This window comes from Eumetopias jubatus, unplaced genomic scaffold (assembly GCF_037043125.1).
Source record: "Eumetopias jubatus isolate StellerSeaLion01/CBP00866 unplaced genomic scaffold, mEumJub1_p1.0 scaffold_5, whole genome shotgun sequence".
Classification (NCBI taxonomy): domain Eukaryota; kingdom Metazoa; phylum Chordata; class Mammalia; order Carnivora; family Otariidae; genus Eumetopias; species Eumetopias jubatus.
Genome location: NW_028274811.1, coordinates 106,330,797 through 106,402,885, shown reverse-complemented (window position 1 = coordinate 106,402,885; position 72,089 = coordinate 106,330,797). Strand labels below are relative to the sequence as shown.

General features: G+C 41.0%; 1 protein-coding gene and 1 pseudogene across 1 annotated transcript; one reads left to right on the top strand and one right to left on the bottom strand.

The window, feature by feature from the left end:
- Positions 1 to 19,345: 19,345 nt before the first annotated feature.
- Positions 19,346 to 52,531, bottom strand: TIMD4 (T cell immunoglobulin and mucin domain containing 4). Its single transcript, XM_028106626.2, has 8 exons — positions 52,442 to 52,531; positions 47,239 to 47,577; positions 44,826 to 45,080; positions 42,124 to 42,207; positions 24,249 to 24,295; positions 22,851 to 22,944; positions 21,300 to 21,339; positions 19,346 to 20,118 (listed from the first exon to the last, which is right to left on the bottom strand). The coding sequence occupies exons 1-8, from the start codon at positions 52,497 to 52,499 to the stop codon at positions 20,034 to 20,036; spliced, it is 1,002 nt and encodes a 333-aa protein (XP_027962427.1). The 5' UTR covers positions 52,500 to 52,531; the 3' UTR covers positions 19,346 to 20,033.
- On the top strand, positions 33,168 to 33,247 carry LOC148164394 (U4 spliceosomal RNA; annotated as a pseudogene).
- Positions 52,532 to 72,089: the final 19,558 nt, after the last annotated feature.

Sequence of the window (72,089 nt, the reverse complement as noted above, 5' to 3'; positions counted from 1 at the left end):
AATCTGAAGCCACATATTTTGACCTCCAATCCCAATAATCCTTATACTACCTTAACCCATCTCTGATAGCTGTGGGTTCCAATTCTACAGTTGATGTTATAAAACTTACAACCAACCTATTAATACTAATACCAATACCAACCATTACCTTCCAATTATGCTTTGATTGCACTTGATACATTCTTATACTGTAGTTTAGCAAGTTTTTTCATATTCATGAGGGTCTTCATTACCATATGTAGCTCATCATACTTGTATTTGTTAGTAGATAAGAAATAGCCTATCGGGATCCAAAAGCAGCCTTCTAATTCTTGCCCATTTCCCTCAAGAAGTAGAGAGAGGAACTGGTGGGCATTCACCCAGAAGGCAGTGATCAAAAGATATTCAGCAACTGAGGAAGCTACTTTGTCCATAAAATCCTAACATTCCTGGACATTTGGAGCACTGTTTGGTCAATGTTTAGGTCTGCTCATCAGTTGCTCCTAGCAAGTGATTCCACAAGTGGTCTAGGATACTTAGAGGGGGGATGGGTCTAAGTTTCTAGCAATCATCAGGGGTTAGGGGAAAATCAGCTCCTCTCCTGTCCATTACAGCCCCAAATTCCAGCCTGTCACTAAGTGCTAGAGGAGATAAACAGGAAAAGAAAGAGTTACATTATTATGGTCCCTGATATTTGCACTGCCCTGTCTTGCTACAATAGAGTCGCTGGCAACAAGGATGGAAAAGCCTGCGCACATATCCTTGGTCTCAGGTGCCTCCTCATGCTCAGGCATGCCAGATCCATCAATATTGTAGGAAGGTGAAAAAGGACAGAGCCCCGGGACTCTAGGTTTTCATGGTATTTGCAGAGCAATTCATGAGCCTCTTTTAATGCATTTGCCTCCTCCAAGATGTGCTTCAGACAAGCTCATATGATCAATGATCGAGCAACGCCTGGTCACTTTTTTGGAGTTTTGTAGACCAAGAGGTCTGGAGTCGCATTTTAATAGCACCTTTCTCTTATAATACAGTCTTTTTTTTTTTTTCTGCACAAGAAATTTGAAGACAGCAAATAGATGGACTCAAAAGTTTAACACAAGAACAAAGCGAAGGTCCCAAGTTTGTAAGCATTTAAAGCAGTAAATATAATGTCACGGGAATACCAATTTATAGCTAATAACCGTCAGGGGAAAATGAAAAATGTGTGTGTGTGTGTGTGTGTGTGTGCATGCAAGCCTCAAAAAAAATGTGGTAGTGGCAGAGAGTTTTCCTTTCCGTTTTTAACAGTGTTATTAGAAACTCATTAGGAGTCAATTACCATTTTATTTCTCTACAATATCCAATTACAGTTTTGCTGTCCAAATGTTCCTGCATATCACATAGGCCATTTAAAACTAAAATTTTGCCCTTCTCTCTCCCCCCACCACTAAAAGAGGATCAATTTTGAAATACAAGCTCCAAAAGTCCCTTTTTTTATTTTTGACAATTATCTTTCAGGGAAACCAGAGAAACTAGCTGAGTCCTATAAAAATGCTGGCAGCTAAGCACAAGGATGCCGTCTTAATCTCCCCTCCCTTTGTAAAGCTGAGTGCTATCCGGAGTGTTTATCCAAATCCATTCTTCAACAAATATTTGTTGCAAACAAGGAAAATGCATAGAGAAATACTGTTAGCAAGGGGAAAAAAAAACCTACATTTGTGACAGAGAGGGGGGAAAAAAGACCCCCAAAAATGCAATTATCTGGCATGCCTTAAAGCTAGTCATAACTATTTTAAATTACTTTGTATATAAATATCAGTTACCCCAGTGGGAAAATGTAAAACCCAAAAAGAAATGCCTGGAAACAATGGAGTAATAAATCTGGCATTATAGTTGGTAAAGTTATGCGGTACAGAAATGCCTAATTCCCCTCCCCACACCCCCAACTCACCTTCAAGTCTTTCCTGTGGGGCATATTTGCAAAGTAAAAGTTTCTGATAGTGGGGGGAATTTAACTTGGAAGCAAATCAAAATAATGGCATCAGACAAAAACCACGAAGACAGATCTTCAACTCAATTATTTGCCCTCCGGGGATGAGGAGCTCTCAGTACAAGGTATTTGTAAATATTCTACCAGCATAGATTTGGTTTGCTTAAACACAGCCCTGCACCTTGCTCCTTGCCACTTTTTCATTCTTCTCCTCCTGAGATCTCAGCTTCATCCTCAAGAGGTCCCAATCCAGAAATAATCAGGGAGAAGGTTGTTGTCTTGCATCAAACTACAGATGGTAAAGAAGCAGTAGACGGTATTTTGAAAATCTTGTCAAAATGTGGACAGCAGGGTTTTCAAAGCTGAAGTGATTAAACATTGATCATTTTGGCTCCAATATTCTTTGGTCAATAAAGTATCTCAAGCCCTCTGACCCTAAATAGTCAAAATCCTCAAGCAATAGAAAATCCTTTTTTGTATTCTCCTGGAGACCAATATTCATGAGTAAAGGTGCCCAGGGAAAGCATGCCTTGTGCCTGAGGACCAAACTTTTATTTATTTATGTACATTTTTATTTATGATTTATATTTATATTTATACACACACAAAGTGGGAGGATTGTTTAAATAAATCTCAAGGGCAGAGTAGATGTTTTGGAAGAGTGGTCATCAAAAACATTGTAGATGAAAAAGGCAAGAACCTAACAGAGATTCTCTCCTTAACCAAAGGTTAGACTTCTTGGAGCCCTTTTTGATTAGGCCTCATCCCTGGGCCTTGTTTTCAAGTGCAAGAATCCCCTACCCTCAGAAGACAGCTGATCATCTGATCAAATTCCTCATCCCTCCTGTTCCCCGTGTGATACCTGATCACTCTGGCCGGCCTTCAGCAAGCCTCCTGTGACATTGACTCAGCCTGAAATTTCCAAATAGTTAATTTCCCATCCACTGACCCCTACCCTGCTCCTTGGCTCTAAATCCCCACTGGCTCATGTTTTTGTTTTCAAGATTTTATTTATTTGAGAGAGAGAGAGAGCAGGAGAGAGAGAGAGAGCAGAGGAGAAGAGAGGAGCAGAGGGAGAGAAGCAGGCTCCCACTGAGTAGGGAGCACAATGTGGGGACTCGATCCCAGGACCCTCGATCATGACCTGAGCCGAAGGCAGATGCTTTAGTTCATGTTCTATTTGGATTTGAGCCCATTTCTGTACTGAGGTCTCTGTTCCCTGTTGCAATAGTTCCTGAGTAAACCTGGTTTTACCACTTTTACTGTTCAGCTCTGGTTTGCCTTGAAAAATCACAGAAGTGCAACAAATAGTGTCTACCACTTCTGGGGTGAACTGCATACATGTGAGCACCTCCTGTCTTTTTGTGGTTTTTTCGTTTTTGCATTAGATGGCCTCTAATGTTCAAAACAGGCACAAATGCAGGAATGCTTTTGGTTTTCAAGTATTAGCTCAAAAATCCTCTCTCTCACTTCCACAGAAGTGGGTGATGGCTACATGAATTCAGGGTTTCCTGTGGCTCCTATGCTCCAAGTCTTAGAAACAGCTCTTCTTTATTCAGAGAGGGAGCCAAACGGGGTGGGGGGGTTGGGGATGCAGGAGACCATCTTGAGTAACTGATCTAAAAAGAAACTTTCAAGGTGGCCAGGTCACTTCGAATCTAATTGCTTCAACTTTTTGTCCCCCTCAACCTAGAGTCTTCAATTAGTGAGGTTCAGAATGTTACCCTAATAAACGTTTCTGTCATCTTAGCAGCTACTAAGATTAGAAATATTTGGAAATAGTTTTAACAACAAAATCCAGGAGAGTTAGCTGTGATTTGAGGATGGGCCAAGGAAAAAAGAAACTTTTAATGTTGCAGGAAATGCAGTTCACCCAGAAAATGCCAATCCCCACACATTCTGGTTTATTAAAGATGTGGAGCTTGTTTCTGAAATTGTTTGTCTTACAGGATAAAAAGCAGTGACATCAACTAGAGAGGCAGTGATGAGGATAGGGGATTCTAGCCTCTACTCTGACCATTTTCGCAGAACAGAGGGCACTCCTAGGAAATGGTAGGAGCTACACCTGGAAAGGCGGGTGGGGCCAGGGTGGACCATCTTCTGGGCAAGGTGAGCCAAAGATTTGAAGAAAAGGAAGGCCTTGATTGGAACTGTGATTTAGAAAGCTCCCTGGAAGAGCTGGTCCTTGATGAATTGACACGGGACAAACACCATAGACAGAGGAACCAGTTAGGAAGCTACAGGACAGTGCAGACAGCAGGGAGCCTGAAGCAGACAAGGCAGCAGGCATAGGAGAGGATGGACCCCAGGAAGCTCTGGAAGCAGCACCAAGACAAGAGGCTTGCTTTGGAACATGCTGGCTTCCATGAATGGCATTTGGACCAGAACTGTTTGGAACAACAGGCCGTGATGGTGAAAATGGGGGAACAAGTTTTTGGAAATACAGAACCAGAGAATCAGAACTAGCTAAAATTCATGGAGTTCCTGCCAGGCACTGGACCCCTGTAACTGTATATGAGGTACTGACACAGCAAATCTGTCTATACAACTAAACATATGCCACCTGCTGCAAAAGCCAGAAAGCACAAAGAGATCTCGGGAGGAGCCCTGCTCCGTCTGTCAGCCAGGCCTGGAAATGGCTTCACATATGCCTCCCCCACTTGGTAAACCCTTGCCCCGTGTACTTGGGTTCCTCAGCGACAGTTCCCGGCCAGTTGCTAGGTTAATCCAATAACCTAGCGCCTCTTTCCGGGGAGGGGGGAGGTAGGATATTGTTAGCTCATAATTGCTCCAGCTGGACCAAGGGGCCAGCTCGCCCTGACCCTGAGAGAGGGTTGTAATTCAGCCGCTCCCTTTCAGCCCATCTCTGAGAACTTGAACACTAGTGTCTCATTCCTCTGTCTTGATAATAGCCCCCCTTCTCCCCCATCTTCATGAACCCCCATCAGGGAGAAAGGTCTTCCTCTCAGGAAGGATTCTTAAAAAGATTCAAGTAGACTCCAACATTCAGGCCTGTTTCACTCATTCATCTGGCTGCAGGCAACCATGAGCTTTCTTCCCTTTGTCCCACTCTACTTAGTAAAACTGCAAGTTAAAAATAATGGAAAACATTCTAAGTGCCCAGCAACTTTGGGATTGGTTAATAAATTATGGATCTCCATGCAGTCGAGTGCCATTCAACACTTAAAAATCTAGCGAAGCTTATCTACCTAACACTGATATGGAACAATCCCCACACTCAGTTAAATGAAGAAAAATGCTAATAGTGTACTTTACCACCATTGGAGCCAGGAAAGAGGCTCTGGGTACTTGTATCAAATCGCTCCGGTAGAACACTGTTTTTGAGTTACAAGCAGTCACTCTCAGAATGTAGCACCCACAGGTTTGTCCCAGTGGTGGGGGAGTCAGGGGAAAACAAAACTTACAAGGAAATGAATGATTCTAGTCATTACTTGACTTCCTCTATCCTATGGAAATTACTAAAAACAAGTTTTCTGTTAATGTCTTGTTACCAGGATACCATTCTTCCAATTACCCACAAAGAGCAGAGATTATTAACCCTGTGATTTTATTCCAGTGGGACTATTCAAAATTGTACTTCCTGCCATCCACGGAGGTTAAGTAGTGAATTACGAATGGCACAATGGTAACGAAATTCTCAGAATGAACTTCTGTAAGCTCCAAATAGGTTTTCCTGGTAGGGTGGAAGGGGGTCAAAAGAGGAAAAGCAAGTATTAATAGCGTGGAGGTCTGATGTACTCAATTTGATTTTGTAGAACAGTGAGAAAGCCCCCCAGAGCCTCTGAGAATTTACCCTAATTCCATTCAACAAACATGAAGCCACAGTGTCTGGGAGATTTTAGAATGAAATGCAGTAGGAACCAATCGCAATGGTGCCTGCTGTTGAATAACCTTCAGAAGAGCCTCTTTGCAATCTCCACCAAAATAGGATGGGTTGCCAAACTCTGACCTCAGCCGCTTTCTCTGCACAGGAAGGGAATTGGTCTGGAAACGCCTGCCCTGCCTCATTATCCTTTATATTGAGTTCACGGGAGATCTGTGAGGCCCTCAGGTGAGCCCACCATGTGCAGGTCATTGAGAGGCGGAAGGTGGTACTAGAAGGAGTCCTGGGAGGGGCTGAAGGCTGAGCCCTGGTTACTTGCTATACCAGCAAGGCAAGTACAAGCCATGGCAGCCCCTGAGAGCTTGTTAAAAAAGCAGAATCATGGGCCCTAGCCCACAACTTCAGAATCTGCCAGAATCTTTTAACAAGATCCCCAGGTTATTCATATGCACATATAATTTCAGTTGCACTAATGTTAAGGAGCAGTCCTGAGAAATACTTGCTGCATTGAATACAGAGCAGCAAAAAAAAAAAAAAAAAAGCCTTCCTTTTCAGCCTAGGCTTGCAGAATATTCAAAATTTATTATTTTCTCAAATTTTGGCATGGCACTGATGCTTTGGGAAGATACTCCTGCCGAAAAGCATGGCATCCCTAGTTCACCCCATGCCAAGGGGCAGAAGGAGTAGGAAGTCTGCAATGAAGGTTCTGTTGCAGGTGTAATTACTAATTCAGTTTGATGTCAGGCAAGTTCTCTGCCATTTCTGTGTCTCACTTTCCCTGCAAGTGACGTGAAGACTTTAGAAAGAGACCGTCTTCTATGGCCCCTCCTGGCAATTCTATCCATGACAAGAACAGTGTCTGCTATGAGGTTTTCAATTTCTCCCCTTCCTTGGCCCCTGGATTACACAAGGCCCTCTTGCTAGAGCCTATTTGGGTCTTTTAGGCTTTCCTGGTTGTGCTGAGCAGCCTGTCACTCTGCCAGAAGCACTCAGAATTATCTAGAGGCCAGCCTGGTCTGCATTTCCAAGACTCTTTGCTTCAGGGGGGTCCTGTTAGTCACTCAAGAACACAGATTGTGGAAGTCTAAGCTTCTCTCAGGACATAAGGCTTCTTCACAGAAAGAGGGATAGCACCAATACATAGAGAGAGAGTTTATGAAGATGAATAGTTTAGCCTCTTTGGTATTTGCTATGTAGTGATACCTGAGATCGATCTACCACAGCCTACATAAGCACAGCTGATTACCCTTAACACAGATCAAGTACCCCAAATTATATTTAAATATCCCCTTTACATTACAATGACAAACACATCTTTCAGTCTCTGGTTAAGTATCCTGATTTGGGGGAAAACTAATGACCTCCAAAGCAGCCCATACCATTCCACCTGCCCTCCAGAAGTTTCCCTCAGTTTATGGTCATAGATCTGACTTCTGGTCACTCTGCCTACTGGGACTGTTTTTCCTCATAAATCCCCTTAACCCCTCTTCTTCAGAGTAGCCTTCCAGCTACTGTTCTCTAATGAAGCATCACCAGTTCCTCCTAAGACATTGTTCCAAATCTCTTTAGTGGGTTCATGTAGCTTTTAAAAAGCAGCACCTGAATTTGAAATCTGTATTTTGGCCATGGACTAGAACAGGACTCATCCTGGCTGTTTTGCTGGCTCTGTTTTTCAGGAAGGAAGTAAATGGAAGGCATGATGTGGCAGGATGATGTATTGAGATACAGTTTATGTTTTGTGCTTCCTATATTTCTCACCACGCTACCAGACCAGGTAGCGGGACCTTTGTGCTCCCATACTTCTGGGGAGGTTTGCGTTGCAAAATTAAGAACAGAAGTTGCTCTCAGAACATTCTTGACTTTTGTTTTCCTGGATCTTATACTCCTTGGCAGACTTGGGGGGTGTCAGGAAGGGTAGAGAGAGGGGATGGCCCTTGAAGCAGAACGAGTGAAGCAAAAGAAAAAAAGAAGAGATGCTCCAAGAATGAAAAGGGGATGGAGGTAATCCACAAAGTAGTAGAGAGCTTTACCAGCATAGTGCTTAAGAGATGTGGCATCCCATGCAGAGGACCCTGTTACATTTTCAATAACCATTGGATATATTGCTTAGGATATGGTTTAAAACCTTGAGCTCTAGAACCAGAACATCTGGGTTTAAACCCTGGCTCTGTGTGAGTCTGTATAACTTTGGGCAAGCTTGTTACCCTGCCCACATTTCAATGTCTTTATCTATAAAATGGGGATGATAATAGTGGCTGCTTTGTAGGGTTTTGTGAAAATTAAATAATATAATCCATGTAATGCTCCTAGCAATGTGCTTGGTACATTTCTAAGTGCTAATTAACTATTATACATGGAGGAAGTTGATGTGAAAACATTTGACGAAATTAAACACATCACAAAAATGTAAGTCATCATTATTAAGTATTTGGTATTTTAGTTGACTTGAAAAGAAATTTCCCCATTTCTTAAAATAAATTAAACATCTGGATCTAAACATATAGAATTGTAACAACAAAAGGAGAGAAAACATTTACATCCACAGATGGGGAATATTACTTATTTGGGCCTAAAAATAACCCAACACTGTCATATAACTTGGATCCTGTTCCATAAATAATCATAGGAAGATTAAGCGATGGAGCGTGAAAGAACAGTATTCAAAACTTCTTTTCTGCATATACATCTGAATATGAACATCTTTAAAATTAAAGTTTTCCTTCATCTGCCAGGCAGATGATACAAAGGTCTAATCAATAATTTCATCCTGCCAAAGAAACTCATTACTCAGCCAAGGTGATGACGAAAATCCTGTCAAGAAGCCTTGTTTTGGCTAAATAAAACAACTTAATTTAGTGCAAAGTGAAAAATCTGACTCTAAACCATTCATTCTGGGATTAAACATTATGGATTTCTCTGTTATATATGCATCCCAGGCCTGGACATGTGTTAACTTCTGTCTTGCTTGGCCCTGAGGGATGACCCCGAGGGATGGCCAACCCAGTGTTCTTGCAGCCTCTTTGAAGCTACCAGGTCTGCTGGGCAGAACAAAAGCCAAGTAAAGGAGAGTTTTGGGGAAGCTAAGAATTTAGAGTTGGAAGTCCTCAAAGCCAAACTAGCATAATCTTGGTGTCCCCGCCATAACTACTCTGAAGGCTGGTCATCCATCCCCTTCTATGTGAATACTATTGTGAATGGGGAGTTCACTACCCATTTTAGTTAAAACTCGTTATATTTAAAATAGCAGAAAACCCAACTCAAACTAGTTTAAGCAAAATGGCAATTTATTTCCTCATACCGCATGGACAGTCTAAGATGATACTTTCAGTCTTGGCATGATCAAAGCTCAACCAATGTCACATTTGTTGTTGTTGTTTTTTTTTTAATTCTCCTATCTGAGCTCCACAGTGACAGTGGCAACCTCCCATTCTCTCCTTCACAGTCGGTGGGAAAAGATCAACATCCTGCATAACTGAAACAAAAGCCCTAGAATTGGGTCTTTGGGCTCTAACTGGCCTAACTTGGGTCTTGTGTCCACTCCTGACCCACCCATTAGTGTGGAGAGGAGGGTAGGGTGATGCAGTGCTCTGATTTCCCAGGCTTGGTTGGATAGGGGATAACTCAGGTGCAAGGTTGGATAGGGGATAAGTCAGGTGCAACGAAATTACAATTAATGAAAAGGCAGAAGAGAAGTATCAAAGAAATCAGTCCAAATGGAAAAGAACAGATGAATGCTAGGTAACTAAACCCCTACTCACCACAATATTCTAAGTTATTCTGGTAAAGCATTCCTTTGGTTAGATAGAAATTGATTTTTGGAATTTAAAATTCCCAGTCCTAAATTTGCCTTCTGGAATTACATAGAACAAGACTACTTCCTCTTTCCAGTGGCAGTTTTTCAACTGTTTGTAAACAGATATCAAATCTCCCTTGGTCTATTCTTCTCCAGGTTAAACGTACCAACATACCACGAAGTAGACTTTTGGGATTGGAAATAAATCAATGCATACTACTAAGTAGACACTAGGATCTTATTATGGAACTAAATATATTTTTGTTCTGTTCATCTTTGTTTCAAAGAAAATTGTTTTATTAATAAGTTTGATAATGATGAGCATTGGCAAGGCTATTGGGGAAATTGATATTTTTAAGAACAATGAGTTCTGAGAATGTTCATTAGGTAATTTGGACTAACCATTGAAGACACGGAAGCCTGAACAAAATACTTTTCAATGTTCTTTAAAATATTAAAGAGCTAACAAAATAATGAAAAATCTCTAGGCCTAAAACCAAAGAACATGCTAAATCAGAAAAGTAAGTCTAGAACTTAAAGTTGCCTTTGTTTTGGAAGTGTTTTCTAATCTGGAAGAAATATTTGCAAAATTGAATTGTGATTTTGGCTGCCTCATGAAGTTAGATAAAAAATGTCAGGGTGTAGAACTCATCAAATTTAGGGACTTTAATAAACTATACTCAGTATTATCTAGGTCAGAAAGGGCTATACCCTCAGGATAAGGGTGAACCAGTAAGAACTCTGGTCTCTCATGAGCTTATAACCTGACTTCAAGTCATCTAAGTAATCCATGGAACTTTAAGCAGTAAACGTGGAGTTATGGTGGTCGTAGATTGATGACACACAAAAGTGCCTGACAGAAGCAAAAGCAAGTTCTTTCTGGAGAAGATCACATTATGCTGGGACTCAAATTATTCCTAAAAATAATTTTCAAATGCAATAACCTTTATATAATCAAGATAACCAGGCACCCAAGAAATTAAGACACCATGAGTAAGAACATGACAAGACAAAGGACAACAGAAACAGAGCCCAAAAGACCCCAAAGAGTGGAATTATCAGGCAAGCATGCTTAGTATTTTCAAAGAAATAAAGTTAAGCTTGAGTTCCAAGTCCATTCAAGGAGAAAAGGAGTATCTCTTCAATAGATGGTGCCAGCACAACTGGATGTCCTCATTAAAAAAAAAATAAAGTTGGACTCTGTACCGCACACCATATACAAATCAAAATGAACCAATGACCTACATATAAGGCCAAATCAAAACATTCTTAGAGGAAAACAGAGGTGGGGCACCTGGATGGCTCAGTTGGTTAAGCGACTGCCTTCGCTCAGGTCATGATCCTGTTGTCCCGGGATCAAGTCTCGCATCGGGCTCCTTGCTCAGTGGGGAGTCTGCTTCTCCTTCTGACCCTCCCCTCTCTCATGTGCTCTCTCTCTCAAATAAATAAATAAAACCTTTAAAAAAAATAAAAGAAGAAAACAGAGGTATATTTTTATGACTTTGGATTTAGAAATAGATTCTTAGATACGACACCAAGGTAACAAGTAACAAAAGAAAATAATACAAAATGGACTTGATTAAAATTAAAAACCTTTGTGCAAAGGGCATTATCAAGACTACCTATAGAATGGGAGATATGTACCAACCATATGTCTGACAAGAAATCAATATCCAGACTATATAAAGAACTCCTACAACTCAACAACAAAAAGACAAACAACCCAATTTAAAAATGAGCACAGGACTTGAATAGACATCTGTCCAAAGAAGATTCACAAGTGACCAGTAAGCATATGAAAAAATGCTCAATGCTATTAGTCATTATTGAAATGTATCCAGGAGATATTGCTTCATACCTACTAGGATGACAATATTTTTTTTCAAATAGGTGAATAACAAGTGTTGGTGAGGATATAGAAAAATTGGAACCCTCATACATTGCTCGTGGGAACTTAAAAAGTTGTGGTCACTGTGGAAAACAGCAGGGTGGCTCCTCAAAAAACTAAACACACAGAATAACCATATGACCCAGCAATTCTACTCTTAGGCATATATACCAAACAAAATTCAAGGCAGGTACTTGAACAAATACTTGTATGCCAATGTTCACTGCAGCATTATTCACAACAGCTAGAACATAGAAACAAACCAAGTGTCCATCAATAGATGGATGGATAAACAAAACGTGGTATATTCATACAATGCGTTGTTATTCATCCATAAAAAGGAATGAGGTTCTGATACATGCTACAATACCGACAAACCTTGAAAACATTACACTAAGTGAAATAAGCCATACATAAAAGACAAATATTATAGAATTCCACTTATATGAAATATCTAGAATAGGCGAATTCATAGAGACAAAAAAGTAGATGGTGGTCACCAGGCACTGAGGGAAGGGAGAATGGAGAGTTATTGCTTAAGCAGTTAGAGAGATTCTGTTTAGGATGATGAAAAATTTTGGGAATAGATCATGGTGATGGTTGTACAACACTGTAAATGTAATTAATACCACTGAGTTGTAATGGTTAACCACCTTAAAATGGTTAAAATGAAAAATTTCATGAGATATATGTATGTATATATATCCACAATTTAAAAAATTATATATCTATTTATCTATCTGTATATCCACAATGTAAAAAGAAAAAAAGAATCCAGACAGAATCTAGAGCATTTTCCTTATATTCTTTACCATTTGGCAGGGATGGAAAACCCCCACAATGAACCAAGATATATGAGGTGAATTTAAAACTAAAATAAAATATAACCCAACAGGGGCGCCTGGGTGGCTCAGTCGTTAAGTGTCTGCCTTCGGCTCAGGTCATGATCCCAGGGTCCTGGGATTGAGCCCCACATGGGGCTCCTGCTCCGTGGGAAGCCTGCTTCTCCCTCTCCTGCTCCCCCTTCTTCTGTTCCCCCTCTCACTGTGTCTCTCTCTGTCAAATAAATAAATAAAATCTTAAAAAAATAATAACCCAGCATATATCTCAGGGGCAATAAAAATTCAGTGCAGGGTCCACTCTCCACATTCCTGGTGCTTTAAAATTATGATTCAAATTCAAAAGGGTGCCCTTGCCATCTTCCCTTAGGTCTTCATCCCTTTGGAAGTCCAAAGGGGTGGTGGGTCCCAAAGGCATACAAGAGAGGCAGGAGAGGATGTCAAATGACAACCATAACTGGTGCACAGAAGCTTCAGGAGTGCCAGGGTCACTTCAGAACAGTTTAACATGGAACACAAGATTAAGCCAAGCCAAACCTTAGGCAGGTAGGGGTGGCTGAGGGTACGAACCAGAGGGTAAGAATGCCCTGGGGCTGACCATGATGAACCAAGAAAGAACAAAATCAGAGCCAAACTAGAGCTGAACACAGGGTCCAAAGACAAAGAAAGGTAAAAAGCAGGGTCAGAATCCAGGGAAGGGTGGGAGGGCAGAGTGGCTAGGAATCAGGCTAGCTACTATGAGCACTGTCTAAATGTCAGCCCCTGAGCCACACTCTCAGAGGATCCACTGTCCAATGCTTCAGAACTCTATTGAGGTCATTAAAAATTCAGGTAGTAGGGCCCAATTCCAATTCACTGAATCAGCATCTTTGGGGGATGGACCCAGGTATACGCATTTTAACATGTTCTCAGATGATTCTTAGGCCATCTAAAGTATGAGAACCCCAGATCAGGGGACACACGTGCAGCTCCTGAGATAGACCGGAAGTCCACAGGCTCAACGTTCCAGTTCTGCAAGTGCACTGTATGTATCCTCAGTGGGGGACTCCGCAAGTCCTGCCAACAATTTCCAATTAACATAGACTTATAACTCTAAACTGGTTAGGGCTGCAGAGTTAGCAGAGTGAGCCTACTAGTCATAGAGCATCTACCCTGTGCCAAGCACTGTGTTAACTGCTTTACTGATATTGCTACTTTTAATGCTTACTTATGAGGGTCCCATGACTATTCCATATTTACAAATGATCAAGCTGAGACTAAGAGAAGCCAAGCAACTTGTCCTGGGCTATCCAGCTGGGCAAGAGCAGCTTTGGGTTCTAGGCCAGTCTGACTCAAAGACCTGTGTTCTTTCCAACACACCAACATGTTGCAAGATTTTCAACAACAGTTTAAAAAAAAAAAAAAGGCAGGAAAGCAGGGCGCTGGTGGTGGAGGTTATAGCATTAATTGATGGTGAGTCTTAGGTTAATTAAAAAACTTTTCTTACCACAGCATACCCAGGGCACAGTGGTGAAGCAAGACTCTGCTGTCTTTTCTAATCATCTTGATCCCAGAGCCGGAAGGTATTGTCAGGTAATGTAATCTTGTTCAGGTCTTTTCTTCATCTAAGTGAAGAAGGGGCTGAGATTAAGTTTGGGAAGAGATTGAAAAGCAAAGCTCAGAGGGACAGATTAAAATGATGCTGAGGCATCCTGAAGCAGGAGAAAAAATGATAGGACTTTGTTGATGGAGCTGCTGAAGGGAGATAAGACACATCTCAGAGAAGGGAAGGAAAAGAAGCTGAGGAGGAAACAGAGATAAACAGGGTAGAGAGAAGAGATAAGTGGCAGCATGAGGACGAGGCAGGGAAGAGGAAGACAGGACCAGGGGCCCTGCAGGAGAGTAGGACCCAGGCCCTTTGCATTCTCTTTCCTCGGGTATATTTTTAAAGGGGGAGGGAGCCACATTCATAGAATATTTTAAGTGCCGGATCCTCATTATTCAATCTCTGAGCCTGAATAGATAGTTCCATTTGAAGGTAAAGCTAAATTTGAGTCTCTTCAAGAATGTGAGACCCTCTGGCTTTGTGCCCTTCACACTCACCCATCCATTTCCAGGTTGGCCCAATCAGACAGACTTAGAGAAGGAGGACACCAAACTTAGGATCCCCAGTGCAATCCCGTCCACCTCACATGGGAGTAGAGTCAAAGAAGAGATCACTAAGGCACTTCGTACACCTGGAAGGGCCAGAGTGCTAGGGTCAAGGACATGGGCTTTGAAGCTGCTGCAGGGTTTGAATCCCAGCTCAACTGCAGGCTACCTACTTCATGAATCTGAACTTCCATTTCCTCACCTGTCAAACAGGGATAAAACTGGCAACCCTCTCATAGAGAAACTGTTACGATTATATAAAATAATGCATGTAAAGTGCTTAGGGTAGCGTCTGACATCCAGAAAGGGCTCAAGTATTATTAGTGATGACTACTAGCACTGTTACTGGGCCCAAGCACAAAGCTAGGTGCACATAGTAGGCACCCCATAAAAATATTTATCAATTGGATTGAGGGGGAATCGGGACATTTGCTTCTAGTCCTGTCTCACTCACCCTGGCGAGAACACAGTGACTTTACCTGTCTGGGCTTCTATTTTTCTCCCCTATCAAATGGGGATATGCTCTGGCTCTGACACAAAGTATTACGGGTTTGGAAACTCTTACAAAAGTAGGAAACTGCATAGAAACACAGAAGAGGTTATTTCCCTTACTCTACCATGTGCTTTTACCCCAAGCTGCCTACTCTCCGCCATACTTACGAAGTGTCACTGTGGCTAAGAATTTTTGCTACAATTTTCTTCATCTACCAGGGCTAAATATTTCTGCTTCATTCCTCGATTGACTCCTGACACTTGCATGAGAGGTTCAGTCCCCCAGCTTCAAGGTGTGTATGCAGAATTTCTAAACTTTTATCCTGTTTAAATCCCTTCATTCTTTTGCCTCTCAGGTACATTAAAAATGATCCAAACATTTGGAATCACAGAAGGCATATTACAGATGGAGGTGACTCTGTAGACTATAAGCTGTCAGGGAAGAGGGCCTCGGTCTGTCCAGTTCATTCCTACACCCCAGCACCCAACAGGGCCCTTTGGCACATAGGAGACACCCAAGATACTTTGGTTGGATGATTGAGTGTGCTGGAAATCAAGGTTGTTGACCCAACAGCCATTCTCAGTTTCTCCCATGCTGATTGATTGTAAGTTTTGGCTAAATGGCATGTGTACACCTGGGGGCTGAGTCATGACTGATGTAAATTAGTCCCAGATCTCTCATTCCCCTTGGCCAAAGGGTGGGCATGTGATTCAGTGAAGTTATGTCCACTGAAGCATATGGGAGGGTCTTCTGGTAACTTCTATGGCAGATTTCCCTTTTTGATAAAGGATAAAAGTCATATTAGGGGGAAAGTTCCATTCCCTTCCACCTCCTGCCTTCCTGTTTGGGATCCTTTTGTGTGAGGGCACGTTAGAGTTGTGACAGCCATATTGCAACCTTGGGGGACAAGCCAAAAGAAGCCACAGAGACTCTAATATCTCATTTCTGTGAAGCTGCTGAACCAACCATCAAACAGCCTAAATCCAGATTTCTAGTTATGTGAACTAATTAAAAGTCTTTAATTAAGTCACTACTTTTTAGTATTCTCTTACTTGCAGCTGAATACCATCTTTCTAAGACAATGAATAACTGTGCCCTGAGAAGGATCTCCCATTATCTTTAGGTACAAGAGGGCAGAGAGTTGCCTTTTTACCAAGTTCTTTATTCTGCAACAAAGGTTTCCACTTAAACAGTCTTCCATGTTTCTCTTATAATCCTAGCATCATCTCATTATCCCTCTGATGTCTCTGAAAGATTAATAGCATCCCTTTTACCCCCAGATATTCTTTCTCCATTTATCTTTTCTGTTTTCTCATTATCACTTTCCACAGACCAAATATTATATCTTGGCTTTTAATTACTTTAATGGGCCTCATCCATAATAATTGGGACATTTAGGTCATTATCATGTCTCCTCAGATATTCTTGAACAATTTTATTGATCATCTCTTTGAGCAAAATCATGTGGGGGTACTAGACCCACATAAACTTGTAACTTAGGCCAAAAGTTGTCCTGATGAATTAGCAACAATTCCTTCTGGTGCAAAGCTGCCCTCCCTTTAGAATTGTGGCTTACAGTCATTGCTGTGCCTTAGTGTTATCCGAGGTGGTCTAAACTCCTGAGAGCCAGGTCTCCCCCATGCCCATTAAAATCAGGATCCTAAAAAGGAGTCAAACATCAGTATTTTTTATTACTGAAATCCCCATATGATTTCCATGCGCAGCTGACTTTAAAAATCAATGTTTTAGGCCAGTATTTCTCAATTTTTAATGTTCATACGAATAACACAGAAACCTCATTAAAATGCAGATTCTGATTCTGGGCTCTACGGTGGGGACCGACATTCTGCATGGCTAACAAGCTCCCGGGTGATGACCATGGCATGGTCTGAGCCCCATGTTTTGATTAATAAGGGTCTAGCATCTAGATTTAGTAGTCTATTTTAAGACTGGATCTAAACAAATTAAATTCCACTTGGGTACTATTGCAGCAAAAAAATGATCACTGCAAGAGAGTCAAGAACTCAGAGGGTGGTTGTTTCCATCTCTGGTTTAGTTACAGACTTAAGTGGACCAATCATCCCAGTTTGCCTGGATCTGTAAACATGTTACAGTCATTAGGGGCTCCTGAAGGGGTTCCCAGCATGTGGGACTTTGAGTTTTAAAATGGGACTAGTTGGTCACCCTCATTATGGTGGTGTTCTTCAAAAAGCAACAGAACAGCCTGGCTTTGCACTTCCACATTCTCATTCCTCTTTCTGGAAATGGCAGTCCACCACAGGGTCAAGGGTGTGCTGGGAAAGATGGTTCAAGGGAAAGAAATGCTGAGTTGCATGCACCAGGAACTTAATGTGACCTCAGAAAGGTAAATAATCAGGCAGATCCAGGTGGACCTAGAAAAATCCAAGAACAGGTTTATGACATGGCCACAGAGAGAAGTTCGGGAGACATGGTTTAGGTCTGTGCTCTGGCACTGGGTCCCTGTGTAGCCTGGGGTAACTCAGTCCCCCTCAGTCTGGGCCTCAGTTTCATCAGATAAAACATGGGAGTTGAATTGCTGGATGAGTCAGGGTCTTTCCTGGACACCCCCCAACCCCCACTCCATACGCAACATGGATAAAACATACAACCGCCAAACAGCACCTTTCCAGCTCAGATGGAAAGTGAACACATCTTCTGTTCCATGAGTGGCTATCTCCAGCACGCCCCAAGACCCTCATAACAATATTAGCATTCATCTTCTTCCAGCATCCTTCTCTTCACTGTCCTTTGATGTTCAGAGAGCTGAGAACTCACAATGCCTTTTTTTTTTTAATGACTATAACATGTTTACAAATCCAAATGAAATTCTATTTTGAGACCCAGCCTTCTGGTTACAAGTGGCACCCTCCTTCTGATCTTGCCTTCACCCAGGGAGCTCACTTCTCAAATTTGTGTTTTCTTTAGAGAGACAAAGAGTCTCTCCAGCCACCCATTGCCGGATTCCTGTTAACCTTTCATGAAGCCTGCTGACAGCTGGCTCCAGCTCTTCATGAGTTAGTTCAACACAGTCCCATTTAAATGTGTCCCACCTGGCTTCATTAAGGTTCCTGCCAGGTTCTCCACTTGTGGCTTCCTCTGCGAATGCAAATAAGATTCTGAGCAAATAATATGGGGACAAGGGAAGATTGAGCTATAAAGGGGTTGGGATTGGAGAACCATCAAAACACTCAGGCCACCGGATTTTAGTTGAGCAAACTAAAATCCATTTGGACCCAACGGAGGCCAATACTGCAGTTCTGTACACGCAAAATGTTAAATTAAGGCCCTTGCTGTGAAGTACAGGGTAGTGGTTAAGAGTGTGGAGTCCTTCCAGCCTGGTTCAAGGCCCTGCTCTGTCATAGGGGGTTGGTCCATGTGACCTTGGGCAAGTTCCTTCGCCTCTCTCTGCTTCTGTTTTCTCCACTCCAAAAGCAGGAGTAATATACCTGTTTTACTGGGCTGCTATGCGGATTCCATGAGAAATTGCCTTGAAACACTTAGTAGGATACCTAGACCATAGCAAATGCTGTTTAAGGATTGGATGTTATCTCTGATTTAGTCTAGAAAGGCCAAGGTCAAGGTTGCAGAAATAGGTTGTTCTAAACCCTCAAGGTTGGACTGTGGACCCACCATGTAAAAATCAGCTGTAAGAACCACGTCTCCATCAAAGTCCTTCCTTGTGCAAATGGAAAATCAACACTGATTCCATTCTGTCGCATTTCCCATGTGTGTTCCATCTCATTTAGATTTTTAAGCTCTCCAAGCGAAGTGATCCTCTCTCCTGGGCCCTAGATACTCGGAAGTTATCGTAGGAGGTTACCAATGCATCCTTAATACACGGAGAGGGAAAGAGAGAATTAACTAGACCGACAATCTCCCCTGACCAGGGAGTCTCAGTGTAAGAATTATGTATTTATTAATTCATCAGTTGGTAAAACCCACACCCTACCTCCTGGACTTTGGAGTCTCAGACTGGTTGCCTTGTTCCAGCCCGTGGCCACGTGTTGCTTGCCCAGGACGTTATCCTAACTAAGTTGGAGTGGTAAAGCCTTCAAGTGGACACAGGCACGTTGCACTTAGAACAGCCCCAGCACTTCCCTCGCTCACTCATCTGTGGCAGCTGCCTGGGGCCTCAGGCTGAGCCCAGGTGCTTCTTCCACAGCAGAAGTCGGGAGACAGGACTCTCTGATCTGCATTTAGAAAAGGAGATCTCTGCCACAGCTCGGAGAACAAATCGGAGAGGGGAAGGACTACAGACGGGGATTTCAGGCAAATGCCAGCTTCAGTGAGGTCTCTGACACCCACCTCCACCGGGACCTTTGCCTCGTGCCGCAGGAAACTCCTGACTCTGTGCCACCACACCCGCCCCCCCCCCCCCGAGAGCCCTGGTTAAGGGAGAATTTTTTCTCAAAAAAGAAAAGGTAAGCCAAAATTATGGTGCGGTTCTACATCGCTTCCGGCATTATTGATGAGACCCAGACCCAGGGTTGCTCCTACCATCCCTGGAGGGGGGCGCTGCACTCCGAAAGTTGGGCATAAACAGTGAGATACAAATGCATAGGAGGCAAAGGCAACTAGGGTAGAGAAGGAACCAGAAATCATGTCCCTGACACAGGGCAATTTGGAGAGACGTGAGGCCCTCCTTCCAGTATCTGGAGTGCTTCCAGAGAGAAGAGACATTACACATGTTCTGTGTAAACACAATGAGTTCCTCTACGATCCATAGGCAGATGCTGTCCGGAGACAGACTTTGTTTTAAATATTTCTAAGTCTCAGACCTACCTGAGATTGAATGATCTCCTTTAGATGTGGTAGTGAGTTCACCATCACTGAAATTATTCAAGCACAGTCTGGAAGATCACTTAGCATGATGCTACCCAGGAGATTAAAGCACCTGGCAGAGAAGGTGCTAAATGTCTCTACGGTACTTTCACTTGTGACATTAAAGCAAGACTGGATCGTGACACCAATGGAATAGATGCGGCTTTAAAAACAAAACAAAACAACACATTCTAAGACTTATTTTGACAATTCCCGGATCATGGCCCCGTCCTCAATCCTGAGAAAAAGTGGCACATTAGAGCGTGAAAAGACCATCTTCGTCTTCTCTTCCATGCTGCATGTCATCAAAGTTGTTTTTACATTCTCCAGCATTGTCTAGCCTGTAAGGAGAAAAGAGAGGCTGAGAATGGGGAACACCAGGACCAGAAATAATGGGATGTTGCTAACTCACAACGCAACTAACCATGGCTGTTAGAGTGAAAATGGCTCAGACTCCATCCTGTCTAAGCCTCTCCATTCACAGATGGGAAAACTGACGCCGCGGGAAATAAAGGGCTTTTGCCAGTCTATTCCAATAAGGGAATTAAACATTTCTATATTTACATTAGCAAAATATAAAATCAAGATCGAAATGTGTGTATGACCTTGGAAAGCTGCCTTGCTGAGTCTCAGTTCCCCTACTTGTTAATATTTGTTAATAGATATTTTCGTATTGATGCAATTAAGTGAAGCCACAGTCTTCATCACAGTTTACACCAGATCTTTTCATTTCTTTCCCAAAAAGCTACAGAACAGGACCAATATCCAAAATCTCTTTCCAAAGACTCTTCAAACTATTTAAAACAAAACAAAACAAAAAACTACTCTTATGGTCTAATATTGGGCAGAGGAACCAAATCCCAGGAATGATATTCTACATGTTTTTCATTTTCCATACTGCCAACTCTCTTCTCCATAAACTCCTGTTTAACAATGTCCTTTTAAAATGAATCACCTAGGGATGCGGCAGTGGCTCAGTTAAGTGTCTGCCTTTGGCTCAGGTCATGATCCCAGAGTCCTGGGATCAAGTCTTGCATCAGGCTCCTTGCTCAGCAGGGAGCCTGCTTCTCCCTCGGCCTACCGCTCCCCCTGCTTGTACTCTCTCTCTCACAAATAAGTAAGTAAGTAAGTAAGTAAGTAAGTAAGTAAGTAAGTAAGTAAGTAAGTAAGTAAGTAAATAAATAAATAAATAAATAAATAAATAAAATGAATTGCCCAGAGTTGAACAAAGAATTCTGAGCACAGAGGACAAAGACATATCACCTTCCTTCTTTTGCATGCCATGCTTCTATTCATGCAACCTGCCTTTATATTTGTATTTCAGACAAACATAACATAGTGTTAACCAAGACAGAGGTTAAAGTGAGTTAAATCCCACATTTTTTCACCTCTAATGCCATACTTCTCCAACCCTGTATTTAATCAGAACACGAGCACAAGTCATTAAACCACTGAGTAGTATCTAATCATTTGTAACAGCTTGTACAATCATTACAACAATCAGTAATGCAAGATGAATTACCTTGTGTGTTTCGGGAACCAACTGGTTTTCATGACTTTCCCTGAAAAGACAAGGCCATAGGATAAGCAGAGTAGCTGTGCTAGAACATGTGAAATGCTGGGAAAGCCCAAAGCTACCCTACCAAGAGCGGAGTTGGACCAAAGGTGAGAATTGAGGGAATGGTTTTGGCAGGGAAAGCTGTTCCTTTAATCAGATCAAGTGATTGCTTCTTCGGGCCCCAAGGCAGTGCCCATCAATTACACATCTGTTCCCATGTTGTGGGCAATAGTGTTAAGCTGCTTCATTCTTTTTTTTTTTTTAAGATTTTATTTATTTATTTGACAGAGAGATAGACAGAGAGAACACAAGCAAGGGGAGCAGCAGAGGGAGAAGGCGAAGCGGGCTTCCCGCTGAGCAGGGAGCCTGATGCGGGGCTCAATCCCAGGACCCTGGGATCATGACCCGAGCCGAAGGCAGATGCCCAACTGACTGAGCCACCCAGGCGCCCCATGCTGCTTCATTCTTAAGTCATTTGCCCACCCAGAATTCAAGCACTCACTTGAGTTTTAAAACACCTCCTTAGGAGACATACTCAGAAATTCCAAAACTGTATGAGAACCAATGACCTCTGCCTTTATGAGGGCTTTGTAGGAAGGCTAATGGCAGGCTTCCCACTGAGTTCTGAATTGCCTTTGTCAGTGTTCACTAGGGACAGGTACTGAAATATGCAAGTTTCACTACTGTTGCTTGAACAGGCCAAGCTGGTTAGCAGTCGTATCTCCTCATTTGCCACCTCGAAACAGTTTCTCTTAATGACTACAGAACAATTTTCCCCCATTTTACAGCAGGACCAGATGTCACATGCCTCTACTTTGCATGACAACTATAAACCCTGTTCCATGACTCCTTTTTGCAGCGTGTTAAAACTATTTTTTTGACAATGAGGGGTGGGGGTGGGAGGTGTAAGGTCACAGACCAGCTGGGGAATCTAATAACAACCGTGGACCCCACCCCCTGAGAAGTGCAGATAGGAACATGCAAGTACCTTTGCACAGGATTTCAAGGGATTCACTTTCCCCTGAGGTCTATCTGTCGAGCCCAGGTAAACAAATCTTGCTTTAAGGGAAGAAGAAGCCCGAGATTATTCATGGCTTTCTTCCTGGGGCAGTCCTAGCCAGAGGAGGAGCCTGGGCCAGGGTTTCCTCTGCCCTAAGACAATGATGATAATAATAGCACTTTTCACTTAAGGCAGTCATGAGAAGGAAAGCAGTTAGACACATCAGGAGTATAACAGCAGGACTGCCAGAGATTGAATTTCCAGAAAATGAAGGTGCTCTTGTTTTTCTTTTCCAAAATATAAACTCCATCAGGAAGATGATACATGAAGGCTTTAGCATCCAAGGGAGAATGAGTTTCCCTGTTACTTCCTTGACCAGGATGGAGACAATGATGGAAAGGGGACTCTGAGGGAAGGAGACAGGGGCAGGAAGCAGAATCAGTCCACCCCCAGATCCTCCTAGAGGCTCCACAGCTCCAAAGGGCACCATCCCACCCGGGGCCTGCCCTCCTTACCTCGAAGGAAAAACGCCACAAGCAACACCAACAGCACGAATCCCAGGGAGGGAACGATGATCATTAGCAGGTCGGAGTTGATGGCCATTTTTACCTGGTGAGACACAGGGAAGGCGACTGGACCAGTGCTTTCTGAACATTACCCCCGCACGATTTTCCTGTCCCAGTCATACCTTCCACTCACCAAGTAGCTTCATTGCTTGTCCCCCCACCCCCACTTTGCCTGATAGGGCTCAAGATCAAAACGAAGCAGGCTTACAAATCAGAATTTCTTGGAAAATCTCTGAAAACCTGGAACATTTACTCAGACCGCCCAATTTTCCTGTCTTCGACCTCAGGCATATGGGCTGTGGGGTTCAGGGGTCTGAAGATAGGAAATCTACCCAGTCCCAGGCAGCTCTCTTCACAGCTGACTCAGCCCTCCGGAGGCAACAAGATTCAAGAGAAAATGGAACTCAATTTCAAATTTTCTACAGCACCGGTTCTCAAAGTGTAGCCAGGGGACCCATGAGATCAAAATGATTTTCACGAAACATTATTTGCCATTTTCACTGTCACTCTCATGAGACGGACAGTGGGGTTTTCCCCTAGGTGACTTCACAAGTAATGTGCTGAGGTCATCCTTCCGATGCTAGAATATGCAGGCAGATAAGAGAATTTCTGCCTCCCGGTCAGGCGGACACTCACGAGATTTGCAGAAATGTAAAACAATGTCACCTAACGCCATTTTTCTAATATTTTTTCATTTGGGAAAATATAGTTATTTTTCATAAAGTGTTACTTACGTCAACATGTCATGGGTTTGTTTTGTTATTCTTGCTTTTAAATGAATTAATAAACATCATTTTTAATTTCTGTTTTAATGTTTATGAGTATGAAGGGGTCCTGACACCTTTTCTTGACACAGCAGCAAGGAGGGGCAACAATCTCCCTCTCAGGAGGGAGAAGGGAATGAAGAAAGAAGGGATGGGGGGGCCTTCACTTTTCCCTTATAGGTGTCGATACTGCCTGCAGTTTTTACTTAAAGCAGCTTGAATCACTTCTGTGATAATAAAAATTAATGAAGGGTACACTCAGCAAATGAGAAGGATGCTGGTGGCAAGTGTTGATCCTGCAGGATGTCACTAATCCTGGGCCACACAGAAGGCACACATAATGATTTTTCCATGATTTTGTACTTTTTATTTCTTTTTGTTTTTCAAGGTGTCTGCACATAGAGAGGTAACGATAGGAACGTTATTTCTGCCAAAAGCACAAGGCACCAGTCTACAAATTGCTTAGCTATTTCCCCACAGTTGCTGCTCAGATATATTTGCCTCCCCAGTTATTTCTGCAAACCTCTATTGTGGATTTTAAAAATCGAAGTCATGTGCTTCAAATACTTCACAAAAATTTTACCTGTTCTGATTCTACTCCATTTGGCACAGGCATTTCTGTCTCCGTTGCTGGGAAGGAAAAAGGGGGAAAATGTTTATATTTCCTGTGGGGGAATAAAATACCACATCCTGCAATGGGCATTTCAAAGCTCATCTGGAATTTTAGTTGATGTGTTTAATCTTGTAATCCCATCTTCCCTTTTTCTATATGATTTATTTACAACACATTTCTTTTAAGATGATTTTATCTGAAGCTCGTCTACTATCCAACATTATCCCACAGGAACATCTCCATTTTATAGATGGGTAGAATGGGGCACTAGGCCAGCCGGCGACTGGATCTAAATTTTCGGCAGGTGCCAGCAATGCATCCAGGATTTTTACCCAGTAAGAAAACATGCCTATCAGTTAACAAATACTTATTAAGCATTTATCATAGGCCATGTACTCTGCTAGCTGCACCATCAGCCTCGTTGACGAAATTTACAACTTAGTGCAGGAAACCAAATTAAAGTAAATAAGGTGAATAGTTGAAAAAAATAATGTTACAATTGTGCAACATCCTGGGAATAAATAGTACAATAAGTACAATAAATAGATATGGAGAGGGACATATCACAAGGATGGCTGACCTCTTCTGGAGGATCAAGGGTAGGTATCCTTGAGAATGTAAAGTTTAAGCTGAGTCATGGGTTCATTTATTTATAACTGATAGTTGAGTTCAACAAGTGAGACATACTGTGCTAAGCACTGTCCCAGGCACTTAGAATACTAAGATGAATACAGCATGCCCCGCGCCAACCATGAAATTCACAGTACATTAGACAATGAGGACCAGAAGGTCATTTCAGCCTCATAGGCCACGGGTAACGATGGGCTGTGAGAGGTTGCTGGGGAGGGCGGGCAGAGGGAGAGGCACGTAGCCCAACATCGTAGCTCAGTGAGAGCTGCTAGGATAAAACTCCTTGAGGACAGTGTCCCTCTCTGCTTGCTCAACAGGGGAACCCTAACACAGCCTGGCACACACTTGGTGCTCAATAAGTGTTTGTTGAATGAATAACACTTGAGCTGAGTTAAAGTTGTGTAAGAATTAGCAAAGAAAGATGGTAAAGGCCTTTTAGGAAGCGCAGCCCCAGCAAGGCCATGGAAGCATGAAACAGTGTGCTTCTGGGTGGAATGGCAGGCAGCCGTGAAGGCAGAGAATGGGGGGGGTGGGGCTGCGGAGGAGTGGCAGGGGATGACCACAGAGACGGGCAGGAACCGGTCAGGGAAGGCCTTTGTTTCATGCTGGTAAGTCTCCATTTAATTCTGTAAGCAGTGGGACACCACAGAAACATTTTAAGCATGCTATGGTCAAGTTAAGAGAATAAGGAAATAACCAAGATGAGATGATCAATTACCATCTGATCCCAGGTCCGAAATTCAGAGCTAACAGAAATGAAGGGAGAGAGAGAGATTCTAGAAATGCTTAGCAAGGAGATCAAGAGCATGTGGACATTGAACGTCAGGGTGAGAAAGAAACAAGTCTTAGATAACTCGCAGATTCCTTCTTAAGACTCTGGGCCATTGCCCCACTGTCCTCCTAGACTGGGCACAGCCAAAGCAGAAAGGGCAGTCCAGGGAAGAAAGGTGCCAAGCTCAAATCCATAGGCATCGAGTAAGGCACCCGAGAGACACACGCAAACACCACTCGCCTCACACGCAGTTGATGGATTCGAATCTGAACCAAAATCAGGGAAAGGTTGGAGTTGCAGATACTGGTTCGGGAGTCGTCAGTCTCCAGGGAGCAGTTAAAATCCACTGAATGTATAAGAAATCCAAGGGTCGCATGTCAGAGAGAGAAGAGCAGGAATCCTAAGAAACCCCAGCACTTGAAAGGTGGACAGAGAAGGCAAAGGAGAAAGAAGCAGAAGAAACAAACAGCAGGGAGCAGAAAGTGAGACCAGTGTCATGGAAGCCAGGGCAGGAGAAAATGCCTGGAAAGGATATGAAATCGTAGGTGCAATAAAACCAGCTGATAGAAACAGAACATAAAGTTGCACATAGACAAGGACTGAGTATAGTAAAAATCTAGGTGAATAATTACTGAAATTGATCATTGTTTCTCCCAAGTTTCCTTGCACTCGAAGCAGAAGAAAAAATGTGATAGGTTTTCTAAGGCTCATGGTTTGGTACAAGAGAGCTTATTTGTTCGACAGGAAAGTGACTTGTTGAATGCCTACGAGCATAAAACTCGGAGGGGAAGATTCAGCATGTTTTCATATCCTACAACTCAGTTATTGTTGTTTTTCTCTCCACTATTATTCCCTAGAGCTGGGAATTGCAGGTAAGAATTCAAAACTCCTACCCCTGTTCTGTCAAAATCCTATAGTATTAAAATCATTTGTGATGCATAAGACCGAAATTGAAACCACCAAAGAGAAAAGCCAGCCTAGGTCAGTTTTGTCAGAGCTAATCCGTATTTTAAATCGGAACTGTCTAATGGCAGAGACATTTTGCAAACACAAGAGCTGCAGGGTGATACCGACCCCCACTTCCTCTCCCCCTCCCCCCTTCCTTTTCTTCCTCCTCTTCTTTCTCCGCCTCTTCCTCCCCCACTTCCTCTTTTTCCTCCTCCCCCTCTTCCTCTTCTTCTGAAAATGCCAAAAGCCCCACTGAGAAGCTCTCCAAAGCCACAGTGTTAGATGGTGTTAGACACTGAATAGCAACAAGGCACACGAGTGGATGGCGATTTTTGTTCCTTGTGAAACAGCGATGCTAACAGCTAGGGCATGGGACAGACAAGTGAAGACTACTCATTTCTGGGTCTTCCGTGCTATCTTGGCCCTTACATTCTTAAGACCCTGAACTCTTAAACAAGCACATTCGGGCAAAGACAGGAGCGCCCCCCCCCCCCGCCCCAAGACTTGCAAGAAAAGCAATTCTGTGGGAGGGGAACTGTGGTAAGTTGAATAGCGTCCTCCTCAAATGTGTGTGCCCTCAGAACCTCCAACTGTGAACTTGTAGAAATAGGGCATCTTTGCGGATGTAATTAGTTTAAGGATATTGAGATGAAACCATCCTAGATTTAGGATAGGTCCTAAATCCAATGGCAGGTGTCCTTATAAGGAGAGGAGGCACAGAGAGACACACACAAAGAAGGCCACGTAAGGACGGGCAGAGATTGAAGGGATGTGGCCTCAAGCCAGGGAATCCCAGGGGCACCAGAAGCTGGAAGAGGCAAAGGGAGGATCTTCCCTTAGAGCCTTTAGAGAGAGCATGGCCCCACTGACACCTCAATTTTAGGACTTCTGACTTCCAGAACCATAAAGATAATAAATTTGTGTCATTTCACATCACTACATTTCTGGTAAGTTTTTATTTACAGCATCCCTGGGAAAATAATACAGAGACACAGTGGTCATTACGATCTTCCCCTGGGGATGGGCACAAGGGATGCAAGGAAGAGTGACCTTTCATTTAAAAAAAAAATTTTTTTTAAGATTTTATTTATTCGTTTTGACAGAGAGAGACACAGCGAGAGAGGGAACACAAGCAGGGAGAGTGGGAGAGGGAGAAGCAGGCTTCCCACGGAGCAGGAAGCCCAATGCGGGGCTCGATCCCAGGACCCTGAGATCATGACCTGAGCGGAAGGCAGACACTTAACGACTGAGCCACCCAGGCGCCCCTCACTTAAAAATTTTTTATGCACTTTGTACCTTCACCATATATATGTTTTCTATCCAAAAGAAATTAATTAACATGTAATAACAATAAAAGAATCTTCAACTTAACTATACTTTTCCCAGCTCTATGGACTCACCAATACCTGATTAATAATTAGATTTGCCTACGGGGTGAGAACATATTTACATGAAAAAATACCAAAACATGGACCCTCTTGGCAGAGTTCTCATTGTAAATTAGTAACTTGGCTTGCTGGTTTAATTTTAGGCTCTTGACTGAGTTCTTGGTAGGCATGGGTATTCTGGCAAAATGGAATTCCTGCAAAACTTAAGCCCAGACCTTGGAGCGCTGTGAGGCTGCACCTGGGCCGCCCCCACCCTTCACTGTCACTGAGTGTCTGTGTATCCCACATTTCCTGACTGCGTGACCTTAGGCACAACATTACCTCTTTCTGAGCCACAGGTTATTCATCCGAAAATGCTGGTATTGCACAACTGATCTCCTATGTCCTTTTTATCCTTTATATTTCTGGATGCCTTTTTACAAAGAATTTGAATGACCCGAGAAAATGATCATTTCACAGTAATTTTTTAAAAAGGATGAAAAGCTATAATTAGTATAGGAATTGAGTATGTAAATACTTAAGAACATACAAACACATGCATACATCTTGTTCCACAAAGAAAATTTAAAAATCCTGAAAGACTACATGCATCTGACTTTGAATGGAAATATTATAGGCAATTAAAATTTTTTTCAGTACTTTGTATACTTTCTAAATTTTCTCAAATGAGAGAATTTTAACTGTAAAATATATACCACGTGTTAATCACTGGAAACTTTGCAAGATGCCTGGGTCAAGAGCAAATTCTTGGGGTGTGTATCATTTCTCTGAAGCAATGCCACAGGGACCTTCTAAGCGAAACTTTGAAGATCGCTGTTAGAAACCCATTAACTCACAGCTAAAGAAGAGCTGAGTGTTGCTATTAGTAAGACACATCCCTAGATATGAGTACTGACATACAAAGATGTTCAGGATATATATATGTATATAAAGTGAGCTTTTTTGTTTGCTTGCTTTTAAAGAATGATTGCATATAAAAACCAGGGAAATCCAAGTAGAGTTTGTAGACTTGTTAATCATATGATGCCAATATCAATTTCCCTCTTTGACCATGTGCTATAGTTATGTAAGATGTTTGGAGGAAGGTGGAGGAATGTATAGATTTCTCTGTACTATTTTTGCAAGTTTGTGTTGATTCTAATATTGTCTCAAAACAAAAAGCTTTTAAAAAGTGGTTTAAATATCATTTCATATGGTTCAACCTAATATATGCATGATACATAGTTGCTTTGCAATAAAGATTTGTTGAACAAAAATTGTTCAATGGATGTTAAAGCAAGCTTTAAAATTATTTTGTAAAAATTTTTAAAATTTTTGTAAAAAATAATGATAGATGTTACTACGTCATTAGAAAAAGAAAATGATCCGGAGTGCCTGGGTGGCTCAGTCGGTTAAGCATTAGGCTCTTGATTTTGGCTCAGGTCATGATCTCAGGATCCTGGGATTGAGGCCCATGTTGGGCTCCAACCTGTACATGGAGCCTGCTTGGGATTCTCTCTCTCTCCCTCTCCCTCTGCCCCTCCCTTGCTCTCTCTCTAAAAATAAAAAAATACATATTTTTAAAAAAGAAAAAGAAAATGATCTGAAAGGATATTGCCCACACTGGAGTAATTATTTCTTCTTCTTGGTCATTTAGGGTGAGGGGTTGGGAAGAATGTTTGGAATGTTCACTTTATACTGTTTTACTGTTTTCTTTTACAAGAGCATGTACTTGGGGCACCTGGGTGGCTCAGTCATTAAGCATCTGCCTTTGGCTCAGGTCATGATCCCAGGATCCTGGGATCGAGCCCCACGTGGGGCTCCCAGCTTGGCGGGGAGTCTGCTTCTCCCTCTCCCACTCCCCCTGCTTGTGTTCTCTCTCTGGCTGTCTCTCTCTCTGTCAAATAAATAAAATCTTAAAAAAAAAAAAAACCACAAGAGCATGTACTTATTTTAAACATATAAAAAATAAAGTGTAAATGTGAAGACCGTAACATAAAAACACTCCCTTTACCTTTCAAGGACTTATCTTCCAGGGTAGGGTAGGAAGCAATATTCAGTGCCTGTACTGGAAGAGCCCTGTTGAAAGAGACTCACATCTGCTCTTTCTAAAGAATGTGTCCTGTATCTGGATGGTGTAGATCAAGGGTTGGCAAACTATGACCTGAAGGTCAAATCCACTCTGCTGCCTGTTTTTGTATAGCCTGAGAGCTAAGAATTGTTTTTATATTTTTTAGTGGTTTAGAAAAAAAACAAAAAAAGAATAACTCATAACACATGTAAACTACAGGCAATTCATATTTCCATGTCAATCAATAAAGTTTTATTGGAGCACGGTGGTAACCATTTGTTCACGTTACCTCTGGCTGCTTTTGCACAAAAGGGCCAAGCTGAGTAGTTGAGACTAACAGCATGGCTTGTAAGGCCTAAAATAGGTACTATCTGGCCCTTTACAGGAAAAGTTTGCTGACTTCTTGTGTAGTTATCAGAGTATAATTTTAATCTTAAAACCTTCAGACCTTCAGACCCTAGGGTGATGAGACTTACCCTTCACGGTGGTTATGCCTAAGGTGGTAGACTTGAACCCACCCACGAAAATAAAACTATGTGCTCTTTGCAGATCTGGAATGGCATTGAATTTTTAGATAAGAAAAACTTTTAAAATCCATTTTGAATTATCACCCCTGTTCCCATCCCATTGGGCAGAGATTGTCTTCAAAATTACTAGGTACTCCCTGTCAAAATCAATTTATTGAGCACTACAGTGTGCCTGGCATAGTGATAAGCACTTCATGTAAATGATCTCATTTAATGTTTATACAATCCATTCTACAGACATATAAACTGAGGCTGAAAGAATTTAAATCACTCACCCAAGGTAATATACATAATAAAAGGAAATTTGAACCCAACTCTGAATGACTCAAAAAATCATGATTATAACCACTCTGAGAGAAAAGAAAAAGAGCATATTAAAATCCTATTTGAAAATATAAACTTTCTAGCCAGTGGGCTTCATGCTGGAAATAAAAGCACTCTATCTTCTCAGTGGGTACATTTTAAAACTGATAGTACATATTTTTACTCATCATTAAATTCATAGACACAAGGACTCATCTGTCTCTACTCTTAAATTTAGTTCTGATACAAGTCAACTCAATGATACGATCTTAACGTAATCATAGAATTTTTTAAAGTGACAATGAATCATGGAACACTACATCAAAATCTAATGATGTATTGTATGGTGACTAACATAACAAAGTAAAATAAAATTTAATTAATAAATAAACAAATAAATAAATAAATTCAAGTCCCTAGGCAAAAAAAAAAAAAGACAACTTCAACCCTTCAGTGGTTTTTTTTCACGGCAGCATCTGGCTTATGCTGCCCTCTTCTGGACCACTGGTGGTATGGTCTTAAAAAATCCAAAGGAAAGAAAAAAGATTCCCCTAATTCGTCCGAGTATTTTAGACTTGAAAAGAATTAGAAATTATCTCCTCTGAGACCCCCCTCTTTTTTCATCATCAAGAGAAAAATCAAAATCTAGAGACAGTTTCACTTACTCAAGGTTTCACAGCAATGAGTAACAAAGAAAATGACTAGAACCCATATTTTCTGAACTTGCCTGGCAGCATTCCCACAGATTTGGAATTTCAAAAAACCTTTTGAAAATAGAAACGCACATTTATTGAGTTCACAGACTTCCCTTAAATTCTGGAGACCTCTGAATGTTTTTAATATGTGCAATGATCAAGAAGAGCACTATATACTTAAATAAATCAATTAATACATACTTGAGTCAGATGTTCCTTAGCACCGAGGGCAAAATTGGGTGAGGACCATTTTTTTTTTAATTTTGAAAAGGAACAGTGGGCAAATTGTTTTGGCACCCAATGTGGTTCCTAAAGCAGAAGGAATGGTAAAATGATTTCACATTCCATGCCGATGAGGTGACAGAAGGAAACCAAGGACTGTAGAACACCATTAAGACTCACTGAGTTTCAAACTTGGCCTCAAGCTTCCACTGCCTCCAAGGATTCCCCACCAACAAAAATGTCATCATTCTGAGAGCGCAGAGTTGTCACCTCAGGCTCCTGCTCTCATGTGCCAATATCTGAGGGTCTCAGTGAGGCATAGATAAGACCCCATCCCTAATCCTTCCCCCCCAGACTCCTCTCTGAAGGGCAATGTCTGGCACAGCTCTTCCTACACCCAGCTGATCAATAAATCTTGATTGAGGGAGGTGGCAAAGTCCTCATTTTACCAAGAAACCTCAGAAGCATTAACAACAAGAACAATAATAATAAATGGACACCAGATATCAAGCACTTAACTATACTACATGCCAGGCACAATGTGAAGGACTTCCATGTTTGCTCTCAAAAAATGCTCTGCAGTAGATTCCATTATTGTTCTCATGGCACAGTGAGAATCCTGTGGCCTAGAGATGTCAGGTGACGTGCTCAAGTCATGAAGCTAGGAGAGGAGAGAGCAAATCTCAGAGCCAGGATTATCTACTTACAGAGCCCAAGCTCTTATCCTCTGAGCTTTACAGCCTTTGGAAAACATGGCAAGTGCTCATACACACTTGCTATGGAAAGATCAGTGCTGGAGAGTGAATGATCTTGCTATTTCATGGCACAATAGGAAGGATCCATTTGGAATGGAACACTAATCTTTGGCTGCTTTGGTGGATGCAGTTTCTGGAAAGGAGATTCTAACTATTATTATTGATGATGATGATGATGAGCACAATGTAAGCAGCCAAATGTGCACAAAACATTTTCACATTCATTATCACTTTTGAACTTCAAAAGGAATCTACTGATGGGATGCCTGGGTGGCTCAGTTGGTTAAGCACCTGCCTTCGGCTCAGGTCATGATCCCAGGGTCCTGGGATTGAGCCTGGCATCAGGCCCCCTGCTCAGCCAGGAGTCTGCTTCACCCTCTCTCTCCCTGCCCCTCTGCCCTGCTCATGATTTCTCTCTCTCTTTCTCTCTCTCTCTCTCAGATAAATAAAATCTTTTTAAAAAGTATTTTAAAAAAATAAATCTACTGAGGTAAGTAAACTTGGGCAGAATTATTGAAAGAGGAGGAACCTGAAACTCAGAGAGGTCCCATATCTTGCCCAAGCCTGCCTAGCTAGTAATGATTGCTAGCACACGGTAAAGCCTTGCTCAGTGACAGTATCACAGCCAGCTAGGTTTATCTGAGGCATGATTATTGTTGATTGAAAACTTTTCCCAGTGATATCTGATTCCACATCCCATGTCTGCCCGCCCTCTGCTGTGCTGCTGAGCATCCCAGGGTTCACAAGTTGCAAGTGCAGGGAGGCTCTTGCCAAAGGGTATTAGTACCTTTAAGTCGATGACTTGATCACAGTGCAAGAACAGATGCTTCACCTCCTCACAGAACTAGCTCAGGTGTGCCATTTATCCTACCTGCTGGGAGACCAGAGATCTCTCCGGTGCCTAGCTCCATGTCAGAGGCACATTTTGGTCAGAGTGGTCACCCAGCTCACTTGGATATCCAGTAACGGGGACCCATCCTAGGACTGGCTCCCTGTTCTATTTCAGTGGCTGGCATCTTACTTCTTTTCTTCTCTGCTTGCTTCACCACGGTTGTACCTCTCTTAAAGCTCGGCAACGCTCTTTGTTCTTATTTGGTTGACCTTTCTGAAGGTGAGCGGTTAGATGTTAGAATTACACAGATTCAATCCCAACTTTATTAATGAAAAGATATCATTTGTACGGTTGGTAGAATAGAAATGCTATTGTGAGAAGAATCATGAGAATCCATTCTTTGTCCTTTGCCTTAATCCCCAGACTGCCGGCCTACCAACTGATTCGAGCCTGTGGACAGCGTGGCTATGAGAGATAAAACAAATCAGCTAATGCCTCGCAAAAAATGTTGACTTTGAAATCAACTACATCCAATTTCTTTCCTCCTAAAAAAAGGCATTTGTGAGTGAAAATGAGCTCTGCTTCATTCCCCTGCCTTCCCCTGGTCCTTCTGCTGAACTTGTACTGGAAATGGTAATTCCCCCTACAACTTCCTTATGTCCTTGATCAACCGAGGACCCAGAAAAGTGTCAAGTTCTGACACGGCTCGATTTTGTCTTTAATGAAATAGCCCAGTGTAGGGGAAAGAGCTCTGCTTTGAGAGTCAGAAGGGAGTCGTACCTGGGACCTCATTCCCACTTCTCTTTGAAATTTTTATGCCTGTGCCTCAGTTTCCTTCTATGTAGAACAAGGAGTGTGCACTACACCAGCAAATCCTAAATGCCTTCTTGGGGCCAGGGATGGGCTGGCTTCAAAAGAATCTCCCGAAGAAGTTTGTAAGCATACAATTTCTTGGACCCACCCCCAGAGGTTCTAATTCTTTAAGTCTTGGGTAGACTAGAGCAATCTATATTTTTACTAAGCACCCTGGGTTCCAGGCCATGGCCAGGTCTGGTATACATGAACTAGATGACCTCGAAGTTCAAGGTCTTGGTTCTGTTCTCCTGTCCCCCTGGGAGGTCAACATGAGCTCAGATTGCTCCACACCTTCATTTATTCTAGCTTCACTCCCTTTCCTCTTACCTCCATTTCTAGACCAAACCCTCATTTTTGACTGATTCCCCTCTCCTACACCAGGACCAACCTTGCTCCATTCACTATCCCCTTCTCTAAATTATTCATCCTCAAACTTCTTGAAAGAACACCTAACATTATTCTTTAACAATTGCTCATCTTGGACTTCAGTGCCTCCACCCATAGAACTAACACTGTTCACCTAATGGTCCCCCTGTCACAGTTCACAGCCACCTAAGTGCTCATCCTACTTGACCAGCATTCTGAATTTCCTAATATTTGACTACACCCTCTATAATCTTTGTCAGGCCAACCCTCTCTGCACTCCTGGTCTCCTGGATGCCTTCCTACTTTTGTTGTCTCCCTCTCTGCCTCCTCTCCCAAAGTAGTTGTTACTTTATGGGCTTGTACCTCCTCATTTCCCTCTTCCTCTCACACAATATCTTTAGGTGATTCCACAGGAGCTTCAATTACCCCTGTGCTAATGAGACAATATAATAAGGTGCTTAAGAGTTCAGTTTCAAGAGCCAAAAGACCCAGGGTCCAAACCCTGGAAAATTTCTTTCTTTTTTTTTTAAGATTGATTTATTTATTTTGGAGGGGGGAGGCCAGAGGGGGGGGAGCAGACTCCCCACTGAGCATGGACCCTGACCCAGGGCTCAATCCCAGGACCCTGAGATCAGGACCTGAGCTGAAATCAAGAGTCAGACGCTTAACCAACTGAGCCACCAAGGCACCCCTCTGGCAAATTTTTTAACGTCTCCAAACTTCAGTTACTTTTCCTTTATAATGGACATAATAATAGAATCTTTCTCACAGATCCAGACAATGCACCCAGGCCTAGTATATAATAGGCACTCAATAAGTGTCATTTATTATCAGTGATTCTCCAAATTGTATCTACAGCCCTGAACTGTCCCTTATGAGATAATATGTATTAAAGTATTGGTTAAGTAGCAAGTCCCTGTTCAGCAATTAAAATGTGGATCACAGGAATTATTATTTGATCAGAAGTAGATGCCAATCATCAAAGACACCTATCCCCACCCAGGCATCCATAAGTCAACCCAGCTCCACATTTCCAACTGCTCATTAGGCATTCCTCAGGGGTCCTTTAAACTCCAGCTCTCCCAAACAGATTTCATCCTTCCTCCTGGGGTTCTTCACTTGTTAACCTGTCACATCGATCTAATCTCCCAAGTAAGGAGAATCTGTCATCCTTCATTCTTACTCGGGTTACCAAGTCCTCTGGATCTTAACTCTGAAGTGGCTCTGACTCTGTCTCCTCTCTGTAGTTACTGCTGCCATCATTCTAGTCTAGACACTCATCCCTGGCCTGAATTATTATGGGAGCCTCCTGGGTAGCCTCTCTGCCCCCAGGCTTGCTCTCTCTCATACATCTTCCACACTCTTACCAGAGCAATGTCTCCTAAAACAGAACTGGAAATGTCATTCCCTACCCAGAAAACATGAATTATTCCTTATGACCCTGGAATAAAATCTAAATTCTTCAGCCCATCAATCAAGTCCTTTAAGAACCTAGGCCATTCCCCACTTCCCATCTCCATTAGATGAACCTGGACTATTAGACAATCTCTGAAGACTTCATGCTCTTATCAAGTCCTCCTCTCTTTGCTCATGCCATTCTACCTGCCTGTTTACCCTTCCCTGAGCAATGAAATGTTCTCATCCAAGGAGGAAACCTTTCCATACTTCGATCTCAAAACAACTGGATGATTGTTTGCTCTGCACGGCCTGTCCTTCCCACTAAAGCATGACCCTTTGTGGAGCAGATGTCACAGCTTATTCACAGAGAGGCCACTCAATCAGCCATGTTCAATGAATGACACATTTGAAAAGCTTTTACCAAAAATCATGCTGCCTATTTCCACGTTTCCAAGCCAAATGCCAAGATAAAGACAGAAAATCCTATCTCCAACCACTTTGTCCTCTGAGACTCCTTTGACTCCATGGAAAGGCCAGCTTGCTCTGGACCATGAAGCTTGGGATGACTTTGTAAAACAGAAAGATCCAGGAATAGAACAGAGCTTCCTAAAAGCATTCCCTCCCCATTCTCTCACCATCCTACCCTGGGACCAAGAAAAAGTTACTGTAAGAATCTTAAGAAAGGGAAAATGTTATTATTATCAAAGCATGTTCATTTTTTCTTAATTTTATTGGATTGACAGCAAAGTCCTCATGCATATATGGGTGCCTTAAATTTGAAATGGTTTGGTAGCTTTGACTTCATGCTAGTGATGGGTATAATGATCAATTTGGGGGCGGAGAAAAAGTGAATCCTAATACTTTAGGAGAAAATATGAAATCCCTCCTTGGGGAAGCTCTGTTGAGAGACAGTGGCTGCCAATCCTGGAACAAAGGCCAACTACACATGGGATCGGGAGAACTGGCCTCTGGTCTCAGCTCTCTTCCCAAGTCACTGAAAGGCCTCTCAACTCACAAGGCTTTCACTGGTCTCAGTTTCCCATCTTCTCAGTTTCCTGGTTTTCCACAGACAACACCACTCCCCAGGAGTTCAGAAACACAAGTTTAAACCCCCTGAAACCTGGGTGTGAGTCTCAGCTCTCCTCCTGTCTAGCTGTGTGATCTTGGGCAAGTCACTCTACATCTCTGAGCTCCATTTCTAGGCAGCCTTGGAGTGGATGTGAGGATTTGCCAGCCTGGGTAGGGCTTCCTCAGAGGATGTCTGCAGCAAATGCCTTAAAAGTGGAGGGGGCACTGAAGCAGGAGATACATACTTGGAGTTGTCTTATAAAAGGAATAATAACACGAATCTAGAAACTGTCCCACAACACACCCAACTACAGCTCTTTTTCCAGCATAACTTGGTTTCCAAGCCTCTATTATAGAGAGGAGCCTCCCTAGACTGACCGATGTGAGAGAGACAAAACAGTTGAGAAACAGAAGACAAAAGGTGTCCAGAAGCAGGAATGAAACCAATAATTGGGAAATCCGAGGAGGATTTAAAAGGGACTCAGTGAAGAGTTTTCAGAATCTCACATTTCCTCTAATCGCGAGTAGAGAATTACTACCGTGAGATTTTAAAAACTTTTCTAACTTTCCCAAGTTTGTAATTTTGTCACTCATTGGCTGTTTCCCTGGTATGGTTAGCAGTTAAAAAAAAAATCCTTAGACCAGAAAGTGTCTGTACTTCTAAGGAAGAGCAAGGCGGCTGGAAGTTGGTGGCAGTGGCCTCTTGTCATCCTGCCGGAGTGGCCTGCAGACGAAGGTGTGTGAGTGGGAAAAGCAGCAGATGTGGAAAGAAGAGAGGAGATAGGAATCCGGCAAGATGACTATCATTTACTAGCCACTAATTGGGTCCTAGGCGTCTGTCTCATGCATTTCCTCACTGAACAGTCCTATGAACCAAGTACTCCTATTACTGTCACTGTACATTTTGAGGAAACAGAGGTTTAGAAAAGGATAAAACAAGTAACTCACCTGAGGTTCTGGAAAAAAACAAAAAACAAACAACCCCCCTCCAAAAAGCAAGCCCCGACACACACACAAAATGTCAGAGCTGGGATATAATCCTAAGACTTCAGACCCCGTGGTGAGTACTCAAAGCCCACTCAATGCTTCCTGGGAGACAGTGAGGAGAAAAGACTAGAAAGAAAGGATCGGAGATGTTACTGAGGCAGTAGAAGGACCAGAGGCATAATGAATGGAAGACTTAATCCCAGGCCTCATGGTGACAGCTTCAGGGTCCCTCCCCAGTTAGAGACTAGGTCCTAAGGGAACAATCTGGGACCATTTCACACATTCCTCCTGCCAAGCAAGAAATGAAATCAACCCTCAGGCTGGACAGAATGATTTGAGTTCCTAAGCACCTGGAGGGGTCAGAGTTTGTATTCCTTGAACAGATTCTCTTCAGTTGAGGGGAGAAAGCTATGAGAGTTTTTATTGTTGTTCGTTTGTGTTTGAATTGTGGTTCCAAACCATCTGGAGCTTTGCAGCTTTCCTGGAGAATCTCAAGAAATGTCCTAGACTATTCCCTCCAAAAAATGTGTGTGCACATATACACACAGAATTATATATGTAATTTCAGGGGGTTCATACCACACTCCACCCCATCCACAGACAATCCAGGAGCCCATGGCCACAGTTTAAAATCTTTGAGGTCTAGGTGTGTGTCCTAACTCTCCCTCTGCCCAACCGTGTAATCGTGGGCAAGTCACTCCACATCTCTGAACTCCATTCTAGGGAGCCGTGGAGCGAGGATGAAGAATTGCCACTCTGGGTAATGCTAATTTTAGGGAATAATAATTTTGACCAGATCTTCTTTGGATTTAAACCAGCCCTCATCTATGGAAGGCTTGCCTTCCAAAATTACATGAAGAAATGAAGAGGGAATCAGGGATATTTAGCCAAGAAAAAAACTCACAGAAGCATGTGGGCTCCCAAATGGATTGAAACCATTTTCACAGGAATGAAGAAGTAGGATTCATTCTGAATTATTCTGTAAGTGGCTCCCGAGGGGGGTACTGGTTGGGGTGTGGTGGGGAGGGAAGCAGCTCAGCCTAGTGTCAGAGTGGCATCACAGTTGAACAGACACAGGTTAAAACCAGGCCGTCATTTACCAGCTAAGTTAGATAACTGTCATGGACTCTGAAACGGAGGTGACAATGGTATCTATCTCCTAGGATTTTGTGAAAAGCCAAATGAAGTAATGCGCTTAACATGCACAGTGTTAAAACAAAGAGAGACTTCAGTGGATGTCCGCTTCTCTAATAAAGTCTCTGACCCTCCATTTCTTTGTCTGTAAAATGGGGACATTATCTGTACCCGATCAGAAGGTCACTGTGAGATTTAAATCAGAAAATGCACATTAAACACCCTTAATACAGTACCTGACACATAATTAACTCCTCAGCAGGTGGGAAGTGCAATTATGATTACAAAGTTTTCGTGACAAAAACCAATGGGAAGAGAGGACAGTAAAGGAAACGAACTTAACCTTTTATTTCAAAAATGGAACGCAAGGCCTTAAATGAAGGGGGGGAATTGGAGCGGGAGGTGAACCATGAGAGACTATGGACTCTGAGAAACAAACTGAGGGTTTTAGAGGGGAGGGGGGTGGGGGGATGGGTTAGCCCGGTGATGGGTGTTAAGGAGGGCACGTACAGCGTGGAGCACTGGGTGTTACACGCAAACAATGAATCATGGAACACTACATCCAAAACTAATGATGTAATGTATGGTGATTAACATAACAATAAAAAATTATTTAAAAAACTAATGATGTAATGTATGGTGATTAACAATAAAAAAATTTAAAGAAAAAAAAAAGAAATGCCTGATCCTGAGCAGGATCCTTTTGACATATAAAATATTATGGGGATACTTGAATGGGGAATGAAGACTGGTATAGTGATGGGACAATGTTAGTCTCCTGATTTTAGTAGTTGGATCGAGTTTATGTAAGTGAATGACCTTGTTTGTACGAAACATATCCCAAAGTATCCAATAATGATTGGATTAGGTTGATACCCTGTTCTATGTTTATTTAGGGAAAAATAAAGTTCTTTGTACTGTAAAAACAAAAAACAAAAAAAAACTAATGATGTAATTAATGTATGGTGGTTAACATAATAAAATAAATTTTAAAAATAAAATAAAAATTTTAAAAAAACGGAAGGCAAGACAAAAAAAAATATATATATATATATATATATATATATATATATATATATCTAAGAGCAGGGACTCAGAGCTAGACTTCCTGCATCTGGCACCTGAGAGCAGTGAGGCCTTGGGAAAGTTGCACAAAGTAGGGATATGAGCATCTGCTAAAGAAGAATTGAATGAAGTGACCCATGAGAAGAGCTTGGCTCTGCACCAGCACATAATACGCGTTCAATAAATCCTGGTTTCTTCCATAATAAGTAAAGGTAACACAGAGATAGACCTTCTTATAACAAGTTCCTCTTCAGCAGTGCAGCCTTTAGTGGCTGCGAGTATTCTCTCTCCTCCGGGATTTATCAAGGAAGAGAGAAATGAAATTACCAGGGATATTACAAGAGAGGGTAAAACATCAAGATGACCCCTTGTTCCCTTGCAATTCAATGTAAGATGGTTTGAGATTTAAATGGACTGAATGATAGATAACATTTTGAAAACTCCTTGCCCACCCTCCATCGTTTTTCTAGTTGCTACCTTCTCTTCTGCCAGAAAATAGCCCCCCACCCTCACCCCATGCCATGGACAAAGAAAGTTTAGATCTTGGGCATCTAGTTTCCCTTCAGTTCACAACAACTAGTCCAGATTTTCTGTCTTCCTGCTGGATGAGGGGGTGCACGCCAAAGCTTTTCAACATTAGATCACCCTTGCATTTCATTTTGATTTATACTCTTCCTACAAAACGTATCCCCCTCTCACTCACTCTTGTCTCTCCCCTCTGATTGTGTCTTCTGAGCTTTTGTGAGTAATGTCCCATTGCCTCCTTCACAGAGTTAAAGAACTACCATTTTCTGGCTAATAAACATATAGAAAGACACTTAAACTCTTTGTTAATCAGAACAACAAAAGCATAAGATGACTTTTTTTTTTCCTGGGGAGATCGAAAAAGATTAAACAAATGGTCATATCAAGTGTAGGGAGGATGTAGCAAAGCGGACACCCTGTGGATGGGAAAATAAATTGGCAAACCCTTTCTGGAAGACAATTTTGTGATGGCTATTAAATTTAAAAGTGCACATTTTCTTTCAGCAGAGCATTTTTCCTTCTGGGTCACCCCCCTAGTGAGAGAAACACCAGCACAGACGCTTAAGGAGACACTCACATACCAGGATGTCCCCTGCAAACTACTTATGGTAATGAGATATTAGAACAACCTCAATGTCCCTTAGTGGGTGACAGGTACTATAAGTATCCATAGTATAAAATACTATACAGCAATTTAACATAATGATGCAGATCTACATGGACTGGAAAAGAAAGTGGTCCAATATTGTAATGTTAGGTGAACACAACAAAGTGCAGAAGGCTGCGTACACTAGGAGAGAATTTTTTTAAAAAATCGACACACAAAACAAAACTGCATTTTTCTGTATCTATACACACACATAAGCAATAGAAAAAAGATCTGAAGAATGCTCATCTTCAACTAATAACAGTGATTATCTCAGAAGAAGGGCTGGGATTCAAGACAGGGAGTCAAAGAGCATGATTTTCTACTCTTTTTATGCATCCCTAACAAAAATACATTAGTGCAGTATTTGTGCAATCTACCATAAATTACTAATTTTTTTTTAATGAATGAGTGATTTTCTGGCATTTCTAACTTCAAGACAGAAGCAGCTAAGGAAGAAGGGGAATCCCAACAGAGGGGTTTCAGAAATGAGGCAGAGGAGGGAAGAAGCCAGCTTGGATGCTGTTTGCAGGTTTCACTTTCATCCTAGCTTGTGGGAAAATGGAGGATGTGACCACAATGGAACCAAAATAGCCGAATCCCAAGACAAGCAGGAACATGACAGATCAGATCATTCCCACGGTCAGACAAAACCACCCTCAGGAGCACAGCCCCTTACCTCTTGTCTGAGGAAAAGTCACTGAGTCACTCATTTCCCACGTTGACTCCTGGGATGTTGACTGGAGAAACCAACCTTTGGACTCTGGGGGAAAAAAAAAAAAAAAGGAAAAGAGAAAACAAACTTCAGTAAACACCTGTCATTTTTATTTTTGGTGCCTCACTGTCCCCCTAAACTAACTTCTGTCATAAAAAAGAAAAGAAGAGCTAATTAATGTTTACTGAGCATTTAGTACATGCTGGACAGTGTTCTAAGTGATCTACACGCATCCTTTCATTTTATCCTCAGAAAGAGACACAGGATAGGTGTTATTATTAGTCCCATTTTACCAACGTGGAAGCCAAGGCCCAGAGAGAGAAAATAACTTTCCCAGAGTCACACAACAGATAAGAAGCAGGACTTACACCCAGGCAGTGTGATGCCAGAACACACACATGACCCCCCCACCCATACTAGCTCCCTATGTTGTACTAACACAAGGATTGATTTTTTTTTTTACTCCATAGATATCCACTTTCTTCTACTTGATTATAAGCCCCATTAAGTAATATCTACCACTTGAGCACTTAGTAACATGCCAGGCACCCACCTTCAGCCATCATATGCATGAAGTTATACAACCCTCCAACTCACCTGGGAATAAACCAAGGCCAGAGACCCTTGGCAAAAAGGAGTAGAACAGGGAGACAAGGCTGGGCAGTTCTCTCTAGCACCCCCATGGATGAGAATCATGCCTTATTTTTAGGGTATTCTCTGCCCTTTGGCTCTAGTAAAGAAGGCTTGAGGGATAGATGAAAGGTCACATGAATGAAAGAATTCTCCCTCTACTACAGAAAGCTAGTGAGTCAAGTGAGAACATCCCTCAAGGGGATCTACAAAGATCATTGTGCTTGGAATTAGGCCGAGACAGCTAAGCACTAGCTCGCCTAGAATGGAAAGGCAAATATTCCAGAGATGTGCTACCATGAAGAATTGCTCAAACAAATCAAGGTCAGTCCCAATTTCTCCCTGCCTACCTCCCTTTCTCTCTCAAAGCCACAAGAATGAACGAGCCACAAATGCTGTCCAATTTGTCCTAGGTGGGGCTCATGGCACACAGAACCCAAAAGTCATCTCTAATCATCTAATTCAACAACACTTTACTGTCCTCAATGTAGGAAATGAGGAAAAGAAAAAGAAAGCAAGTGTCCACATATCTTTGGATATAAGTAAGGTAGTGTTTCCAGAAGTCACCTCAGTGCTTCTCTCAGGATCACTGGAGAGAAAGAAAGTTTCTGACTCTGGAAGAGAAAAAAATTCAATAAAAGGGAGCAAAAAATAAGTGTTTGTGCTGAGTGGTGGGATTCAGGGCTATTTTTATAGTTGTCTTTGTGCTTTTTTATATATTTCAGGTTTTCTTCAAGGATTGCAAGTAATTTTTAGGATCAAGGGGAGTAAAATACAAATGTTATATTTTAGGATGATTATTTTAAAGGCCAAAAGAATAAAAAATACATACAAAAATTGACTGGGTTATGGTTCATGGACTTTAGCTAAGTGACTACTCAGAATATAACAGAATTAGCCAATTCAATATTGTCAGGCTATTTAAACTATCGAGGCCTTACTGAGGCAGCTGAGACACCGAAGAAAGGCTTCACGCTATCTCTTAATGATTTTCCAATATTCTTACATCAGAATCAGAGGTTGAAACATGGTGGGAGCTTTGGTAAGCCCCGTTAAGTAATGGAGCTAGTAACTCAGTGAGGTTACAAGATGCAGGATCAAAAAGGATTGGGGGGAGGGGGGAGGAAAGGAACAGAATGGAAGGGAGGGAGGGAGGGAAGAAAAAAAGGAAGAAGAAATAAGGGTAGAACTAGTTCATCATCAAGGACTATTTTAAGACATCTAGAGGCCTTTCCTCAATGCCTAGGCAGAGACTTAACCCCTGGCAGACTGAAACTGGATTCTGACCCCGGGTGACATTTCCTGGTTCTTCAATAAATATCTCTAAGATTCCTGGAAGGTCAACTGGAGAACCCCCCCAAAAAAAAACAAAAAAAAACTGACTTTCAAAAAAAAATAGGGGAAAAAAGAAATGATAAAACAGAGAAAAGGAACAGGTTAGTGAAACCACATCCTCATTGACACCCCCACACACAAACACATGCACACACACAGTTATAAACTGAATTATATTCCCCAAAATTCATATGTTGAAATCCTAACCCCCAATACCTGAGAATGTGGCCATATTTGGAGAAAGAGGTAATTAAGGTAAAATGAGGTTATATGGATGGGCCCTAATTCGATATGAGTGGTGTTCTTTAAGAAGATAAGTTTAGGTCACACACGTTCACAGAGGGAAGACCATGTGAAAACACAGGGAGAAGGTGATCATCTTAAGCCAAAGAAACAGTCCCCAGAAGAAATCAACCCTACTGACACCTTTATCTCAGACTTCTAGCATCCAGAACTGTGAGAAAATAGATTTCTGTTGTTTAAGTCCCCCAGTCTGTGGCATTTGTTATGACAGTCCTAGCCAACCAGTACATACACACACACACACACACACACACACACACACACACACACACACACACACACTGAAACCGAAGAGCAAGTCTCTGGACTGCCCCATTCAGTAAAAAGAACCCTGTTTCAAGGGACCCAAGATACATCTGACTGGCAGAAGGGAAAGAATGGCCAAATGTACCACGTACCTGCAGTGAGGGTGGGCCCTTCCATGGAACGCTCAGTGGTTGGAAGCACTGTGGTGGCTTCAAAAAGAAAGGTTGATGTTGCTGGAGGGTATGTCATTGCCACTGTTGTGAGGGCAGTGGTGGTTCTTGTCTGAAGTCGTGTTCTGGTTGTGAGCTCAGGTATAGTCATAGCTGTTGTTGGAAGCACAGCTGTGGCTGTCGTCAGAGCAGTGGTGGTGGTTGGGAGACGCGTTGTTGATTGCCTGGTTGCTGGGGCTGTAACCAACGGAAGATATGTCTGGTACCAAGCAGAGACGGAGGAAAAGGGAAAGCATACAAATATATGTGGGATCTGTCCATTTCTCTCCATTTCTGCTGCCTCACCTGGTCCACTGACCTGGACCACTGTAATGCCCATGGAAGTTGGGTTTCTTACCTCTACTCTTGGCCTTTCTGATCTGTTCTTCACACATTGGTTAAAATAATCTTTTTAAATGACAAATAATTATGTCAGTCCCCTGCTTAAAACTTTTTACTGGGTCCTCCGTGCCCTTGCGATAAAGGACCCAATCCCCAACCTTGGCCCACAAAACTCTATCTGATCTGGCTCTTTCTTTACCATCTCATGTCTCCACTCTACTCTTCTTGCTTTTCCCCAGCCCTGTGACCTTTCTTCATCTCTCTGAACAGTGACCTCACACTGGAGGGACTTCATACCTGTTGCTTCCTAGCCTCTCCCTTCATTAGGCTGACTCCTACTGAGCCCTCTTGTTGCAGCTAAAAGGACACCCATGTTTGGCAATCGCAATTAGGTTTCTTGGTTTTGCACTTTACCTTGGTTTTCATACTTTACCTTCACAGCATTTATTGCATTTTGTAACTGCACATTTTATCTGATGATTATGGTTTAACACCTGTTTCTCCCACGAAACTGTAAGCTCCATGAGGGGAAATCTGGTATTTACTTTGTTCTCTGCTACAAATCTTATACCTACCCCAGTGTTGGGCACATAGTAGGTTTCCAAAAACATTGCATCAATGAGCAAATGAACAATTGCATCAAAAGTGAGCCCAAACATAAAATTTCAGTCAAGCAAGATGAAGCTCTAGAGCTCTGCTGTACAACATCATACCTGTAGTTAACAATAATATATTATACACTTGAAAATTTGCTGACTTAGAACTCATCTTAGACGTTCTTTCCACAATAAAATAAAATTAAAATCTAAAAAAAGTGCGCCTGAAGTACGCAACGTGGGGTGAGAATATAGTCTCTTTCAGATACTAAAGATAAGATTATGCCAACACCACTCACCCCTAACATTTGAATTTGGGTTCATCAGCCACTGTTATTCTATATGTGCTACCCTCTCTTAAATATGACAAATTTCAATTAACTCTAACAGATTCCAGTGAGCTTAGAAATGACCCATAGCTATTGAGTTCAACAAGTATTTTATAAAATAATAGCTGGTTATACCAGGCTTGAAAAGAGAAGGCTTGGATTGCATCATTTAACTTCAATAAAACTTCAATAAATCAGAAAAATACTTCTCTATCACAAAGGCACTTTTCGAGAAAAATACACTAATGTGTATGAAAGTTCTCTAATGAGAAGATCCATATAAATTATTCTCAAAGTTTAGAGTGCATTGGAGTCACCTGAGAATCTTGTTAAGTATGTGGCTATAAGCATATGACCTTGCCTCCCAAGATGCCTACCCAGTGAGGAACAAAGCACAAGAATCTTCCATCTTTGATGCAGGTTGAACACAGAGCTTACTCTGAGAGGCTCCATTCCAAACAAGCAGGAAAGCTGATTACTGTTAGCATAATTCAACCATAGGCTGCCTTCCATGCAGCTCAAATCTTTAAGAGTTGCACCCTATTCCAATTTCATCAAAAGCAACTAATAGTAACAGAAGGAAAGGCCACCTAAAAACTGTTATGACTGTCTCCAAATCTCACACCCTTTCCCCTCTGCTGGAAGTCACAAACTATTGGCTGATGGACTGAAGCTGACCCATGGACATATTTTATTTTGTTTACATGGTAGTTCTTTTTTTAATCTTTGCCAACATGCAAAAATCAATGTCATGCCCATAAAAATTGGGAGATCCGAAAGCACTGCACATAAATTTCTGCAAAGTGGCAATCTCCTAGATAAGAATCAGATGCCCTCTGCACATTGACCCTGCAATTCCCTGCTTGTTTTCTCCATATACCCTCCACTCATTCATTTCTCAGGTTTTCTTGGCCCCCATGGGCATTTGCTCCATCCTGTGGCTCCTCTAGCCATAGAGACACAGCTTAGATTTAATCTGCCCACTCATGCTTAAGCACCTACAGCCTCCCCAAAACCACCCACTGAATCCATTCCCCATTAACTGTTAGATCCCTCCTTCCACAGACACAAGCCCCTTCATGCACGCACCTCTCCTCAACTGCAGGCGAATGTTCTTCTTCACATCATTGAACCAGCCAGGGACCTCTATACGGCAGCAGTACATACTGCTGTCACCTTCATTGGTGTTGAAGATGGTCAACGAGACATTGCCTCTCCAGATACTGCCCTGAAGATCATATTTTGGTGACTTCCTGGACAATACCCTCATCCCATTGGTGTGGAGAAGCTCCTCGCTGCATTTGGATTTAGGACACTCACCCTTGCCCCAGCACATGCTGTTCCTGCTGTGAGACCAGGATGAGTACTTACAGGGCAAAGTCACCGTCTGACCCAAATACGCTCTCACAGTCTCTGGTGCAGGTGAAGCTGTGAGGAAAGATGAGAAAAATAGACTGTGTGGTTCTAAAATCTCTCAAGTATGCTACACAGTGTTTGTGTAGAACAATGCTTCCAGGATGATGAAAAGAGTTATAGTGTATATCTTTTTAGCCTAATTCTGATGTGCCCTTAGCTGTTGCTGAGTCCCTAACTCCACACCCTTTTGTCCCCTAACGGGAGACAGTTGACCCGCATGAGTGTCTGAGTGTCTGAACTCGTCTCCACAACAAGACGTTTTGGCTGATTTAAAAACTCTGATCTTGGGGCACCTGAGTGGCTCAGTTGGTTAAGCATCTGCCTTCGGTCAGGTCATGATCCCAGCCCGCATCAGGCTGTCTGCTCAGCTTCTCCCTCTCCCTCTGACCCTCCTCCCTGCTCGTGCTCTCTCTCTCTCTCATTCTCTATCATATAAATAAATAAAATCTTTTTAAAAAATAAAATAAATAAAAATACCATTCAATAAACAAAATATTGATCTTGAGTACCATTCAATAAACAAAAAAATTCTCCAGTGAAAAGGCCAACTCTTTAATCCAATTCCACTAACTCATATGAGCAGATCCCAAACCAGCACTCTACCCACTGTATCTCAATAAGCAGTGAGCATGTACTACAGACCCAAATGCCTCAAATGGGACTCCCTCCGCCCTCCAACCCAGAGAATGCTATGGTAGTAACATAGGCTGTTGAACTACATTCTATTTTCCTTCTCTTCTTTCAGTACTGGATACAGAAATTAATTGCTCTGGACCATTTTTTTGTTGTTAGAGAATATGAAGTTAGGTGGAGTATGAAAACATTTTTAATGTTAGAACTGGAAGGGACCACAGGAATTAGATAGAATGGCAGCTGTGACATACAGAAATGCTGGAAGCTTAGTCCTACCAAATTAGCTGTGTGAGATGGGAGGTATCACTATTTCTAAAATGAAGTAGTCATCTTTGCCAGCTTTGGCTGCTCATCAGCATGACCTGGGGAGCTTGTTAAAAATGGAAATTGTATTGTCCAACCCTGAACCAGAATCTCTGAGGCCAAGACCCATGGAAGAAATATGCAATAAGCAAATTCTCCAAGTCATTCTGATGTCGCTTGCTACTCACAGTGTTTGAGGACCACTAGACAAGCTCTTCTAAGATAACTTCCATCTCTGAGAATCTGAAACATTTTCACTGCTGCAAATATCAAGCCCACTGGTTTAACAGAGTATCAGCAATTGTTCTAATTCCCCACCCCCCAAAAAAAGCTATTGAAGACAGGCTGAAGCTCCAGATCATCAGGACTCCATCCTGCTCCCACTGGGGTACATAGATCCTGCTTATTGTTTTCTCCAATGTAACTTCCTGTGAGACTCTCCATTCACTAATTTTGTGGACCCATTTGGCTCAGTTGTATAAGACATGGCCAGCAGTACCAGGTTCCTCTCTGACTCAGGTGTCAGGAATGTCCACATATCCCTCTCTAGAAGAAGGTGAGCACAAACCCTAAGAGTCACCAAATTCAGACCAGCCTGGAGCCTTTCCTGAAATCACAGTTTCTTCATTTTGTTGTAGTAGAAATGTTTCAATGATCGTAAATGCTCTGGAAGTCTCTTTTGCCCACCATGAAACAAGGAAAAATAAATAAATAAGAAATTCATTGTCATCACATTTACCTATATTAGCAACACAGAACATATGCTCCTAAAACTAGTAACTCCTACAATATGAGCTTGTCCTATATTTGGAAGATTAATAACAAATATGTGTAGGAATTATTTCTGCTGGAAATTGGACAGTTTATTTTTCCAGTATCATTGTATAGAAGGAGGCATCCTACCACTCAGGAGGAAAAGACCAGATAGGGGCGCCTGGGTGGCTCAGTCGTTAAGCATCTGCCTTCGGCTCAGATCATAATCCCAGGGTCCTGGGATCGAGCTCCTCATCGGGCTCCCTAATGGGCAGGAAGCCTACTTCTCCCTCTCCCACTCCCCCTGCTTATGTTCCCTGTCTCACTGTGTCTCTGTCAAATAAATAAATAAAATCTTAAAAAAAAAAAGAAAGAAAGAAAAGAAAAGACCAGATAGAAAAATTGACAGCAGACAAAACAGACATAGATGAGGAAATGTGAGCAGCCGGCAAATTTCACCTGGAAAACAGGCAAAATTTTAGAATGCCGATGATATTAAGGTTGGCCAGACAGGGACTTAGGAAATGACATAGACTACTGGAGTATACTGGAATAAAGTAGGAGGTTAATTGGTAAGCCACACTGTGGGGCAATCTGGCAGTTTCCATTAATACTGAACATGCGTGTATCCAAGCTAAGTCTTAGCAATTTTGTGTTTTGTTATGCACCCTAGAAAAACACACATGCAAAGGAAACCTATTTGTAAATGTTTGCTGCAGCTTTCATGTATATGTGAATGAAATGAACAATGTGTGCATGGGGAATGGCAAAACTATGGCATACGCATTCCAAGGAATCATGAATGAATCATTCATTCCCTGTAACGATTCCAAGGTTAGTAAAAGTAGAGTGATCTATATCAGTTGACATGAAAACTCCAAGCCCTATTAATATATGAAAAGGGCAAATTCATAACAATACATAAAATATAAAAGCATCTGTTAACATAAATAAAACAGTTTGCATTTTTTTTTTTTTTTTTTTTGTGGGCACAGACGAATGAAGGTAAATACATAGAAAAGTGTCTGGTGGGATATACATCTAACTCATTGTACCAGTCACCTCCATGATCAGAGAAAAGGAACTGGGGCTGGAAGTAGTAGTCAAAGGGATTTTAGCTTTATAATGGCTATTATTTTTTCACCAAGGGTGTTTCTGTATCACTGATCTAATTAAAAATTAATATTAAAAAAAGGAAGCAGGCAATTTGGTGCAGCAGAAAAACACCCATTAGGCTTATGTTGTAAACCTCATTCTGCCAGTTACTGCTTTTGTGTTCTTGGAGGAAAGCCACAATAATCCTGACCTCATTATCATCAAAAGACAAAGGAGATATATAATACGTGCTTCAGGAATAGTTCTGAGGTTCACATGAAATCAAGTATCAAATACCACATAAAATTAATAAAGTACAGGTACAAGTAACCAAGCATTTCAGAATTTAGAAATACGATGAGAAACTGTTCCTTGCTGTTATAAAAATATCTTGGAGTACAGGAATCATTGGCATCAGGTCAATTCCCCTCTTTGGAAATTACCCAGGATGGTAGGTGCAATGAAGGTTCTGGTGCCCGCTGGTTTCCTTCTCCAGCTGGTGACCTCAAGAAAGGTCCTTTACCAACCTGGGTTTCAGTTTCACCATTTACAGAATAAAGGGTTTCATCCCACATCTTATTTTTTTTCTAAAGATTTCATTTGTTATTTATTTGAAAGAGAGAGAGAGCACGCACACAAGCAGGGGGAGGAGGGGCAGAGGGAGAGGGACAAGCAGGCTCCTCCTGACACAGGGCTAGATCCCATGACCCTGGGTCGAAGGCAGATGCTTAACTGACTGAGCCACCCAGGCGCCCCTCATTCCACATCTTTTAAGAGCGTCACCAGCCCTGATTGATCTTTGGTAATTCTGAGCAGTCACTCTCTTCTGAATTGGTCATTTTAGAAAAGGCACAAATGAACAGCACCAACAGACCATTCTCCAGGTGCAGCTTCCTTCAAGTAGGATTAGAGAAGGCCACACAATCAGTGTCCAGCCAGTGGCAGGGAATGTGGACCTAGACTCCAGCAACCTTCAGCATAATAAAACCTCCATACCTCAACATACTCAGGACAAGATAAAGACCAGTGAAGACACAGATAAAGAAAGTGACAGGGACGCCTTCATTCTGTGAACTCCTACAGAGTCTGGGGAGAGAGGCAGTTAAATGATCAGTTACTACAGGGAAATAAGTTCTCTGATGAATGACTCCATAGGAGATAGGAACTCAGAGCAGAAACACCTAAACCACTCCAGAGGTTCTGGGTGCTCAGGAAAAGCCTCACTTGGGTGGAGACCTAAGAATGCATATAGTTTCAGAGGAAAGAAAGGCAGAAAAAGGTCAGCATGACAAAGTTTTGAAGGTAAGAGAGAACACATTTGTTTTCCTTGGAATGTGGGTGTTTTCTCATGTAGCATATTGGAAAGATCATGTGCAAATAACCATAAACTTTTAAAAGTGCTAGGGACATTAGAGACTATCTAGTTCTAGAATCATGGATTGTTCAAACTGGTCTTACCAAAGTCCCTCATTTCATACATAGAAGAGCCAGAGCAATTTCAACAGGTTCCTAATGTTAATGGTTAGTGACTGAGACACAACTGCAGCTCAGTGTAGAGCATTTTGCCCTATGCTGCCAGGATGCAGAAGTCTAAGCTGGCCCAAATTGAGTGTGTACATCTGCATCATCCAAAACCTGGAAACAATGCATAGAAAAGAAACCTCACCTTGAAGCCTCATCCCCAGCAACATAAAACAAACAAAAAGCAAACTATAACTCCTGAAAATCAAGAGGAAAAAATAAGAATTATAAGAGCACTTGTAGAACAAATTCCCCAGGCTCCAACTGTGCTAATAACACCTGCAGATGAAATTCCTTTTCCGCATTTCATCTGACCCCTTATTTTGTGTTTCTTCTTAAATGGTCATTTCTGATATGAACACAAATTATCCCATCCTAAAACTCCAAAACCAGTCATAGGATAAAATCCTGTGTAACAAGGAAGGGGAGAGACCCTACAAAGAAGGAAGTCTGGAAGGAAGGAGGAATGAAGCAGGCTTCTGCTCTACCGAGGCTGAATCAGCCATGAGAATCCATCACAGGATGCCAAGCTATCCAGGGACTCCTGCATGGAAGGATTCAGAACACTTACTCAGAGAAAGCCGCCCAAGCTCAATCAGCAGCCAGAGAATAAGAGGCCCTTTGGACATTTTGATGGTTGGCAGGCCCCAGGAGTCTGTCTGTCTGTCCAAAGCCCATTTCTTATACTCCAGCGAATGCTGACAGGGCAGGACCTTTTAGTTTCATTTCTCTTTCTGCCTCATAATCTTCCCTTTCCCCCCTCCTGAATGGTCTCCCTTAATCTGGGAGTATGATAAAATGTGCTGAGCACTTTTCTCCTGGCCACCAGCATATGTACAAATGTGTACATGGATAGTGAGGTTGCACCTGTATTCCTCTGTCCATGCATATCAAGGAATTTCTACCTGTGTGTTAGTATCCATGCATGTGCTTGTGTGTATGTGCATGTGGGAGCTGTGCTTGAGCTACGGTCCTCCTGGCTACTGTGCAGCTCAGAATAAAATGCAATGAAGTCTCCTCACTGGCAGCTGTTTACACATAGAATCCTCATAGGGGCCAAAGGAAAGTTAGCCTAGAATTTGCCTCTGCTCCATTTATCTGATTCACCTGGTTCTCCATCACCCAGATCTTTGGTTCCTTTACCCCATGGAAAAAGAAAAGCAGGACTGCAATCAACCATCACATAAGCCAAAATCACCATTAGAGTTTACTAGACAAGGAAAGAAGAATTCAATAGAAGAAGCATACTGTGGCCATTACGGGATGGGCTCAGGTATTAAAGAAACCCAAGGTCAGGACCCAATTCTACCACTTTTTAAGTGAAGCCACTTGATAGAGAAGAGCATAAAAAATAATTCACGAACCAGATTACAAGGCTTGACTCTACAGATACAATGATCTATCCAAGACCACAGAACCAGTTAGAGAAGGAAACAAATCAACCGGATGTGTTTTCTAAAATAGACTTAGGGGCACCTGGGTGACTCAGTCGGTTAGGCGACCAACTCCTGCTCTCAGTTCAGGTCTTGATCTCAGGGTTGTGAGTTCAAGCCCCATGCTGGGCTCCATGATGGGCCTGGAGCCTACTTAGAAATTAATTAATTAATTAATTAGACTTAGATCATCATCATTGGTTATTGAATCCTTAGTTATATACCAGGCACTCTGCTACATGATACAGATGTATTATTTAATTCTCACAACCATAAGAAATAGATAATATTTTTTCCCATTTAACACATGAGGAAATTGAGGCTTAAGGAAGCTACATAAATGACACTGACAGCTAAGAAGGTGTGAAAACAGGACTCAAGCCCAAGTCTCCCTGATCCCAAAGTCCATGCCCCTAATCACTACACCCTCCTTTGACCTGTGATCCTTAGGGTAATACAGCCATGAGACCACCCACATAAGTGGCCGGCCAGATCCCACCCAGCCCCAGAGAAGGAATTTAAGGATTCACAAATGCTCTAGATTTAAAAAAAAAAAAAAAAATCCTCATTTGATTGTAACCCACTAAACGAGCCTCAGACATTCAACATTGCTCACAGTAAAAGTATTGGTGAAAATACAAATATCGGATAAGACTCTGGACTCAGAGAAGCCAGAAAAACAAGGGGAAGGGATGAAAATAGAGGGGCTCAGAGAAAACCATCCCATTGAATACCCATTGAATTGTGGAATCCTCTTCCTAGGGAACTGGGGGGTTTAATCTCTGGATAAACTGAATGGCCCTAATAAAACACTTACAGATATTGATGTTTAGGTATCCCCCAACAATATCAACACAATTGTCCTTCAATAAAGTTACCAGTGCATGAGCCTCAGTCCTGTATGCAGCACTCCTAATTAGTTTTTAGTGTGTCACTTTAAATACAAATAGAAAAACCAAGGATCTGAGACATGTGGGGAAAGTCTTCAGGATGAAAAAGATGACAACATCCAAGATGACTTTTTCCACTCACACGTATAGCAAATTGATAGGATGACAAGAAGGCCTAGGAGCTGGACAGGCAACCTTTCTCTCCACATGGCCTTTCCTCAAGGCATCTTGGGCTTCCTTACAGTATGGCTGTCTCAAAGTAAATGAATTTCTTACATAGTATTTGGCTTTCTCAAAAATGATTGTTCCAACAGGCTCAGGAAGAACCTGCAAAGGTTATGACCTAAACCTACATGTGATTCAGTATCATTTCTACTGCATTCTGTTGGTCAAAAAGTAAGTTATAAGGCCATCCCAGATTCAAGTAGAGGGAACAATACAAGGGTGTGAATACCAGGAAGTTCATTGGAGATGAAGGGGAAGCATCTTTGCAGACTAGTTACCACATCAAGCAAACCAGGTTGGAGCAGAAGGGCAGAGGGATAAGGTTTGGGGTGGCGGTGATAAATGTAACTGGTAGATAGTCTCATGCATTTGGGCATTTTAAAAATAGATTCAATAGGTCTTTGACAGAAAATAGTTGAGTCATTTGGGATGAATTTTGATAAACGCTTGGAAAATTAAGAAAAGGAAAACGAGACAATTACTACAATGATGAAAGATAAAGTATTATAAAAGAAAGAATATGTAATTAAAGTACATTTGCTCAATGTGAAAGATAGTTATATGGTCACGGTAATGTAAACTCTAGCTACTAGTTTAACACAAAACTGTGATATGAATACATTGGGAAGATGGGCAGAGAGGAAGCGGAGGAGGGGTGCAAGAAAACCAAACCCTACTCACCCTTAGAGGAGGTCAATAGATGGTGACGAGAGTGATCAATCACACAATAACAGTATAAGCACATTATTTGTAATATGGAAGGGAAAAAAACAGAAAAAACAACTCAGAAGAGTTTACATTTTATGGGAAAGAATACGAAAGGAATTGACTATTTTTTCAGTTATGCCTTTTAGAATAATTTTACTTTTAAAAATGTACATATTGAGCACTCCTACCACCCAGATATTAGTTTCTAAATACCACTCTCCAATAGAAGGAACCAGGGCTCTTTGGGGAAATGGCTGATTCTAGGACTAGGGCAACAAATACTTCAAATGAATCTGGAGCATCTTATACTAGAAAGTATGAAAATGCTGAATAAATAGATAGATTGATGACAATAGATAATAGATAGATAGAGAGATAGATGATAATTGTTAGATGATAAATAGATGATAGATGATAGATAGATAGATGATAGATAGATATAGTTGTTAGATGATAAATAGATGATAGATAGATAGATAGATGATAGATAGATAGATAGATAGATAGATAGATAGATAGATAGATAGAACCCACAATGGTGCAATTGTTAATGGGACACCGGAAACAACTAAAAGAGCTCTCAATGACCAAAGCTGGAACAACCTGAGCAACAAAATAAACTAGTACTGGATTATAACCCAAAGTATAAAATAGATGTCTATACTGATATAGTGATTGAATCAATAAATAAGTGAGGGAGAAGAGACTAATCTGTCCAAAAGAATTCCAAATAATTTATGTAGAGACTTACCCTTAAAGGGAAGGTGGAGCATAACTCCCACTCCTTAAATGTGGGCTGGACACAGTGACTTTCTTCCAAAACATCCAGCAAAGACAGAGAGAACAAAGACTACATTTAGAGTGGAGAGATCTGGCAAACGCTACCTCGGGCACGTGATCAAGGTCAGCATCAAGAGATAAGTCACGTCGATGGTTTGCACCCTTGATATGTGGTGTAAATGGCACTTTACCTCTGTGGTAAAGTCTTCCTCCCAAGAAATATAATCCTAGTATAATCATGAGAAAAACATCAAACACAACCAAACTGAGGCACATTCTACAAAATATTTGACAAATACTTCTCAAAAGCATCACAATCATATAAAACAAGGAAAGTCTAAAAAAATGTGAACAGCTCAGAGGAACCTAAGGAGAGGTGACAACCAAATGTAATGTGGTATCCTAGACAGGCTCCTGGAAGGGAAAAAGGCTAGTAGGTGAAAACAAAGGAAATTTTGAACTTTGTTTAATAATAATGTATTAATATTGGTTTATTAATTATTACAAATATACCTTTTCCACAGTGTAAGATGTTAACAATAGGGGAAACTGGGTGTAGGGTGTATGGGAACTCTCTATTCTAGCTTCATGATTTTTCTGTAAATCTAAAGCTATTCTAAAACAAAGATTTTCCTAGTGCACATATTCTTTTATTTTAGAAGTGCAAATGTTAATTTAGTACCTGGAAGGGGTCACACACTGGAAAGAGAGACTGAGACTAAGTTTGGTTACCTTCTCTTCCTAAGTTAAGGTCCCTGGACAGTCTTTAGGGAATTCACAAACATCCTAATATTGGATGCTCAATTTGTATTACTGTATTAAAGCATATTATTCTTTTTTTTAAAGATTTTATTTATTTATTTGAGAGAGAGAATGAGAGATAGAAAGCACGAGAGGGAAGAGGGTCAGAGGGAGAAGCAGACTCCCTGCCGAGCAGAGAGCCCGATGTGGGACTCGATCCCGGAACTCCAGGATCATGACCTGAGCCGAAGGCAGTCGCTTAACCAACTGAGCCACCCAGATGCCCCTAAAGCATATTATTCTTGAGAGAGGGCCATAGCAGTTTTTGGTAATTCATGTCTTTGCCACCTTCCTCTGCATATGGAGGTTTGTGTCTGGAGAGTCAGTCCTCCCTCATTCTCAGTAAGGGCAGTTTAGATGGCATTGATTTCATTCATGGCCTATGCTGTTTGATCAAGGATGAACAGTTGATCCAAATAAAGTCAAGGATACATAATCTTGACACATTTCCTGGACTTTTGAAAGGTAGGAACACTCCCGATTTTCCACAGATTTTTCAGCTGTGAGGATATGAGCCTGAATCCAAAGATATCCATTATGTCACCAATGGGTGAAGACTGCCTGATGAGAGAACCAATCAGGCAGAAGGTAAGTGGAGAAATAGAGAATCCTAGGTGCTTGACAAAGTTTGAACCCCTGAAACAAGACACATCAATGCGCCAATAAATTTCCTTTTGAGCTTAAACCAATTTGTGTGGGGTCTTCAGTCATTTGGAATCAAAAGACCCCATGTTCTTAAACCTAGAAAGACTTCTATATAGTGGTAATTCAGCTGAATGACTAAAGTTTTTCCAATATATAAGAGTTTACACAATTATCTGGCCCAGGTATCTGCTTCACAAAACACCTCCTTCACCCTAACTTTCAATCATTCAGCAAGTGACTTGTCAATCTATTATACTTTAGTCATGTGGGAATTCTGCTAGGCTCTGGGGATAAAGACAAATAAGGCATAGATCCTACTCATAAGGACCTGACAGTTTCAAATTTTAAGCAAAAGAGGTATTATTTAAATTACTATTTAAAGATAAGGCTGTTGGAGGCCAGAGAAGATAAAAGACTGTTAAGCAATATGAAGGAAATAGAATCCAGGTTTTCTAATAAAAAGTTCTTTATAATAAACAATATTTCCTTTCTGATAAATGAGGTTAAATGTAATCCCATTCATTCATTTTTATTCATTCATTTCTTCATCAGTTATAGCAGGGGTCAGCAAACTGTGGCCCATGGACCAGATCCAGCCCACCACCCATCTTTGTAAATAAAGTTTTATTGCAACACAGCCATACCCATATGTTTACATATGGTCTATGGCTGCTTTCACACTACAGTGGCAGAGTTGAGTAAATGCAACAGACACTGCATGGTCCACAAAGCCAAAGATACTTACTATCTGGTCCTAATAGAAAGAGTTCACCAACCTTTGAACTACATGTTGAATTCATGCTATGTGCTGTGCACTGTGCTAAACACTAAGACAGGAATATTAGACCAGTCATTCTTGTCCTCAATAAGCTCATAGGCTAGTGCCTCCTAGTGGGAGACAAGCAAGTTAACAGACAATATAGCATGTTTTGATAGGGAAAGGACCGAACAAACAGTATGGGAGTGTTGAGAGAAGATTCCTGGCCCAGTCTTGAAAGTGGAAGAAGAGAATCAAGGACACTTTTTAAATACAGACCTCAAGGACAATGGAGAGGGTTGGGATGTCATGGAAAGAATTTCAGGCAGAGTAAAGAGAGTGTAAAATCTCAGTGGTGGTAACAGTGAGGTATTTTAGACTAACCAAAGAATTTCAGCTTCACAGTCTTTATTATAGTATTTAAAAGTAAATGTGGAACTAGGGTGCCTGGAGGACTCAGTCAGTTAAGCATTCGACTCTAGATTTCTCACAACCATCTCAGGGTTGTGAGATTGAGCCCCAAAGTGGGCCCTGCACTGGGTGTGGAGCCTGCTTAAGATTCTCTCTCTCCCTACTCCCTCTGCCCCTCCCCCTCCCTCTCTCCCTCTTAAAAAAAAGTAAATGTAGTACTTAAATGTTCACACACACACACACACACACACACACACACACACAAGCAAATGAAGAAACAGAATAAAACAGTGCTATGTGGGGTGCCTGGGTGGCTCAGTTGGTTAATCGGCTGCCTTCGGCTCAGGTCATGACCCCAGGATCCTGGGATCAAGTCCCACATCGGGTTCCCAGCTTGGTGGGGAGTCTGCTTATCCCTCTGCCCCTCCCCCCAACTCATGCTCTCTCTCTCTCTCTCTCTGTCTCTCTCTCACACACAAATATAAATAAATAAAATCTTTAAAAAAGAAGAAGAAAAACAGGGCTATGTGTAGACCAACACTGAGACAATGTAGTCATCTGAGGATTATGATTAGTGTGTGTGTGTGTATGTGTGTGTGTGTAAATTTCTCTATGGCTGGACCTTAAATCAGGAGGGAAGAAATGGAAGTGCCATGTGAGAAGGCTGGAACACAGGCCAGGGGCAGATCATGAAGGGCCTGATAAGCCGCATGAAGGAGGGCACTGTCTGAGGGCAAAGAGGAATCCATCTTTTATGGATGATTACTGAGCTTGAGAGTAAATCCATAAAGAAAGAATTCCACAACTGAGAGCATTTTCATCAAAATGTGCTTAGAACTAACTAGTTGTAAGATCTCTAAATCTCCTCCAGCTTTGGCAGGTTATGACTACATAGTCTTCTAGGTCAGGAAATGACTTCAACCTGGGAGGAAGCTATTTTTTGAGTTCTTTTACTGGGGGTAGAAGGGTAGGCTCCCTTGCTTATTGTCAACCATGAGAGTCCATTTAGCAAGCTTCCTCTCACTCTATGACCCCTGCATCAGCTTCTTTATTTTTTGTGACTTCCTATGGGATGAGAAATCGCACTACCTGGGTTCCATCTTGACCACATACCAGCTGTGTGGCTATAAGCAAATTACTCAAATGTCTCTGTGCTTAATTACCCTTCTATAAAATAGAGATAGTAGTACCTACATCTTGGATTGCCGTGAGCACTAAATGTTATGGTCTATGGGAAGCATTTAGCAGAGTGCCATGCAAATAGTGAACCCCCAACAAATAGTTATTATTCAAGTAGTATTATTCAGGGAGAATTAGAAGAACACAAAAGACAGAATGACCTATTATAGTGGACATATCTTGTAGTTACCTGCTCTGCATCCCTTCCTCTGTGGAACCAACCCTTTTTCAATCTATATGGATCCAGTCTGGCATATAGTAGGGTAGCCATATGCCTTAGGTATAACCATTCATTTTAACCCATTCCCTTGTGGGGACTGATACAAAGCAAAGAAAATAGACTGGTTTACTTGGAGAAGTTGGTTCAATCAGAGACATGGAGAACTATGGAATCTTGGAATCTTAGGGGGAAAAAAGGCAAGTAAAGGATCACTAATTTACCCATCAATACAAAGCTTGATATATGTGGTCACACTTCTGCTTGCATACTTCCTTCCAAGTAGTCCATTCTACTTCTGTGTAGCCCCAGTTGTTAGGGAAAATAGAAAGGAATTAATAGTCACCAAATTGCGACTATGTGTTAAGCACTGTGCTAGGTGTGTTCACATATAATCTCAACACATCTGTAAAAAAAATTATCTTTTGTACTACATATACAAGGAAAGAGGGATTAGAAGATATTTAAAATTTAACTTATAATATAGCTGTTATTCTCTAGTATGTTAGAGCTTATTTGAGGACAAGAACAGAGGTTCACTAATATTGCCCCAAAGAAGAGCTGACTCATGACACGGGTGCACATGGCCTGGAATCAGTACCCCATCAGGAATCTCCAAGGCATCACTTGCTCTACTCCTCTCTTGGGTACCTCTGCCTCTCTCTGAACATCTCCCCATGACTAGCTTCCTCATGATTTCAACTCGCTCATGGTCTATATCATATACTCCAACCCCAAATCCTCTCTGTGACCCTCAAGTCAGCTCTCTGAGCTCACTGACTCATTCTCTCAATTCTAAATTCCAGATTTCTGAAAGAGAACTCCAGTCCCTCCAGTTCTCATTTTCCATGGTAGGCCCAAGCTATAGTTCATTGGCAGATCTGTAATTGGCTACCTAGGATCAGCCTTGTCCATGGGGAGAAAGATCCTGTGCAGAACTCAATCATCCCATTTGCAATTTGGAAAATGGGAGCTATGGATGAGGTACAGTCCCTCAGAAGTGACTGAGGTAGACAGGCAATAAATAAGAACTCTAATACAAATAAGAATAAGAATGTGCATATGATTCGGTCACCAAAATAGTCCATTGAATCACTTGGGAATCCATTCAACTGTGAGTAACAGAAAATCCAATTCACAGAAGACTTAGCATTTAAGGGTATTTTTTTTTTCCCTCTCATAACAAGAAGTTTGGATGCAGGTAACCCAGGGATTCAAAAATATCATCAAGGACTTGGGCCCAGCTTGGTTTGTCACAACATGAACACCAGAGGGCTGATATACTTCCAAACATCAAATTCATCTTTGGGAAGAGGAAAAGAGAATCATAGAGGCTTTCACATCATTATTCCTTGATTTTTATTTGGGAAGGGAAGCCCTTCTAAGCAAATTTCCCCTAATAACTTATTATCTAGAATGAGGCCACGAGTCAACTCTCAAATCCATCCTATGACATATTTATGACCAGTTTAGAACAATTAGGTCCATGTGCTGAGCTTGGGGCAGGGACCTGGGGTCTCTGAGATCAAGAGATGGAATATGCTGGTTTCCTGAAAAAATTAAAGAAGGATATTAAGAGAAGGAAAGGCTGTTGGTTGAGCAACAGACAGTATCTTCTTTAACAGAGCATTCCTCCAGGACAAGGGACCATGTATACACACACCTTGCAGCTGGACCCATGCCAGGCATCTGACATATAGCTAGTTCTTGTTGAGTGAATGAATGAATAAATTACTATTTTGACTCATTAAAGGGATAAACTAATAACAAAAAAGAAAGAAGACTAGGGTGGCTGTCCAGAAATGCAAATATTTCAGAAATCTCCATGAGAACTTTGTCTTACCTCTCTGAATCTCAATTTCTTCATCTGTAAAATAGGATTGAATAATCTCTTCACCATAAAGTTGATTTGGGGATTAAATGAGACCACCTATGGGCAAGTACTTTGGAATCATAAAGAATTAGGAAGATATTGGTTTGATTTATAAGCTATGGAAACAAAGATAGGAGGAAGCTGGCATGAGTCAACTGGCCTTTGAAGTCATCCTCACAAATAGAAAAGGAGAAATGGTGCCTGGGTGGATACATGTTCTGACTGGTTCAAGAAGTCACTGTTACATGGATTTTACCCTCTAAAGATAAAAGAGAGTTTCTATATGAATAATATGGAAAGTGCTGAAATCTTGGAAACCCAACTCTTGTTTTCCTGGTAAAACCAAAACTTGGATTAAGACATTGAAAGTGGAAGAATTAGATGTAAAAAAATGAAAAAGTATATCGTTCAATTTCCCTGGAGCTATCCTAGTTGGCTCAAATATAAAGAAATCATTATTTCCAAGTCACATTATATTGCAGAACCTCAGATAAATATAACTGGTGGCCTTGGACAGTTGAGTTCAATTTGATTTCATATAGCTTAGTGATAGTTTTTGCTACAGATATTCCAGTTATCTTACAGGCCTATGGTGGAGTAGCATGTCCACCCTCAGAATGCTAGATATGGCCACATGACTGGATTTGGCCAGTGCCTGTGGGCAGAAGTGTCATGGGTCATTTGTAGGTGGGAGTCTGTATGAATTTCCATACAATTCACTATTTTCCCTTCCCCCTGACAGAGCAACTGGCTCTAAATAGTGTAAGTTCCACAATCCTGGGCCCCTGAGTGAGAATGACATCAATCAGAACCCCTCCCCCAATGACATTCACTGAGAGCCAACAAAAAAAAAAAAAAACAAATTTTTATCGTTCTAAACCACTAAATTATTTGTCTAACTGCAGCATCATATAATATATCCTAATATCACCTGAGCTCTATGGAAACAGCAATGAAGAATGGTAAAAAACATTCAAGTGACACAGTCCACAATCAGAGGCTCTGACACTTACTAGCTGCATGGCTACCATTTAATCCTCTGTAGCCTTACTCTTGTTCCTGTATCAGTCTAGATCTGTGGTTCTCAGATTTGGCTGCACTTAAAATCACAAGAGAAACTTTTCTTAAATAAATAAATAAATAATATTTTATTTTTTTTAAACTTTTTTTTTTTTTTTAGATTTTATTTATTTATTTGGCAGGGAGAGACACAGCAAGAGAAGAAACACAAGCAGGGGGAGAGGGTGAGGGAGAAGCAGGCTTTCCACAGAGCAGGGAGCCCGATGCGGGGCTCAATCCCAGGACCCTGGGATCATGACCTGAGCCAAAGCAGATGCCCAATGACTAAGCCACCCAGGCGCCCCTATATTTTTATTTATTTATTTGAGAAAGTGAGAGCAAGAGAGCATGAGCAGGGAGGGGGGAGGGGCAGAGGGAGAGGGAGAAGCAGAGTCCCCACTGAGCAGGGAGCCCAACATGGGGCTCGATCCCAGGACCCTGGGAAAATGCCCTGAGCCATAGGCAGACACTTAACTGATTTAGCCACCCAGGTGCCCCACAGAAACTTCTGAAAAATATGCCCAAGTTCTACCCCAAACATTGCGATTTTATTGGTCTTAGGTGGAACCTAGACATTAATATTTTTTAAGCTCAAATGTGCAGCTAGGTTTGAGAACCACTTGTCTAGGCTTCCTTAATTTTACCTAACTGGTTCATCTTTCAACACTCAGACTGAATCTTCTACAAAAAGTCTTCCTCAATTCAAAGGTCTCACTTGAGCTTTGGTGGCAAGTTGGGCACACCTTATCTCTGTAATTAGAACATTGTAGTAAGGTTATCCATGTCCAGATGTACTTTCTAAATGGAGTGTTAGATCTCCTAGAACACAGGGACTGTACTAGAATCTTCTTGTGCTGGCACCTCATGTCATACTATGTATCAAAGTATGTACCCAATAAATGATTATTTATTTAAGCAGAGAAAAGACCACTTGATGAAAATTAAGAAACCATTGGTTGTCCTTGAGAAAACAGCTCTAAGAGAAGGTGGGAGAAATAAGTAATCATTCTACATTGAGAAGTGGATGTGAAGGTAAGTTTGGTTATCTATTTGAGGATGTTGTCTTGACACAAGAAATAGAAAGACAAATGATGGTGGTCGAGAGAATGGGTTATTTTTAGGATGGGCAAAAAGCAGGTTTTATAGCATTGGGAAAGATACCATTCAAAGGGGGAAATGTGTTTCCGCAGAATAGTTTAATTTTTGTTAGTCAAAGATTCAGAAATAGAAGAAGGAGTTGGGGGGAAAGCACCAGTGTACAAAATGTCAAGAGTGGTTATTTCTATATGCTGAGATCTAGGTGGGATGTTTTCTTTCATTTCCAGCAGATGCTCAATAAGTATTTGTTCAATGAATAAATTCTCTTTGTGTGAGTGAGCGTGTGCATTGCTTCACCGGTGCAGAGTGGAGTTCAACATACAGTTTAAGACAAAACATCTTCATGGTCTGTTATACCTCTTCCTATTTTCTCTGATATCTGCATAACTATGCCAGCCTTTCTTTAATATACTGAATAAATGTCACTGCATATGTAAGTATCCTTGAAAGATGCAGAGTAATGCTTTGTATGTTATTTTTTTACAAAACATTTTGCTATAGATCTCATTCTGCTTCTCTCTCTTTTTTTTTTTACTTAACCCTATGTTCTTAAGATCTGTTACTATATGTACATTAATCTTGTAGTTTCTAATTGGTGAATATACCCTTGTAGGCATATCCCCCGTTATACTCATATATTCTCTTAATGATGACTACCTAGTTTGCCTCCAACTCTTCACTAACACACACACACACACACACACACACACACACACACACACACACACACAAATATTTCAATGAACAATCTCTTACATATCCCTACATGAACCAGAGAAAGGATTTCTTAGGGGTAGATATCCAGGAAAGGGATTAAACCATAGGCTAGCCACACACTTAATTTTCATAAGTACTGCCAAATATCTCTCTAAAACACCTGACCAGTTTTACTCCTACCAGTTGTGCATGAGAGTCTTGTTTGTTTCCCCACATCCTTGCTAACAATATCCCTCCTTTTCTTTTTTTAAAGCAGGTCACAGATCCACACTAGAGAGTCGTTTATTAATGGTCTAACCAGAAGAAATAAAATGGAAATCTGGAGAAAAACAAAGGTGCCACCAACAAAGGGAGACTTTTTCTCCTCCACAACAGAAACAAATTCTGAACCTCCCATAACCTGAGCTAAAGAACCAAGATTTGCACATCCAGGTAAACATCTGGGCAGCTCTGGGCCCTGCTCAGAAGCAGCTGGCTTCAGCAAGGGGAGAATAACCATATCCCTCTTTATAATTTTTGCCAAGCTGATGAATGTAATGTGCTACTTTGTTCTCTTTAGATTTCTTTTACTACTATGAGTTTAGTCATCTCTTCACATACTGGTTAACTGTTTATATTTCTCCTTTAGTAAACGGACTTCTCTTATCTTTGCCTATTTTTCATGTGTGTGTGTGTGTGTGTGTGTGTGTGACGTCATCTCTAAACATTAAAAGCCATTTTTTCTGCTCCATCATCCCTCTACCAACTTTGTCCATTGAATACTTCACTGAACTGAAATCCTTAATAATGATTTACTAAAATATATCAAGCTTATCTCTATGACTTCTACTTAGGGGGACTCTTATTTGAGAGCTTTTTTTTTTCCACTCCAAGATTACTACAATATTTGTGTATAGCTTTACCACTAATTTTATAGTTTGGTTTTGCAATTGGTCTCTAAATGGTCTCCCTCTGGATTTCACCATTATATATGATATGAGGTAGAAATCTAACTTTATTTTTTCTAGGTAATAAGCTAGTTTTCTCATTACTTTCTCCTAAAACTCCAGCCTTTCTTCACTGGTTGGTGATGCTATCTCTATCATATGCCATGTAGAATATTAGGTAGATAAATGTATGTGTATATGTGTGTGTTCTTTGTTATTTATTCTGTTGCATTTGTGCTTTTTGATGGGGTTCTTGTTCTTGTGCCCTTATCACATTATTTGGTATGATGGCTTGGTAACAGGATTTAATATTAATAAGAGTGGTTTTGAACATATCCGTTACTTCGGTTTTATTTTTATTTATTATTATTATTTGCTATTTTTTATTTTATACTTCCATGAAAATTCTAGAATCAGTTGTTGAGTGCTTAAAAAGATCCCATTAAGAGGATGGGGAGGGTGCAGTGAAGGTAGTCAGAAGGCACAAACTTCCAGTTATAAGATAAATAAGTTCTGGGATGTAATGTACAGCATGGTCACTGAAGCTAATAATACTATATTGTATATCTGAAAATTGCTGAAAGAGTAGATCTTAAAAGTTCTCATCAAAAGAAAAAAAATGTAGCTACATGACGTGATGGATGTTGACAAAACTTATGGTCATCATTTTGCAATATATACACATACCAACTTATCGTGTTATAAACCTAAAACTAATACAATCTTATATGTCAGTTATATCTCAATAAAACTGGGAAAAAAGACCCTCTTGAATTTTTATTGGAATTGGCTTAAATGACTTTTTTAAATGATTTTTTAAAAAAGAATTGCTATCTTTACAAATGTTAAATCATTCCATTCATTAATTTAGCACATCAGGTTGTCTTGTGTTCCTTAATAGAGTTTTAATTTTTTTTATAAGGGTCTTGTGCATCTTTAATTACTACATACTATATGCTTTTTCTTGCTAATGTGATTTATACCTTATTTTTATATTTTCCAGACAATTATTGCTGAGATAGAGATTGCTGTTGACAGCTACTTTCCACTTTGTATTCAATTAACATGGATTACTTTTAAAAAAATGAAACAAAAAGAGGGAAAAAGAGTAATATGAAAAGTTTGCCTTTGTAGGAAAAATGCTATTTTTTCCTCTAAAACAGGAAAGAAGGAAACAAGAAAGGTTAAAGATAAAGAAAAATGTAATGGATTAAGTGAAGGGAGTTGAACAGATCATTTCATGAATTGAAATAGTCCTGAGAGGTTTAAACCACATCCCCTAAAGAAAGAAAATATTTTTATGTTAGAAAACCCAGTCCAGTCATGGTGATCAAGGAGTTAGTAGGGAAACAACTCTTTTCAAAAAGACTTACAGAAGCCCAAAATTGAAGAACTAGACCTTCAGAGGAAAAGAAAACAAGATCAAAATGAAATCTAAACATTATATTCTCCACCTACTTCCCCATCTATAAAACGAGGAGACTGAACTAAATGGTATCTAAACTTCCTTCTACCTCAAGTCTCTGAAAATATTCCTTTTAGAAAATGAAGCAGTGGGAGCGGAAAAATAATTTTAAGTGTGAATTAATCTCCTCTACTGCCTCTCCTCTTCTACCGTTTTCTCTGGCAAAGAGAATTTTGAGAAGAATTATTCTCTGTGGGAACTCAAGGGGAGTAAGTGTAGTTCATGTGACTGAACAGAGACAATTTGGGAATGGCTGCTTTTAAAGAGGAACTGGATTATTTTTATCACTGTCATTTTGGCGGGTTACTGAATTGTCTCTTCCCTGCCATCAGCTCTACCCCCACTCTAATATTGAAACTCTTTTCTTTTTTTTATTATGTTATGTTAGTCACCATACATTACATCATTAGTTTTTGATGTAGTGTTCCATGATTCATTGTTTGCGTATAACACCCAGTGCTCCATTCACTACATGCCCTCTTTAATACCCATCACCAGGCTAACTCACCCCCCCACCCCCTCCCCTCTAGAACCCTCAGTTTATTTCTCAGAGTCCATAGTCTCTCATGGTTCGTCTCCCCATCTGATTTCCCCCCCTTCATTTTTCCCTTCCTGCTATCTTTTTTTTTTAACATAAAATGTATTATTTGTTTCAGAGGTACAGGTGGGTGATTCATCAGTCTTACACAATTCACAGCACTCACCATAGCACATACCCTCCCCAGTGTCTATCACCCAGCCACCCCATCCCTCCCACCCCCCACCACTCCAGCAACCCTCAGTTTGTTTCCTGAGATTAAGAATTCCTCATATCAGTGAGATCATATGATACATATCTTTCTCTGATTGACTTATTTCGCTTAGCATAATACCCTCTAATTCCATCCACGTCATTGCAAATGGCAAGATTTCGGGGGTTTTTTTGATGGCTGCATAATATTCCATTGTATATATATCACATCTTCTTTATCCACTCATCTGTTGATGGACATCTTGGCTCTTTCCATAGTCTGGCTATTGTGGACATTGCTGCTATAAACATTGGGGTGCATGTACCCCTTCGGATCACTGCATTTGTATCTTTGGGGTAAATTACCAGTAGTGCAATTGCTGGGTTGTACGGTAGCTCTGGAAAACAGTATGGAGGTTCCTCAAAAAGTTGAAGCTCTTTTCAACTGGCTCCGTGCATTTTAAAGGTTTTTCTCACTTGGGCAGAGAAGAGGAAGTGGGAGAAGTGAAACTTCTGGAGTTGCATTGTTAAAGAAAACTTGTTCTTCTCAGACTCTTTGCTGCCAAATTTTTACTCCAAGTTCCTCTTTTGTGAGGCAGGAGGGATTTTTTTCATATTCAAAAAAAATATTTGAGACAACGTACAAAACCTACCACCTGCGTGTCTTACATAACAGCTATTTCTTCACTCAGATGTGTTCTGTTTCTCATTTCCACAGTGAGCCCAGTCCCCTCACCAACATCTCTAGGGTAACATGGATAGAAATCAAAGTCATGCTTTTGAAGAACGGCAAATCTGAAAATCAAACAATTTATCTCAAAATGCAAAAGTACATTTTGCAAATAGGTGGAGATACAAATAAATTCTTAAAAATGAATAAAAGATTATTGCTAATAATAGCACAAAATTGAATATAACTGATTGTCATGTGCCATCAATATAAAAATTCATACTGCATCATCAATATAAAGATTCAGCAACCTCTGAAAAGAATGTTGGAGGTGTATATTTATTGTTGTGAAAAGATCTTCAGGATAGAAGTGAGGAAAATGATCTTCATGATTGAATGTGGTAATCAAGACACAAAAGATTACATACAATCTTAACTGTCTTTGTAGGAAAAAAACACACACAGAGATAGAAGCCTGCACAATGATATAAAAATCATGAACAATGGTCCCCTCTGAGTAGAGGAAACAGGCAATTTTGGGCTCCTTTTTCTTTACATATCTATATTTTTAAATTCTGTGTAACAATTAATTTATATTCTCACATTAAAACAAAAGATCCAAAGAGAAAGAAAACAGAAAAAAATGAAAAGGCAATGAACTCCAGATATCTATGTCTTAGTCTTAGCAAGTCCAAAGTTTAATGGCAGAGAAGTTTGAGTAAAGCACCGAAATTTCCTTGTGCCTTAGTTTCTTATCTGTAAAGTAGGAAAAACTGCCTTCCTCTGGTACAGAGTTTTTGTTATGCGTCAAATCTTCCTGCAAAACATCTTCCTGCAAAAAATTAGCACTAAGTTAAATGTACACTTGCCAAAGACACAGCAATTCCACTCTTAGATATTTACCCAAGAGAAATAAAAATCTGTCCACACAAGTACATAAGTGTCTGTAATATTCCCAGTAATCAAAAACTGGAATATTCACACAACAAAATGCTAGTCGGCAATAAAAAAAGAGGAAACTACCGATACATACAACAACATCGATGAAACTCAAAAACATGAGGTCAGGTGAAAAATCTACACACAAAAGACTATATACTGTGTCATCTGTATGAGATTCTAAAACAAGGGAAAACTGTAGAGATAAAGAAACAGATCAGTAGTGCTTGGGGCTGGAGAGGAAGGGAGGGGACTGCCTGCGAAGAGGTCCATGGGACCTCGCGGGAGTGATGGAAAGCTCTGTATCTTGAATGTGGTGGTGGTTACATAAACGTACATATTTGCCAATAGGATATATGGTTAAAATGAGTGAATTTTATTATATGTAAATTATACCTTCATATAGCTGCTTTTAAAAGCACACAGCAGCAAAAAAAAATAATAATAAATAAATAAATAAATAAATAAATAAATAAATAAATAAAAGCACACAGCAGAACTTAAGGGGAAAAAAATACACTATCCAGCCAAGTATGTAAAACTACATTGTAAAATGTAAAGCCCTATGGAAATGTAAGGAATTTTTCTTAAGTTTATTTCTCTTAAAACTAAAAAAAGCACAAAGAAATTACCTTGGAATATATCCAGCTAATGACAATTTCCCTTTGATAAGTGAGGGAGTGGGTGTAAGCAAATAGAAAAAGAATAATTGTTGTCTGTTCCTTTTTCTTTTCAACAGTGTTAAATTTTATGTAACAGTTCAGGGGAAAAATATATATCCTTTAAATTATTTTAATTCTTTTCTCTGCTAAATACTTAGTTGGAAAGTAGAGAGGAGAATAAACATCCTCAGTTTCAACTCCAAAACCTGCCATTGGAAACCTCCAAAACTGCCATTGGATGTCACATATTTGGAAAACCTTCATGCTCACATTCTCTGTTTCTAATGACACTTTAGAGAAACGGACTCAGAGCTGTAAATTACTTGCTTGAAGACTCCTGCTAGCAAGTGGGATAAGCCAGATGCTTCCACGTGCTCAGAGCCTGGACACCTGGTCACCACCCTACTCTGCCTCAAAGAGAAGCTTTCTGCAGAATACATATACAGTAAGAATCAATGTGGGTCCGGTGAGGGAGTCTGGGAGGAGGAAGATTTTTGGAAATAAGAAGTGTGAAAGGTTGGGGGGTATACAAGGAGAAGGAGCCCAGAGAGGAAATGGTGAGGCCTCCGAAGTCAGGTCCTCCCTTCACAGCTGTGGCCTAGCTGGCCTCTGGTGCCCCTTACCGTGGGCATGGGGGAGGGGTGCCCACATGACACAGCCTGGACTGTGCCTAGGGTGACTGCCCAGTGTGTCTCAGTCACGGGGTGGGACATTCATGTGCTGAAGGCTCCCTGAATCTCTGGGTTGAAAAGGAGCAGCTAACAAACCTCCTTGTTAAACTGGGGGACATTTACATTTTGTTTCTAATTTGTCTTGTCTACCTCCTTTCCCGGGTTCCGGGCTCCTGATGTAAGAGGATCCTGAAGCCAGGCATGTGTTGCTTGGCTTCACTCTGGAAGCACTGGAGGACCTGCAGGAAGCCACAGAGGTTTATACCCACTTTACAGCATTTTATTTCTGGGGTGCAAATTTAAATTATTTATTTAAGTTTTTAATTTTTAAAATTTTATTATTTTTTATTAGTATTTAAAATATTTATTATAAGATGACATCCATTGGTTTTATATTAGTATTATCACCAAGTAATGAATCATAATTATGTATCTCTCTTTTCTTTATTTCCTACAAAGGAAAAACAGGACAAACAGCTTATTGATCCCACCACTAATCGATAGTGTTATGATGTAGATCCTGCCATTCATAATCACACAGGGCATATCTTAGCTTTGGTGATCAGCTTTTTTCATTTCTTGCAATATGAACATGCTCCATATTCTCATATTTTTATTCAAATGCTCTTTTTACTGTGTATTTTTTAATGTCTTCAGTATTGGTTGCCCACTATGGGAATGTCATAATTTATTTAAATAAGTCTCCTTTACTAGATAGTTAAGTTCTTCCCCTCAGTGTTTTACTGTTAGAAACAGCATTTAATAATACCTCTTATGAAGTATTTTTCACAAAAATATTGAAACTGGATCTACTCAAGCACTTAGTATAACTTCCAGTTTACAGAAATGAAACAATTTGAAAAGTCCACAAGTTGGGACATTTCAAAGAACAATTCATCTAGTTTTTCAACAAGTCAATGGCATGGACAAAAGGGAGTAGTCACTATTCAAGATGAGAAGAAACTAAAAGACAAAAAAACAAAATACATTCTATAGGTCTTGTTGGGATACTAATTTGGATGAGTCAATTATAAACAGACACTTGGGGGAAATCAGGAAATTCAAATATGGACCAGTATACATACATATACATACACACACACACACACAGACACACACACACAAAGATGAAGCAAATGGCAATCATGGAACTGAAAAATACAATAAATACAATAACTGAAATGAGAGCTTGACAGATGGGCTCAATACTAAAGTGGAGGTAATAGAGGAGAAAAGCAGAGAACTTGAGGACAGATTAATAGAATTTACCCAACCTGAATGACAGAGAGAAAAAAGACCAAAACAGCAACGACAACAACAAAAAATAAACCCAGAGTCTTAGCAACCTGAACTACTAAAACAA

Bases quoted from the DNA above. Each gene is read 5' to 3' on its own strand.
- TIMD4 (XM_028106626.2), bottom strand. From the start codon at position 52,499: ATGTCCAAAGGGCCTCTTATTCTCTGGCTGCTGATTGAGCTTGGGCGG. The intron at 47,578-52,441 runs GTAAGTGTTCTG...CTTTCCTCACAG, and splicing joins GCTTGGGCGGCTTTCTCTGA to CTTCACCTGCACCAGAGACT. The intron at 42,208-44,825 runs GTACGTGGTACA...TTTTTCCCCCAG, and splicing joins AGGGCCCACCCTCACTGCAG to AGTCCAAAGGTTGGTTTCTC.